This window comes from Salvelinus sp. IW2-2015, linkage group LG30 (genome assembly GCF_002910315.2).
Source record: "Salvelinus sp. IW2-2015 linkage group LG30, ASM291031v2, whole genome shotgun sequence".
NCBI lineage: Eukaryota > Metazoa > Chordata > Actinopteri > Salmoniformes > Salmonidae > Salvelinus > Salvelinus sp. IW2-2015.
Window position 1 is genome coordinate 3642332 of NC_036869.1, and position 66930 is coordinate 3709261.

At 42.1% G+C, this 66930-nt stretch overlaps 1 protein-coding gene across 1 annotated transcript; it reads right to left on the bottom strand.

The window, feature by feature from the left end:
* Positions 1-17167: 17167 nt before the first annotated feature.
* On the bottom strand, positions 17168-43064 carry sla1a (Src like adaptor 1a). Its single transcript, XM_070436091.1, is given in 9 exon segments — positions 17168-20120; positions 20304-20436; positions 32071-32202; positions 36712-36748; positions 36750-36816; positions 37029-37115; positions 39775-39871; positions 40168-40258; positions 42897-43064. Coding segments are annotated over 8 exon segments (846 nt in total). The 5' UTR covers positions 40241-40258; positions 42897-43064; the 3' UTR covers positions 17168-19900.
* Between the last annotated feature and the right edge of the window lie 23866 nt (positions 43065-66930).

The following is a 66930-nucleotide window of genomic DNA, read 5'->3' on the forward strand; positions in this document are numbered from 1 at the left end:
AAGCTGTCATTAAGGCAAAGGGTGGCTACTTTAAAGAATCTCAAATATAAATATATTTTGATTTGTTTAACACTTTTTTGGTTACTACATGATTCCATATGTGTTATTTCATAGTTCTGATGTCTTCCCTATTATTCTACAATGTAGATAATATTAAAAATAAAGAAAAACCCTTGAATGAGTAGGTGTGTCCAAACTTTTAACTGGTACTATATATATTTACACACACACCAATCACTCCAATGTGTAATCGACTGATGATAATGATGATGATGATGATGAGTTGACTCGGACCTCAAGTGGCTGCAGCTGCAGACTTGCAGCAGCCGGCAAGGCTTCTTCCTCTAGCTCCACGTCAGCTACTGTTGCAACATAGTTGTCTCCTTGTTTGCCTCGCTCCCTAGATGGAGTGACATTCTCTGGCTCCCTATAAGCCAGTCAGTACTCTAGTGTACATACCTCATACACCCAGCTAAACATTTGCCTGATAAGGGATCAGCAGAGCTTTATCATCAAGGGAACAGAGCACAGTTTCTGTGGTTCTCAAGTTTTAATGTCACGTACACAAGTACAGTGAAATGCCTTTCTCGCAAGCTCTAAGCCCAACAATGTAGTAATCAATATGATGATCATAAACAGCTGGTCGCAGAGTCTTACCACGGTCTGGTTAATTCAATAAAGCTGCTCAGTGGAAAACAATCCTTTCCTAATCTTAGTCAGTAATCATCTGAAATATGGTTTAGATCAGAAGTCTCTGAGGAGATATTTACAAGTATGGAAGACGTGTCGCCCGGTCATCAGGCACTGATCTGATCAATTTATTATTGTTATTTTATTTATTTTCTATTCTTTACCAGGCAAGGCAATTGAGAACTGCTGGAACATAAAGTCAATTGTTGGACTTCTAAGTGTTTGATATGGCTGGTCTGTCCCTGCATGTTGTACAATACATAAATAACAATCATTATCTTGAAAGGTCAACATTCCGAAGTTCTAGACCTCCACACATTCTTTGAAACCTGAGAAAATAGATTTTGCGTCCTTCCAGAGGAACAACTCCGTTTTTATTGGCTTTTCTTGTTGGAAAAGAAAAGAGAGACGCCTGCATATTGACGTTGTCAAAAGGATAATATAGTTACTATGCTAAAGTGTACATTACATGTTAAGAGCCACTTTATTCACTTGAAAATTTCAGTTAAAGCTTTCATGTTGGCACCTGCACATCTCTGTGGATTTAGGATCTTATTCCATTACGTGGAGTTACGGGAGGACAGCATTTGATCCCATAAGATTGTTATTCCTAGATGGAAAATCCACTATTGAGAGAATCCAGGGTATTTTTTTCCTCTTTCAACAATATGTATTCTATTAAATGCTCAAATTGATGTGGTGCAAGTATTATAGAATGATGCGTTAATACCGATCTAGGCCGGTCAAGCACCACTCTCTCTTTCATGGGCCTTATTTCTGGATCCTCTCCAAAGGAACACCTGAAACAAGTTGCTACCAACCATGTTTGCCTGGGGCACCAAGAACGACCATGGGGAATTGTCATATTGTATTTGGGCTGATTGAAAGGAACACATTAAACATGAGAATGAGACTATGGATGCTGAAGTATCTAGAGGGCTTCATTCTCTCTGCCAGCTAGAGGTTCCACTTTACATTCCACAAGTCAAGATGTTATACTAAGTAAATAGATAGACCACTCATATCTCAGGAGCGGATTCAACCTCAGTTCTCACAACCATAAGCACTTATGTGAATGGTTGGGCACGTCTGTTCAGTCACGTCTGTTCAGTCCAGTTCCCATGAAAACATACTGTATAAAATGAGAACGACTACATTTGGGTGACTTCTGCTCACACAAAGAAGATTGTCTCATATGATTGAGGTTGGTGGTTGGTGATAGAGATGTGTCGGTGTCAGTGTTATATTGGCTCAGTGCGTGCTCAGACCATGTGGAAACGTTATGGAGCCATTAGGGTTCTGATCTCTGGGTTGATTAAGCTCCAAACAAACCAGATCATGACATCACAGGAGGAAAGCACTACTGAAGTGTGAACAAACAAGCCACACTTGGCTCTTGTTCTGTTGTCAGTGACACAAAAACACACTATATATACAAAAGTATGTGGACAACTAGAAGCAATGTCAACACAAGAACTGTTCGTCGGGAGCTTCTTGAAATGGGTTTCCATGACCCGAGCAGCCGCACACAAGCCTAAGATCACCATGCGCACTGCCAAGCGTCGGCTGGAGTGATGTAAATCTCGCCGCCATTGGACTCTGGAGCAGTGGAAACGCATTTTCTGGGGTGATGAATTCCGCTTCACCATCTGGCAGTCCGACGTACGAATCTGGGTTTTGCGGATGTCAGGAGAACGCTACCTGCCCCAATGCATAGTGGCAACTGTAAAGTTTGGTGGAGGAGGAATAATGGTCTGGGGCTGTTTTTCATGGTTTTGGCTAGGCCCCTTAGTTCCACTGAAGGGAAATCTTAAAGCTACAGCATACAATGACATTCTAGACCATTCTGTGCTTCCAACTTTGTGGCAACAGTTTGGGGAAGGCCCTTCCTTTTTCAGCATGGTTTGTTGAGATCGGTGTGGAAGAACTTGACTGGCCTGCACAGAGCCCTGACCTCCAGAGCCCTGACCTCAACCCCATCGAACAACTTTGGGATGAATTGGAATGCCAACTGCGAGCCAGGCCTAATCGCCCAACATCAGTGCCCGATCTCACTAATGCTCTTATGGTTGAATGGAATCAAGTCCCCGCAGCAATGTTYYAACATCTAGTGGAAAGCCTTACCAGAAGAGTAGAGGCTGTCATAGCAGCAAAGGGGGGACCAACTCCATTTTAATGACATGATTTTGGACTGAGATGTGCAATGAGCAGGTGTCCACATACTTTTGGTCATGTCGTGTATGTTCCACTCTCAAAAGTGATTGCATGCATTTTCCTGGAAATGACAGTGTGACTCGTTCACACATCAGACAGCAGCATGAGACAGCTGCCACATGTCTCTGATGACCAGAGCCATGTATCTAAATCTATGGCTCTGTTGATGACCTTAAAACAGATAATCACACATCTATTGTGACAGAAAAAGCCAAAATCCTAGTGCTTCTGTGTGTGATGCTACAAAAGCTCTAGTCATGTTGGTACTGATTCTAGATTCTAGAGCAGGGCTCTCCAACTCTGTAGGTTTTCACTCCCACCCCAATTGTAACTAACCTGATTAAGTTTATCAACCAGCTATTATTAGAATCAGGAGCGCTAGATTAGGGTTGGAGCGAAAACCTACAGGACGGTATCTCTCTAGGAACAGGGTTGGAGTTAAAACCTAGAAGACAGTAGCTCTCCAGGAACAGGGTTGGAGAGCCCGGGTCTAAAGACTTTCAAGTTTGGTGGAAACCTGGTTACCAGTTTTTATAGAATGGGACCCCCAGTCTGATAGTTCAAGACAAACCATAAATTGTGGACTTTTCCTCTGTCCTGGTCTGTATCACCTCTATCCTCCTCTGTCCTGGTCTGTCTCCCCTCTATCCTCCTCTGGTCTGTATCTCCTCTATCCTCCTCTGGTCTGTATTCTCTCTATCCTCTTCTGGCCTGTATCCTCTCTATCCTCCTCTGGTCTGTATCTCCTCTATCCTCCTCTGTCCTGGTCTGTATCCCCTCAATCCTCCTCTGGTCTCTATCTCCTCTATCCTCCTCTGTCCTGGTCTGTATCCCCTCTATCCTCCTCTGGTCTATATCCTTTCTATCCTCCTCTGGTCTGTATCATCTCTATCCTCCTCTGTCCTGGTCTGTGTCACCTATATCCTCCTCTGTCCTGGTCTGTATCTCCTATATCCTCCTCGGTCCTGGTATGTATCCTCTCTATCCTCCTCTAGTCTGTATCGTCTGTATCTCCTCTATCCTCCTCTGGTCTGTATTCTCTCTATCCTCTTCTGGTCTGTATCCTCTATCCTCATCTTGTCTGTATCTCCTCTATCTTCCTCTGTACCAGTCTGTATCCCCTCTATCCTCCTCTGTCCTGGTCTGTACCCCCTCTATCCTCCTCTGTCCTTGTCTGTATCCCCTATATCCTCCTCTATCCTGGTCTGTATCCTCTATATCCTCCTCTGTCCTGGCCTGTATCCTCTCTATCCTCCTCTGGTCTGATCTGTATCCCCTCTATCCTCCTCTGTTCTGGTCTGTATCCCCTATATCCTCCTCGTTCCTGGTCTGTATCCTCTCTATCCTCCTCTAATCTGTATCTCCTCTATCCTCCTCGGTCCTGGTATGTGTCCCCTATATCCTCCTCTGTCCTATTCTGTATCCTCTCTATCTTCCTCTGGTCTGTATCTCCTCCATCCTCCTCTGGCCTGTATCTCCTTTCTCTGACACCGCCTGGTATAGAGGTCCTGGATGGCAGAAAGCTTGGCCCCAGTGATGTGCTGGGCCATTCGCACTACCCTCTGTAGTGCCTTGCGGTCGGAGGCCGAGCAGTTGCCATACCAGGCAGTGATGCAACCAGTCAGGATGCTCTCGATGGTGCAGCTGTAGAACCTTTTGAGGATCTGAGGACTCATGCCAATTTTTTTCAATCTCCTGAGGGAGAATAGGTTTTGTTGTGCCCTTTTATGACTGTCTTGGTGTGCTTGGACCATGTTAGTTTGTTGGTGATGTGGACACCAAGGAACTTGATGCACTCAACCTGCTCCACTGCAGCCCCGTCGATGAGAATGGGGGTGTGCTTGGTCCTCTTTTTCCTGTAGTCCACAATCATCTCCTCTGTCTTGATAACGTTGAGGGAACGGTTGTTGTCCTGGCACCACACGGCCAGGTCTCTGACCTCCTTCCTATAGGCTGTCTTGTCGTTGTCGGTGATCAGACCTACCACTGTTGTGTCATCGGCAAACTTAATGACGGTGTTGGAGTCGTGCAGTCATGAGTGAACAGGGAGTACAGGAGGGGACTGAGCACGCACCCCTGAAGGGCCCCTGTGTTGAGAATCAGTGTGGCAGATGTGTTTTTACCTACCCTTACCACCTGGGGGCGGCCCGTTAGGAAGTCCAGGATCCAGTTGCAGAGGTAGGTGTTTAGTCCCAGGGTCCTTAGCATAGTGATGAGCAGTGTTGAACGCTGAGCTGTAGTCAATGAATAGCATTCTCACATTGGTGTTCCTTTTGTCCAAGTAGGAAAGGGCAGTGTGGAGTGCAATAGAGATTGCATCATCTGTGGATCTGTTGGGGCGGTATGCAAATTGGAGTGTGTCTAGGGTTTCTGGGATAATGGTGTTGATGTGAGCCATTACCAGCCTTTCAAAGCGCTACGGGTACCACGGGTCAGTAGGCAGATTACCTTAGTGCTCTTGGGCACAGGCACTATGGTGGTCTGCTTAAAATATGTTGGTGTTTGTTACGCACACCTCTTGGAGGAGGGAACGCAACACCCTGCTACACTCAACTCCCCGTGGAGTGAAAGAGGTATGGGATTGTAGGTGGAGTGAAAGAGGTATGGGATTGTAGGTGCGGGTAAGGATGACAGAGGCAGAGAAGTTTACCGTTAACAGGGAATTTATTTCCTTCATACGGTCATTTGGGGAAAAGGAGCTGGACGGAACCAAAGCAAAGAAAGTTAAAGTTAAAGTTAAAGAGCCCCCTCTCCTACCTTACCTGTTCTATCCTGGTATAACGTATAACCAGCCAGCTGTATGTTGATAGTGTCGTCGTTCAGCCACGACTCCGTGAAGCATAAGATATTACAGTTTTGAATGTCCCGTTTGTAGTTTAATCTTCCGCGTAGGTCATCTATTTTATTGACCAAAGATTGCATGTTTGCTAGCAGAATGGAAGGAAGTGGGGGTTTATTCGATCACCTACGAATTCTCAGAAGGCAGCCCGCCCTCCGGCCCCTTTTTCTCTGCCTCCTCTTCATTCAAATCACAGGGATCTTGGCCTGTTCCTGAGAAAGCAGTAAATCGTTCGCTTCGGGCTCGTCAGACTCGTTAAAGGAAAAAAGTATTCTGCCAGTCCGTGGTGAGTAATCGCAGTCCTGATGTCCAGAAGTTATTATTGGTCATAAGAGACGGTAGCGGCAGCATTATGTACAAAATAAGTTTAAAAAATAAGTTACAAACAACGCAAATAAACAAACAAAAAAACAATTGGTTGGGAGCACTTAAAACGTCTGCCTTCTTCTCCGGCGCCATTTTATTCCTCTTCCATCCTCACACCTGGTTTTCATCAAGAAGAAAGATCTGTTAGTCAGTCAATGTGCTTATCTGTCCCTGGCGGGTCACACACTCACACACAGACACCACACACCAACCCCAGCGCCTAAGATTTGGATGTGGATGCATGAATTCTCAGATTCGATAACAGGTGGCATCCTATGACGATATCTTCACTGATTTTCACCCAACCTGGTCTGAGGTAGACTCACTGCTTTGACCCTCCATCCGTTCTTTGCCTTATCTGAAAAGCTTCAAGTCAATTCTATCTTTCTGCCATATTTTGTGAAGATAAATGGGATGTGGGCTATGAAAAATAACAGTATGTACCAGGTACCATAAGGCACAAACTACCTGCTGGGATCATCATGTACACTCTTAGAAAAAGTTGCTATCTAGAACCGTAAAAGGTTATCCGGCTGTCCCCATAGGAGAATCCTTTGAAAAAAACGTTTTGGTTGTAGGTAGAACCCTTTTGGTAAAGCTACCTGGAACCTAAAAAGGTTACTTTATTGGGACAGCCAAAGAACTCTTTTGCAACCATTTTTTCTAAGAGTGTATCTACAAACACAAACTTAACATCTGATCCTTGAGTATGCTTTAGAGCCAGTGCCTTGGTTATGGACTGCAAACTATAAAACATTATACTTAGTACAGAATGTTCAGTATGTGTGCATTCATATACCGTAGGTACAAGCTAAACAATGAATTAGCTGGCCACATGTTCTGCTCATGTTCATTTATCTCTTTCTTCATTTGCAAACCATCTGGAGCACAGCTGTTTAGGTACTCTTTATGGAAAGAGAGAGTGTCTCCAGGAGACTCCATCTTCTTGATAACCTGTAGTCTGCGTGCTGTCTGGGATGTTACAGGTCATAACTCTAGTGCTGTTTGAATGACGGTACCACGTACTATCCGACCCAGACAGGTCATTCTGGTTCGTTGGAACCTAAAACATCCTCCCTTAATCAGCCCATCTCAGATATTCTTAGAAAACTGCATATATCTTGACTTTCCCTGTGGAAACGTATTCCATGTTTAAATGGTCTCTTTTTTGACATTGTCTCTCTTTTGTCTTTTAGTTGAAGTAGTTTCTTCCATATAAATGCACTTAGCTAGCTACAAATAGTCGAATAGGCCTTCCATATTTTGAAATGTTGTGACCAAACATATGGTGAGTGATGTCATGGTCATACAATATAAAGGACATTTAAATTGTTTTATTTCTCTCAGTAAGGAACAATTAAAACAATTAAAGGAATGACTCATTGTTTGTCCCCTTTGAGTTTATTTTTAAGTGGCATTTGTAGTTCTTGGTAGTTATCTTGGTTAATTTTCTCACATAAGTGGAACATTAAAGCGGAACCTGCAAGCAATTTCAGTGCCGGGAGAATGCTGCAAYATTTAGACCACACCGAGCAGAGCAGACAGGATCATTTGCATATAATTTCCTTCTCTCTCTGCGTGTGAACTGAGACGTTTACAGGAAACCTTGCTGACATTCTCCCCAGTGACGAGCGTTGGCGTATTCCTTTCGGTACAATTCTGTATTCTTACAGTTTTTTTGGATTGCTTACACACTAAAATTAAAAGTAGTACACTATTAGCAAAACCTTACACTCAAGAAGCAAAACATCAGCCCATATTTGCACAACTATAAGCACATTGTCAACCTCACACTTGTTGCAAAACTCTACACACAGTGATTTGCAAARCACTAAACACACTTAACATACATTACACACAAAAATCTATCATGAAGTCACGTCCTTGCAATACCAAAGCACTGACTGTCAAATTACCACACTGTCCAACCAATTGGTTCAACACAGTCATCAGGTGTGCAAGGACGTGTGCAACACAGTCATCAGGAGGAAGAGGAAGAGAAAGAGGAAGACAAGAAGGTGCTCAAAGAGGACCGAATCTGACAAATGAGATCCGCGCAACACTGGTTGACCACGTTGTCAACCACGGCCTGACGCTGAGGGAGGCTGGACTGTGAGTACAGCCAAATCTAAGCCGATATACAGTGGCAAGTGTGATGAGAACATTTCGACTGGAAAATAGGTATTGTAAAAATATCATCATATCAAAAACACCTGCACGGTTTCAGTAACTGCTTACAGTACTGTATTCTATGCACTATCAGCACTTCTGTTACCTTTTCCTGTGAAATTACTGTACTATTGTATACTGTTTTTTTTTCTACATAGGATTAAGGGGCAGGGACGACAAGGGGGAAGGCCTCCTATGTTCACAGAACAGCAAGAGAGGGAGATAGTAAACATGGTTTTGGCCAACAATGCTATAACACTCAAGCAGCTCCAAGCTAACATTGTCAATAACCACGCCATTTTCAACGATATCCATCAGGTCTCAACATCAACACTGGCACGCATCCTAAAAAAAAAACATATTCAAATGAAGCMAATTTATCGAGTGMCTTTYGAGCGCAATTCYGAAAGGGTGAAACGACTGCGGCATGATTATRCAGAGGTATGTATTCACTTTAGCAGTGATCTTGCAYACTGTCTCATAATCTTTTACTGTACTGTAATATGTATACTAGATCTACACTGAACTACACAATTTTGCCTGACACTGTTTTTCAGAGAGTTTTACGAATGGATGGAGAGGAGATCCAGCATGAGTTCATTTACGTAGATGAGGCTGGGTTCAACCTGATGAGAACACGAAGGAGGGGAAGAAACATCATTGGCCACAGGGCTATAGTCAATGTCCCAGGGCAACGTGGGGGTAATATAACACTCTATGCAGCCATTACACAGAATGGGGTCCTCCACCGCCATGCCCATATGGGCCCTTACAACACAGCACTCATACTTACATTCTTGGACCAATTGCACAACATAACAGCAGCAAATCAAATCGATCATATGCAATACATTGTTGTCTGGGACAATGTGTCTTTTCACCGCTCTGCTCTGGTTCAGAACTGGTTTCAGCAACATCCACATTTCACCGTCCTATATCTTCCACCATACTCTCCATTCCTCAACCCCATAGAAGAGTTTTTCTCAGCATGGAGGTGGAATGTATATGATCTCCGTCTCCAGGCTGAGGTACCCCTCATCCAAGCCATGGAGGAGGCCTGTGACCAGATGGAGGTAGCAGCAATGCAAGGATGGATTCGTCATTCAAGACGTTTCTTTCCAAGGTGTCTTGCTAATGACAACATTGCCTGCGTGGTTTGATGAAATTCTCTGGCCAGATCCAACTAGGCGAAGAGACAATGTCTAGTTATTTTTTATTTTATTTTTTTGAACTTACAATACGTAAAGTGACGTTTGGTTACAGTATTATGAATCTCCATGTCAAYATTTTGGGCGTGTTGAGAAATAAATGAGTTTCTTCAGTCTGCAACATTGTTCTTGTGTAGTGTTTGGTGAATTGACATTATATTTGTACTTTGTTGATAGTAGCCTATTCTAATCATAGGGAAGTAGAAGTGCTAAAAGTGTTTTAGGTTTATCACAGCAGAGTGTAACTCGTGCAAACAGAGTATAGTAATGTGAAACGTGTGTGTTTCATATGGTAACAAAGTGTGGTTTTTAAAAAGAAGTGTATAGTTTTTACAAGAGTGTTTAATTTTGCAAAGGATCTGTAGTGTTTTGCTAATTGGGTGTGTGGTTGTGCTAATTGTGTGTAGTGTTTTGAAAACACGGCCCTGTTTTGAAAATCGTGCTTAAGCAATCAAAAAAAACTGTAATAGTGCTTCTACATCTGCATTGCTAGTTTTTGGGGTTTTTAGGCTGGGTTTCTGTATAAGCACTTTGTGACATCTGCTGATGTAAAAAGGGCTTTATAAATACATTTTATTGATTTGATTAATACTGTATTATTTTCTTTCGGAGAGTGTGATATCACTGTTTTGTAGATGGCTGGTGTGTAAATGCATTCACTGTCTTGTCAACTGTGTGTGTGTGTGTGTGTGTGTGTGTGTGTGTGTGTGTGTGTGTGTGTGTGTGTGTGTGTGTGTGTGTGTGTGTGTGTGTGTGTGTGTGTGTGTATTCAGCACTACAGAACAGGCCTGTTTTTGAGACATCCCAGTGTCCTATATGCGACACTACAAAGGGCCGTAGAAACCCAATAAGAGACAGCAGGCTGACTTCCACTGACCACACTGAGCTGATGGCTATTAGTTCTCTGTGTAGAGCTAAAGGCATTCTCACTGTACTTAAGTAACAGTCACATGAATAGAAACTGAACTTTTACATATGTAGCCCACGCTTCAGGGGGATCCTTACATGTTTAATGAAATGAGAAAAGCCACCCAGGGGTTTCGTTTAGAACTCCCCAAACTCTGTTGAGGTTCTGGAATTACAACGGCTCTTCTGGAGTCTGGAATTTTTTGTTAGTTTTCCTCTGACTCTCTTGACAGAGTTGGACATGGTTGTATGTGTTGGCTAAGGCTTTTTGTTTGATTTGAAAATACAGCTTGTCATGTATTGCTGAAAGACTTTAAAATGTTGTACATTTCAGGAAAGTCCTCCGTCAACAGGTGGATCGAATTAAGATCCTACATCTGTATTGGGCAATGGTTGAACAATGAACTATATTTGAACTGACTAGCAGCTGCAAGTTCCAAATACATACTGCTGGTGAATGTTGTAGATTATTCTAAGGTTGCTATGTACAGTATATCTTAGGTCAGCTAACAGTCAATAGCCTTCCACACTGAGAGTTTATTCTCTTTGTTTGTCAATATTATTCATTTCAATGTCAAGAGTAGAGTCTTCCAATTAGCCCTACTTACTGGACATTTCAACTTCTAGTTTTGATTTACATTTGGTTGAGTTATCAACAAATGTAAATTCAAAGTGAAATCATGTCATTGCATGAAAACAATACGAAATTCCCTTACGTGTACCTATGTGAGAATGCTGTTCATCGACTACAGCTCAGCATTTAACACCATAGTACCCTCCAAACTCGTCATTAAGCTCGTGATTCGTCATTAAGCTACATGATTCTATATGTGTTATTTCATAGTTTTGATGTCTTCACTAATATTCTACAATGTAGAAAATAGTAAAAATAAAGAAAAACTCTGGAATGAGTAGGTGTGTCCAACCTTTTGACTGGTACTGTATATATATATATATATATATATATATATATATATATATATATATATATATATTTCATTGTTTTGTACATGCAGGGCTTCAGCTGAGATTGTTCTTTACAGAGTCAAGTATATTTGTCCAGGCCTCAATTGTTCCTTGACTAGCACCATTAATTCTCTCTGTCGATACATCTAATGGTTTAACTTCTAATAGTAAATGTATCTACTGGTTAAATGGGAGAGGGTTAATAGCAGCACTGCCTGCCAGCAGTAATCTTCTCTGATTGATTGAGAGATTCAAGGGGCTGTTATTGTTATGTAACATAATAGATGAAAAGCTTTGAATATTTAAATGAATTTTGTAACTTTGCCCCAGAAGCATTTAACTGCAGTGCACTCCCACATAATATGAAGGAATGTGTCTAACTGATTTAGGGGACACAGTGAACCGTTTGGAGTTGGGGCCAATTTAATCGTAAAACGTTTCCTTTGTGTTAAATACAATCTGTGAACAAATTGAAAATGTATAAATTGATGGTTTGGGATGCCAAGGTCATATTTTTCCATATTCTGTTCCAGTTAAAGCAAGGTTCAGATTCAATTATATCTGTGGACCACTCTTTTTTAATGGCTAGCTCAAAATATGAGTTTTCCGAAAGAGGTTTATATATTATGGTGATCAGTCTTTCAGGAGCCCAGATAGTTTATTTATAAATCACATCATTGGATGTTTCAGTAATTGGGTGTCCCAAGGGACTTCATAGGCCAGCATAGCTGACCTAAATTGTAAATATAGAAAAAAGGAGTTGCCTGGTAATGTGTTTGCATCTTTAAATCTTGGAATGTTCTCAAACCATTACTGTCCATGATATCGGTAAGGGTACGGATTCCACATCTGGATCATTGGGGTGATGCAAAAGGCCGCCCTCCAGATCGCAAGTCATTATTGTGAAATATTGGAGTATGGGCATGCCATTTTGATTCCCAGTTACATTGTTTTTCAATTTTGCGGCAAATAGAAATTGTGTGAGCAATAATAGGACCAAAGCATAGTTTACGTTGTTTAAGGGACATATCAGTGAAGASCACCTCTTCCAGGGCAATAGCAGCCACCACCTTTCTGTATATACTCAGCCAGGGTATGTCTAAACCAATTTGATGCCTACCCTTCTCATGTGAAAAGGAAAAGTGAAGAAATAGGGCTACGTYCCAAATGGCACCCTATCTTTTAACCGTGGCCCATACATTAGGGCTTCGGTCAAAGTAGTGCATGTAGGGCACAGGGTGCCAGTTGGGTCTAAGTATAGGACCTGATGTAATTAAGAAAAGAGGAAACACAGAGCCCCTCTTCATGATTGAGGAAAGCAAACATTTATCCAGGTTTTGTCAAGGCACGTCAGGGTTGAGCATCCAGAGCCTGATGTTGTCAGACATTTGGACAGCTGGCTYTGCTCTGGCTCTGCTCTGGCTCTGCTCTGGCCCTGCTCTGGCCCTGCTCTGGCTCTGCTCTGGCCCTGCTCTGGCCCTGCTCTGGCTCTGCTCTGGCTCTGCTCTGGCCCTGCTCTGGCCCTGCTCTGGCTCTGCTCTGGCTCTGGGGCTTCTGAGCTGAGGATGTGGCTAGATTAGAAAGGCCTGATTATATAACGCTAATTGCTGCTAGCTCAACACAGCTCTCACTGCCTCTCTGGACGAGAGAGGGTCTAAAGAGATGAGAAAGAGGGGGCGGGGGGGGGATATTTTGTTTTCCTTCTTATTCAGGGAAATCCGTCATGTATTGTTCCACCATGTTTTCCTTGGTGCCTTAGATCCAGTGTAACATCAAACAGACCTCAGGAATGGAATGGTGGAATCAGAACTGTAAGACAGGAGAGAGTGTAGTTTGTTATGTCTCCACAGCCTTTCTAGTCACATCTGAAACAGGGTCGACCTTGAGGTTTTTCCGGGATAGAAGAGAACGTGTTCCCCTGTGAGGGTGTCCAGTTCTTCAGTTTGTTAATGTTGAACTGATTCTCTTCCGCTCTCTTCCCCGTTGTGTGCATTTGTTTTGGTTGACACATTCTCAAGGCTGTGTGATCGTTGGCAGAGTAGTGAGGTATTCCTTTACAAATCTGCATTTGTTAAACACTTAAACACTTCCATGATATCTGGGAAATGCAGTCATTTCTTGTTAGATATTTGCTTGTGAAATCCATGGGAAAGGGAAAGGGCTTGGCCTATTTGCACATTACAAGGACATTTGTTTCTAAATAACTCATAGTATAAGTATAAGTCTATTTACTCTGGGTGCTACCACACCTATAAACTCATATTGGAAGTTTATAAGAAATCAAGCCTATATTTCAAGGTTCAGAGATCAGCTTGAGTCTGCATCACCAGGCAGGCGATGCTTTAGCAATGACGCTAGCTAATGCATTGTGTTATGCCCCGCTCATAATGCAAAGTACAGCCGCCAATGGACACACACACACACACACACACACACACACACACACACACACACACACACACACACACACACACACACACACACACACACACACACACACACACACACACACACACACAAACACACACACACACACACAAACACACACATACACACACACACACAAAATAAGCTGAATTTGTTTGCCTTGCAGATGTTTAATGGGGATATTAAAAGCAGAGAAAACAAATATTTGATCCTGCTATGAATTCAATAAAGAAAATGTGCTTAGTTTGTCTCAAGGAGTCAGAGTTCCTACAGGTTGCTAAAACATCTCATGAAATGTAATTAATCATATGGGCCATGTTGCTGACTTTGTAAAACCAACGTGCTCCAGATACAACATTTGCAGCCTGCCAAGCTTTTGGTCTTTTCTGGCTTTCACTGGTGATTGTCTTGAGGAAAGTGGAAGAACAGACAGTCTTAAGGTTGCTGGTAAACTTCTTAATAATGTCTAAAATATCTATTTTGGGTTAAGCCGGAAAATTTCACTGTACAAACTTTATTGAGTCATTTTTAGAAATCTGATCAGCATGGATAAGGTTTCTCCTTAGAGAATTACATGACTACACAGTTTGCATTGTCAGACATGGTTATCATTGCTGTCTTCTGTATGATCAGAGTTACCCACAGAGATAGAGCCATACAGGAAGTACTTAAAGGGATATTGCGAGATTTTGAGATTTCCGTTTTTTTTCTACTTACCCAGAGTCAGATACCATTTTGATGTCTCTGCGTGCAGTTTGGAGATGATTGAAGTTAGCATATTATAAGTTTATCGTAATTGCTGGTAGTCTCCCAGTACAATAGCCAGCTCCCCCTTCAAAAGCAGGGAAATAGAGCTTATAACTACTCGAAAGCTGGGTGGTTGGTCATTTATAGTTTTACAAAGCTATACATAGTAATCCATCCTTATACATTTGTTAATTTGACTGATAATCATAAGAATCAAGATTCAATCCCCTTCCTCGTTCTGTCCAGTTGTCGAGATCGCACCGTTTTATCTGTCCCATTATGGCGTCTGTGAGTGCACGGGCAGTGCCATTGAGACAGATACAATGTTGTGATCTCTATACATCTCTATGTAAGATAATTGCATCAGAGAATTGATTAGATAACATCTTCAGATATCAGACAGCACCCACTGGGCACAACTGGTTGAATCAACATTGTTTCAATGTAATTTGTCAACATATTGTGACATGGAATCTATTTGGAAAATACATTGGATTTAAAAGAAAGTTATCAACGTAAACTGTTGTTTTGAGCTTGAAATTTCAACCAGAGGATCATGTCATCATGGTAACCAAATTTCAACATAGACAAACCAACATCCAGATTATTTATATCCACTATCAGATAAAAAAAATAGTCTGTGCAGGACCTCCAGCTAGAGAATTGATCTATGTACAGCTACCCTTTGGTCTCCCAATCCAAKGTTTAACCAAACCCAGCCCTGCTTAACTATGATATTTTTCAATGACTATTGCCAATGTGCTATCGTGAGAATGATTCACCTTTGCTATTGAAGTCATTCCAGAGGGTAGGCTTCACAGGGCAAATTAAATGTGGCCGTTCTCAATCAGCAACTATGATATTTAGGTCTATATAACATTTGCAAAGTCATCAACAGCAATTGTTAGAATTCAACCCAGAATTCAACTAAATAATAGACAATACAATAGACCTAGGATTTGAAGCTATGGTTGATTTCAAATGTAATGATATTAAGTGATATTGAATTGTATTTGGTTGTCAACGCAACCAAACATCAACATTTGAAGGAGATGTATCTTCTGCTTGGATAGTTCCATCTGTGCCACTGATTTAGTCTGGCTTTAATTCCAGTTTGTCTACAAATTTAAAATGTGTATGTTGGATTCACGTTTCCATCTCCACCAAAAATCTAAGTTAAAGAATTGGGCAAATTCAAGTCAAACTTTATTTAAAGTGCATCAACGTCTCCAACTCAACCAAAAAGAAAAGTTAAATAATCAGATTAAGTCAGTGGCTCAAATTGAACTATCCAAGCAGTAGATACATCTCCTTTAAATGTTGATGTTTGGCTGAGTAACACATCCATGGCCACCTTTGGAGGATACTGTAACTATCCATTTCCTCTTACGTAACCATAAAAAGCGTGCATCTTCACGATAGCATGCAGAGGTCATCGCAGGTCTGTGGAGATCATCACAATTTCTGTAAAAAATCTGCGCAGAATCTCTAACGGCATTGATCACTTGCAACATGCACTTTTAATGTAATCTCAACTATTACTGTAGATGAAGTACAGTGATATCACAGTAATCTGTTGTATAAATAAACAAAATATCTGACAATGTATTTTCATTTGAATTTTGCTGTGATTTTAAATGGTTGAATGCGCTTTGATAGACATTTGAGTGAAACTAAACCAAAAATCAGATGTTGTTTTTGTCAGGTTTTGGCCAAGACTGTTCGGGTTTTGGTCACTAGATGTCCCCATTGCACCTTTTTTGTACCTTTTGTTTTTCTTGCTCTAATTATTGTTTGCACCTGTAGGTCATTCCCTTGTTAGTATTTAAACCCTGTGTGTTCCTCAGTTCCTTGCTCAGTGTTTGTAAGTTAGCACCCAGCCCCAGCCCAAGCCTTGTTATATTCAGATATTTCTCTTGTTGGATTTTCCAGAGGTTCTCTGGTTTAGTTCTTGTGTATTATTTGAGTAGTCTTTTGAGGTTTGTTTTTTCCCTGCTGTTTTTTACCTCTTTGTGGAGTTTCTTTTGTATTTTGGAGGATTTCCATTTTGTGCCTTTTGGCTTTATTTTTGGACATTGTGGATTTAGTTTCTTTGCCTGAAGATTTTGTTCTTTAATTAAACCACCATCTCTAGTACTGCTGTGTCTGCCTCATCTTCTGGGTTCTGACGATTATTAGTGACTGTTTCTCGCACCGGGTCCTGACAGTTTTTCCATTGGAATTTGGTTGTGCTTTTAGATGGTTGAAGTCACAGTGATAACACATTGGAAATTCAACTAACCTTTGGTTGTCTTTTTAAGTGGGTGAATATAGGTTGTAATCTCATTGATCAACGTCTCAACCAAATTATTATCCAATTATCCACATTGAAATTATGTAGTGTACCCAGTGGGCAGCTTTCACAGTCACAATGAACCTATCAGCATCGCATATGGCCGCCATGAGGCATTGGCGAGACAACAACAGCACACGACACAATACACTGAGACTCATGAGGTAAACCAGAGTATTTTCAATGTGCTGTTTTCCCCAATGTTTGCTAGGATTCAGGAATGCTATGTTGATTCCTATTCAATTTGGTGCATACTTGAAGCCCTGGGTTACATTCAAGAGGACAAATTGTTCTCAGCAGTCATCTTCTAACATGATGTTTTATCAACTTATTATGGCTTCTCTGGACATAACTCCCCATATCCCTTCCAGAATGAACCTTATGTTATGGCTAGTCTCTCGTGACAGACGAGCTGGCCAGGCCAGCGCACACACAATATTTGGTTCTGGGTGCCGAGATTATATGATAATTAACTTTTATTTATATGAGCAATTTGTACACTCAACTGAAATCAGTTTGCAAGGGTTAGGCTAAAGGTTCTGAAACTGTAACAATTGACATTGACATGCTGACAGACACACACATCCATAAATGACCCATTTACACACAGTAAACATCCATAACATAGCATTCAAGTCTTACATCAATCAACTGTCATGACGCAAACATGTTTTGTACTCTGGCAGGACACTCGGTCAGGGCTCTGGATTCCAGACGGACTTCAAATTCACTGTTGATTTACCCCACGGGAAATTCCTTCTCAGATCAATCCCAAAGGCTCAGATAAGGACAAATGTATGCTTTGGAGGAAAAAATAGTATCTCGTAACAGATGATGAGAACCAATGTGTGCTTTGGAGGAAAAATAGTATCTCGTAACAGATGATGAGAACCAATGTGTGCTTTGGAGGAAAAATAGTATCTCGTAACAGATGATGAGAACCAATGTGTGCTTTGGAGGAAAAATAGTATCTCGTAACAGATGTTAATATCCTAAATAGAGTAGCTGGCCACTAAGTCTCTTAGTTCTTCTTTTAAACATATTTGTTGTGTGCTTTGTGTTATTTAGATAGGACAGTGAAGAGGAGACAGGAAAGATAGCAGTAGTTCAGAAGGGCAGTGGTTCAGATTCAAACTCATGCCAGCACTTCTCAAATCTCTCCTCTGGGACCCCCAGAGGTTTCACAATTTAGTTGTAGCCCTGAAGTAACTCACGTGATTCACCTAGTCAAGGGCATGTTGATAAGTTGAAAAGTTTAATCAGGTGTGCTAGCTCCAGAATAGATCAAATACATGGAAAGTCTGGGGGTCCCTGAGGAGAAGTTTGAGAATGTAGCGTTATGACTATAACTACTGTTCCCTGAAGGAGGGAAACAAGGTACAACATACAATGGGGAGTATCACTCTCTCGACATTGGTTGACGTATATACAATTGCACCTGACAAGGCCAATGAAATCCGCACCTCACTGGAAGACCCGCCTAGTGACTTTCCCCTGTCTCAGCTGTAAGCACCCTGTGGGCTACACTGGGAAAAGTGACATCCAAGTGAAAAAACCTTACAAAGTGTGTGGTGATGCCCAACTCGCCGCAGCACAAATATCTCCTATAGTCAACCCTTTAAACAATGGCCAAAATGCTGCCAGCCCCCTGGTGGAGTGGGTGCGTACTCCACTAGGTAACCCTTGTCCCTTGCTGTTTTATGGCAGGAGATAGCCTCCACAATCCAGTGGGAGAGACACTGCTCAAAGAGTGCCCTGCAGCTGAGCTGGATTAGCAAAACAGACAATAAACTGGTCACACAACCGGATATCTCAGGTTGTTCAATGTATGTGCGTAGAGCTTGCACCAGACACAGGGCATGTAACCTCTGTTGCTCTTCAGAAGCAAATGGAGGAGGCAAAAAGGGAAACACCTCAAACGCTAAGGACTTGTAGGGCATGGCCATTACTTTTGAGGCAAAGGCCGCATTTGGACACAAAGTCACCTTARAGTCGACCGGGGCGAACTGAGTACAGGAAGGGTGTACACCTTTCAGGAACTGCAACACCAGTGGGTGAGCCCCTGGTGAGGCTCAGTCAATTCCCACATGCTGAGATAGCGGCCATATATACTTTTAAAGTGGAGAATGCTTTTAAAGCTCCTGTAGAAACATAAGTATTTCCCAGAGCACTGAAAATGAACCAGCCCTTTATCTTGGCACCAGAGCTCAAACACTTGCCACTTATACTCATACAGCCCTCTCATAGAGGGAGCACTTGCTGACTGAATGGTAGCAATAACATTCAGAGGTAAACCTATAGCCATCAGATCAGTCCTCTCAGGGGCCAGTTCCATAGTAACCAAATCTCCGGCCTCGCGTGCCAAACCTGCCCGTGCATCTGGAATAACAGATCCCTGCGCTGCCAGGAGTTGCCATGGGTCCCTGCCTAAAAGGCGCACAATAACAATCTCCATGAACCAAGGCTGCCTGAGCCACAGGGAGCCACAAGTATCAATGATAAACCTTCCCGATGTGGGCTGAATCAGAACCACTGGCGGAAACGTGTAAAGGAGGATCTAAGGCCACTGGTGTGCCAGAGCGCCCGTTCCCAACAGGTCACTCGGATCCCTCATCGTTTTCTCGTGATGCTTAAAGATCTACGTCGGACCTGCCGAACATTTCCCATAGTATGTTGACTGACTGAAAGAAAATGTAACGTTATGACTATAACTACTGTTCCCTGAAGAAGGGAAATGAGGTACAACACCTGTTTGGCCCAGCACCGCCTGTTCCTGGGCTCGGTGAAGAGTGGTATTAAATTGAAGGAATGAATCTGATCCTCACGTTTATCACCTGTGGAAGGCGGGACTTCCAGTGAGGTGTGGATTTCATTGGCCCTGTCAGGCGTGATTGTACATCCTTCAACCGAAGAAGCGAAAGTGCAACTCCTCTGTAATATGTTGTACCGAAGTTGACTGACTGAAAGGGAACCACTAGCCTAGGCTATATATGTGTGCTGGGGTTCGCAGAACTAAGTGTTGCACCATCCAGGCCACTACATATCATAGTCCTCATCCAAGTCCATATGGCTAAGGCTGTGGTTGGGGATCACACAGACAGATTTGCTCTTCTTCTTACGGTTCTTCTTCTGCTGTGCTGGGTCATAATCCCCGACCAGAGAGAGGTAAGAGGCCATGCTGTTTCTGACACCGTAGCTCACCATGTCATTCCTGTTCTCCTGGCCCTGCGCAGCCCCTGCGCTGATCAGATCGTTCCTGTTGATTGGTTCATATATATAGAGAGAGAGGTGATTAGAACATATTTGAGCCAATCACGCAGAGTCCCATCTTCCCAGTTTTCCCACAAGCCATGTTTTCCATTGGCCAAAAAGCAGGACTACAATTTGATTGCAGAGATATGAGAGCTGCAACGAATGATACTAAACTATGGGTCGGTACCTGTCTATTTTCTTCCAGTCAAAGTTGTTGTGTCGCATCACTACAGGGGGTGGCTGAGAGGTGATGTCTATGGGGCTGATAGTCCCAGACAGACACGGGCCAGTGAGAACACAACACAGACCATCTGCAGAGTCTAGGGGATCAGAGATGGACTGGGTTAGACACAGACACATGCACATACACTGTATGTTATCAAAAACAAACACATACTGTATTCTCACAAGCACTCATGACATGAAGCGGTCAATTATGTACAACAGCAAACCAATCAGTTTTTTAGTTTTGCCTAACCCTACCACCACTCCCCTAATTGGAGTAAACTAATGGACAACAACACTTGGGCTTCTACTTCCAGCTTATACATACTATATACATTTTAYGGACACAGTATATTGTACATTAGTTATCTTTTGCTTGTTTTTAGTCCCACCGTTCAGCTACCCTCAACCCCTCCCATCTATCTGTGAAGACCATTTCTATTTGCCATATATTTTCAACTGTGCTTTGAGGTTTCACAAAAGTTCTGAACCTATTTAGATTTTATGGACATAAACTCAGCAAAAAAATAAACGTCCTCTCCCTGTCAACTGCGTTTATTTTCAGCAAACTTAACAGGTGTAAATATTTGTATGAACATAACAAGATTCAACAACTGAGACATAAACTGAATAAGTTCCACAGACATGTGACTAACAGAAATTGAATMATGTGTCTCTGAACAAAGGGTGGGTCAAAATCAAAAGCAACAGTCAGTATCTGGTGTGGCCACCAGCTGCATTAAGTACTGTCGTGCCATCTCCTCCTCATGGATTACACCAGATTTGCCAGTTCTCGCTGTGAGATGTTACCCCACTCTTCCACCAAGGCACCTGCAAGTTCCGGACATTTCTGGGGGAATGGCCCTAGCTCTCCCCCTCCGATCCAACAGGTCCCAGACGTGCTCAGGGTTGAGATCCGGGCTTTTAGCTGGCCATGGCAGAAGACTGACATTCCTGTTTGCAGTTAATCACGCACAGAATGAGCAGTATGGCTGGTGGCATTGTCACGCTGGAGGGTCATGTCAGGATGAGCCTGCAGGAAGGGTACCACATGATGGAGGAGGATGTCTTCCCTGTAACGCACAGCATTGAGATTGCCTGCAATGACCCAAGCTCAGTCCGATGATGCTGTGACACACCACCCCAGACCATTATGGACCCTCCACCTCCAAATCGATCCCGCTCCAGAGTACAGGCCTCGGTGTAATGGTCATTCCTTCGACGATAAACGTGAATCCGACCGTCACCCCTGGTGAGACAAAACCGCGACTCGTCAGTGAAGAGCACTTTTTGCCAGTCCTGTCTGGTCTAGCGACGGTGGGTTTGTGCCCATAGGCGACATTGTTGCCGGTGATGTCTGGTGAGGACCTGCCTTAAAACAGGTTTACAAGCCCTCAGTCCGGCCTCGCTCAGCCTATTGGAACAGTCTGAGCACTGATGGAGGGTTGTGTGTTCCTGGTAATAACTCAAGCAGTTGTTGTTGCCATCCTGTACCTGTCCCGCAGATGTGATGTTCGGATGCACCAATCCTGAGCAGGTGTTGTTACACGTGGGTGCCACTGCGAGGATGATCAGCTGTCCATCCTGTCTCCCTGTAGCGCTGTCTTAGGCGTCTCACAGTACGGACATTGCAATTTATTGCCCTGGCCACATCTGCAGTCCTCATGCCTCCTTGCAACATGCCTAACACACGTTCATGCAGATGAGCAGGGACCCTGGGCATCTTTCTTTTGGTGTTTTTCAGAGTCAGTAGAAAGGCCTCTTTAGTGTCCTAAGTTTTCATAACTGTGACCTTAATTGCCTACCGTCTGTAAGCTGTTAGTGTCTTAACGACCGTTCCACAGGTGCATATTCATTAATTGTTTATGTTTCATTGAACAAGCATGTGAAACAGTGTTTAAACCCTTTCCAATGAAGATCTGTAAAGTTATTTGGATTTTTACGAATTTTATTTGAAAGACAGGGTCCTGATAAAGGGATGTTTCTTTTTTTGCTGAGTTTAGTATACATTAGTTTTTTTGTTATTTTTAGTCCCAACCTTCAGCTCCCCTCCACCCCTCCCATCTATTTCCGATCTGATCAGTTTGTAAAGTGGCACAGCAACACAAATACAACAATCCATGGCTTCCCCAGAGTAAAAGACAAGGAGCAACTTGGAGACGCAAATGATAGTAATGAATAGCTAAAGGAGATCCTGGAAAAGATAGCTAAAATGCTCTCAATGCACACCAAAACAACAAGAAACTGCTACAAAATCTACAAAAGTAGATTTGTTTGAAAAGGGCTGGAGAGAATGGGTGTATGGATGCATAGGGTTGTCGTGACTCTCGCTCCTGGGTGAGGTTCAAAGATAGCCAGCCCCCCCTCCCCACCAGAGAGAACTTTTTTATTTTTCTCTCTTGCCTTTGCAGTATTGAGAATGGAATGTCTGAGTGTTACAACAGACACTTGGCCAAAACTTTAACATCAAAAGACTGGACATTGAAACAATATTTCAAACAGTATTTCACTAACATAAAGAATGTGGGAAATGGTTGGTGGGGATCCAAACAATAATCATGTCATATCCGTTGTTGTTTTGTGACGTCATTAGGGATGGTATAACAAGATAACTGTAACTCTGCAAGTGTACATGTCCTAGTTATCGGATTTACATCTAAATGTTGTAAAACTTATATGATTAAATATGAAAAAAAATTGTGAGAAGATTAAATGTGATTTTAGCCTTCTAAATGAGATAATTGTTTTTCACATAAACTTTTGCCAAGTCAGTAACAACGTCCATGTGAGCACAGACATTGTGGCAATGTGATGGAACTGCCCTCTAAGATGAGTGCTTAAAAGGACTCGCTGAAGAATTAACATATCAGACCAGAGAACGCGGGGACAATCCACGCGTTGAAATGGTTGCAATTTAAATGCAGACCAGCGTGACTGACTGCGTGAGCTGAACATTACAAAATGGTTAAAAACTCTCAACGAGTGAAGACGAAAAACCTACACATTCAGTCTGAACCTGTATATGTAAAATAGTCTAGGAAACTCGACCGAAGCCGAGAAAAGAAGAACATTTCCCTATCACCACCGTGGGATATACCTTTGACGTATCTACTCTAACGAACAGGAGGAAGAACAGACCCCTCTCAACACCGTGCGTTATGTCTGATGTATCCACTCTAGCGAACGCTCCGAGACAAAGAAAACTACAAAGGACATTGTGACCTCTAGTGGACAACCAGAGACTTACACAACCAGTCTTACATCCCTCAACTTCCTATAGAACATTGAGTTCAGAGAGAGATGACAGACAAAGACATCTAAGCGTAAATATGTGTTGTTTTTCTAAATCCGAATGGGCAGTTGTTAGGGTGCTAAATATCCATATTTATGGTGAGCATATTATTCAACTGTATGTACGATAGTTGAATTCCTTTGTCTCTCCATTTCCCTCTCTTTCTGAACCCTCCATCTTGTGTAACATATCGATTTAGTCCACTAGGGACTTTTCATTGCATTATGTTAGTAATCAACGTATACTGTGTGTGTATGTGTTTATGTATATCAGTGTGATTATTTAGTTCGTAAATTAAATAATTAAGCCCATTTGTGTATTGCTGATTCATACGTTAGGTTAGGTTTTGTGTAGATAGCCAAGMATTTTGTGACGTTCAGAATGAGACTGATGAGGTAATGACTAACAATTGACTGTGATTGAAGTAAGAGATATTTATATCTTTAGAGTTTAAATCGGGAGATAGTAACTCGTTAACTTCTTATGGCTGGGGGGCAGTATTGAGTAGCTTGGATGAATAAGGTGCCCAGAGTAAACTGCCTGCTACTCAGGCCCAGAAGMTAAGATATGCATATTATTAGTATTTTGGATAGAAAACACTCKGAAGTTTCTAAAACTCTTTGAATGATGTCTGTGAGTATAACAGAACTCATATGGCATACAAAAACCTGAGAAAAAATCCAACCAGGAAGTGGGAAATCTAAGTTTTGTAGGTTTTCAAGTCTTTGCCTATCCAAGATACAGTGTAAATTTGGTCCGATTGCACTTCATAAGGCTTCCATTAGATGTCAACAGTCTTTAGAACCTTGTTTCAGGCTTCTACTGTGAAGGGGGAGCGAATAAGAGCTGTTTGACTAAGGGGTCTGGCAGAATGCCATGAGCTAAGTCACGCGTGCGGCCGTGAGAGCGAGCCGCGTTCCCTTTCATTTCTAAAGATAAAGGAATTGTTCGGTTGGAATATTATTGAATATTTATGATAAAAACATCCTAAAGACTGATTCTATACATCGTTTGACATGTTTCTACGAACTGTAACGGAACTGTTTTGACTTTTCATCTGGACTAAGTGCCTGCGCCTAGTAAATTTTGATTTGTGAACTAAACGCGCGACCAAAAAGGAGGTATTTGGACATAAATTATGGACTTTATCGAACAAAACAAACATTTATTGTGGAACTGGGATTCCTGGGAGTGCATTTCGATGAAGATCATCAAAGGTAAGTGAATATTTATAATGCTATTTCTGACTTCTGTTGACTCCACAACATGGCGGTATCTGTATGGCTTGTTTTGGTGGCTGAGCGCTGTACTCAGATTATTCCATGGTGTGCTTTCGCTGTAAAGTTCTTTTGAAATCTGACACAGTGGTTGCATTAAGGAGAAGTATATCTTTAATTCCATGCATAACACTTGTATTTTCATCAACATTTATGTATTTTTGTAAATTGATGTGGCTCTGCAAAATCACTGGATGTTTTGGAAGCAAAACATTACTGAACATAAATTGCCAATGTAAACTGAGATTTTTGGATATAAATATGAACTTTATCGAACAAAACATACATGTATTGTGTAACATGAAGTCCTATGAGTGCCATCTGATGAAGATCATCAAAGGTTAGTGATTCTATTTCTGCTTTTTGTGACTCCTCTCTTTGGCTGGAAAAATGGCTGTGTTTTTCTGTGACTAGGCACTGACCTAACATAATCGCATGGTATGCTTTCGTCGTAAAGCCTTTTTGAAATCGGACACTGTGGTGGGATTTACAACAAGTGTATCTTTAAAATGGTGTATAATACTGTACTTGTATGTTTGAGGAATTTTAATTATGATATTTCTGTTGTTTGAATTTGGCACCCTGCACTTTCACTGGCTGTTGTTAAATCGATCCCGTTAACGGGATTTCAGCTGTAAGAAGTTAAAGAACTTTTCCCGTGGTGCCCCAAGATTGATAATGAGTTAATTATTACATGGCTAATTTAATCACGTAATAATTTAAAGTAGTTAATTAATTTGATAAAATAACTGTCTTCACATTAATGGTAGTCACGTCTTTACAGGGTATATGTTTGGTATTTTATTAGGATCCCCATTAGTTGTTGCAAAAGCAGCAGCTACTCTTCCTGGGGTCCACACAAAACATGAAATAGGACATAATACAAAACATTAATAGACAAAAACAGCTCAAACTATCTAGGTTGCATGTGAATGAAGGAGAATAGATGTATGGATGGGTATAAATGTGTCTGAGAAAAGATGAGAGGTTGGGACAAACGTTGTTTGGGTGGACAAGGATGGGAGGGTTGGACAAGCTTGGCAAGGATGGGAAGGTTGGACAAACCTGGCTTGGGTGGGCCAGGATGGGAGGGTTGGACAAGCTTGGCTTGGGTGAGCAAGGATGGGAGGGTTGGACAAGCTTGGCTTGGCTGGGGGGTGTAAAGGGGGGAGAAAATTTGTTGAGGGTCTGTGGGAAAGGGACAAGCTTGGCTTGGGAAAGAGGGAAGGAAGGATTTATACTGCAATGTAATTGGATTTCTTTTTGTGACTTGCAAACCTGCTGTAAAATGAATAAGAGTTCTGGCCAAATTAGGAGAGGATGACAAGTCATTATTATTCCTTATTTGCCATTGTAGTTAAGATCCAACGGTGGTTATTGGCGAGAGTGGAGATGGGCTCTATCCGAGGGGTCGGGACGAGAAGTTGGGAGGGCAGTAGACACTTCCCTGGAGTATGTGTGGTGCCTCCACTCATTTCACTTTGGTCTCTCGGTGGACCCACTCTCCCCAAGTAGAGCCCCACCAGCCCCACTCTCAGTGGAGCCCCACTCTCGGTGGCACCACATTGGGGGGGGGGGGGGGGGGGCTATATGGAATTGTTTTAAGAAGGTCATACCAAGAATCATTTAGCTATTAGATTTAGAATTTTAAGACCCCTTGACAAATAGAATTTGGCATTACTGCTATTAGTCCCCCCCAAAAAACCTTAAGGAATTTTGTTCTGAAGTGTCTGTCTTGTATCTGAGAGATGAAAGAAAGATCAGGAAACATACATGTACATATATGTACAGTACCAGTCAAAGGTTTGGACACACCTACTCATTCAAGGGTTTTTCTTTATTTTTAACTATTTTCTACATAGTAGAATAATAGTGAAGACTACAAAACTATGAAATAACACATATGGAATCATGTAGTAACCAAAAAAGTGTTAAACAAATAAAAATTGTCACATCTTCTCTTGCTCCTCCCCTCCGGCGTACCTTCATAATTTCCTCCCCTTTATATGTCACTGTCTTATGTTCACTCACCGGTTGGTATTGTTCTTGTTTAACGGCGTGTTGCCTCCTGTTTTTGTTGTTTTATTCAACTTTTCACCTGCTTCCCGACTCAGCTCTGTTATTACAGAATACCAACTCAAACTATGGAAGCAGCAGGAAAATCGGATATCTATTAGACGGTCGGCGAGCAAGGGTACCTTCTACGTCAACACCATGACCAGCTGGCTCAACTGGGGATGGCCATGGAAGAGGTTCTCCGCAGTTTGCAGCATCTCGAGGGACATTGCAGACCAGCAGCGGAGGATACTCTAGAGCCAGTCTACCCAGCGAGCCAGTGAAACGGCTCATTCAGCAACCCGCTCAGGTCAGCGAAGCTCGTCTTTCCCTCCCAGAGAAATACGACGGTACACCATCCAAATGCCGTGGCTTCCTCCTTCAGTGCTCCCTCTATTTGTCACACCAGTTGGGAGCCCCCACCACCAGGAGGTCTAAGGTTGCCATGATTATTTCTCTGCTGACCAGGCAGGCATTGGAATGGGCTACGACCTGTGCGAGAAGGTCCAGACGGAACTGGCCTGTCGGGACAACAACCTTATCCTGTACGCTCTCATTGCGATGGCCATCCGCCTGGATAACCTTCAATGGGAGCGTTTGCATTCTCATCGCTTCTCTCCCTCCTTCTGCGARTACTTGGGATCAGAGCCTGAACCCATGGAGGTAGGGGTCACACGCCATTCCACGGCAGAACGAGACAGATGGATACAGCTGGGGCTATGCCTGTGCTGTGGGCAAGGAGGGCACAAGCTCCAGCGGTGTCCGGTACATCAGAATCCGAGATCCACTAGAGCAGAGGGACGGTCACGTGATGTTTCATCCCCTGGATCAGGAGTGAGTATTCCAGATGCAACTCTTCCTGCTAGACTCTTTTTGGTTTCTATCCCTCTGGCTGACTGTCCCTCATGTACTGTGTCTACAGCTTTATTGGATTCCGGCGCCGCGTGGAACTTTATGGATCAGACCCTTGCCTCCTCCCTCAACATTACCATCTACCCGCTCTTCTCTCCTTTTCCAGTTCAAGATCTTGACTGTCGGCCATTATGATCTGGGACCATCACACACATTACTCAACCACTCACCCTCACCGTGGAGTCACCAGGAGAACATCCCCTTTTTCATCACCAATGCACCAGTTCACAAAATCATCCTCGGCCTCCCTTGGCTTCAACGCCATGACCCTACCATCTCATGGTCGAGGATGAGAATCAGACTGGTCACCTGAATGCCGGAAGACCTGCTTCCCTGTCCCATGTGGTTCATCGTCGGTTGAGAGTCCTGTGTTTGCCCTTCAGCCCAACATCCCGGAGGAATACCAGGACCTAWGGGAGGTATTCTCCGCGCTACTTGTCTCCCTCCTCATCGCCCTGGGACTGTGCCATCGACCTGTTTTCCGGTGCTACACCTCCGCGCAGACGCATCTACCCTCCGTCTGTGGCTGAGACCCAGGCCTTGGAGGATTACATTCAAGAGGCGCTCCAACAGGGTTTCATCCTCACATCCACGTCTCCTGCATCGGCTGGTTCCTTTTTCGTGGCCAAGAAGGATGGCGGATTACGCCCATGTATCGATTACCGAGGTCTCAATGACATCCCCAAGAAGTATCGGTACCCTCTCCCGTTGGTGCCGTCAGCCATCGAGCAGCTCCGCGGGGCCCAGTTCTTCACCAAACTGGACTTGCGGAGTGCCTACAATCTCATCCGCATCCTGGAGGGGGAGGAGTGTAAGACGCCGTTCAGCATGATGTCTGGTCACTACGAGTACTTGGTTATGCCCTTTGGCTTAGCCAATGCTCCGTCATTGTTCCAGGCATTCGTCAACGAGGTGTTCAGGGACATGCTCGGACGTCAGGTGATTGTCTACATCAATGACATCCTGATCTTCTCACAAACCTTGAAGATCACATCACCCACGTTATAACAGTCCTGGAACGCCTCTTGGTCAATCAACAGTTTGTCAAGGCGGAGAAGTGCCAATTCCATCAGAAGGCTGTATCCTTCTTGGGTTACCAAATCAGCCCGCAGGGAGTGAGGATGGAGGACAAGAAGGTAGATGCGGTAAGGTCATGGCCAGTCCCAACCACCGTCAAGGGTTACAACGGTTTTTGGGGTTTGCCAAATTCTTCCCCCGTTTCATCAGGAACTTCAGTGCCATCGCCGCCCCTCTCACCTCCCTCATCAACGTTGGGCCTCGTAGGTTGCTGTGTTCTCCAGCAGCCGAAGAGGCCTTTCGTCTCCTCAAGGGGCGTTTCACCTCCGCTCCCTTGCTAAAACACCCAGATCCCATGCTACCTTTTGTGGTTGAGGTAGACTCATCTGAGGTGGGCATGGGGGCAGTTTTGTCACAAAGACAGGGTAACCCATTGAAATTGTATCCTTGTGCTTTTTCCTCCAAGAAACTGTCCTCAGCAGAGGAATTGCGACATCGGCAATYGAGAGCTCCTGGCAGTGAAGTTGGCATTAAAGGAGTGGAGACATTAACTGGAGGGCGCCAAGGAACCATTTGTCATCCTCACCGACCATCAGAACCTAGCGTACATACGGACAGCGAGGAGACCAGTGGTTTGGGATGTCGGTGTGGACATCCGCCAGGCTCTGGAGAGGGAGCCTGCACCCCGGAATTGTCCTCCCGAGTGCATCTACATTCCCACGGGGATAAGGGATCGGCTGCTGACCTGGGCACACACAGCTGTCGTCACTTGACTTCCAGGTATTTCTCGCACCCATCCACTACATCGCTGAGAAGTACTTGTGGCCCACCTTGGTGCAGGATGTCACTCGGTATGTCAACTCCTGTTCCGTATGTGCTCAAACCAAGTCCCCCCGGAATGCTCCAGCAAGGAAGCTCCTCCGACCGTCATTTCTGGGTATCGGCCTCACTCCAACGGGTAGGTGGAGATAATGAACCAGTAGCTGGGGAGGTTCCTGAGGAGTCACTGTCAGGACCGGCAGGGTGAGTGGGCACGATTCCTTCCCTGGGCAGAGTACGCCCAGAACTCTCTACTTCACTCCTCCACTGAGTTGACCCACYTCCAGTGTGTTTTAGGTTTCCAGCTGGCCCTGGACCCCGGGCAAGATCGCAGCTCCTGCGGTAGATGAGTGGTTCCGGTAGATGAGTGTTGAGGAGGTGTGGAGCGACGCGCACGTGAGACTCCAGCGCGCCGTCCATCGTCAGACGGAACAGTCAGACCGCCACTGCGGTGAGACCCCTGTGTTCCATTCTGGGGACCGCATCTGGCTCTGTACCAGGAACCTCCCACTCCGCAAGCCCTGCAAGAAAGTCCCCGGTTTGTGGGGCCATTCAAGGTTCTCCGGAGGGTCAACGAGGTAACGTACAGGTTACAACTACCCAGTCACTATCATATCTCACCCTCTTTTCATGTCTCCCTTCTCAGGCCAGTGGTTCCTGGTCCCCTAGCTGATACTGTCCCCCATGACACACCTCCATCCCCCCCTGGACATCGAGGGGGGTCCGGCGTACGCTGTCAGCTCCCTACTGGACTCCCGAMGTCATAGGGGTCGGCTCCAGTATCTGGTGGACTGGGAGGGGTATGGCCCAGAGGAGCGGTGTTGGGTTCCATTGGAGGACACTCTGGACCCCAGCATCCGTGATTTCCACCTTTGCCACCCGGACCGACCCACTCCTCGGGATCGTTCCTCTGGTCGGCGTCGTCCTACGGCTGGAGCAATGAATCAGGGGGGGGGGGGGTACTGTCACATCTGCTTCTCCCCGGCGTACAACGTCACTGGAATACTAACCACCGGTCCTGGGATTCATCATTACGCACACCTGTTAATCATTATATTTCACACCTGGACTTCATTACCTTCATCATTTCCTCCCCTTTATGTAACTCTCTTATGTTTACTCACCAGTTGGTATTGTTCTTGTTTAACGGCATGTTGCCTCATGAAATTATCTCGTTTTTGTTGTTTTATTCAACTTTTCACTTGCACCTGCTTCCYGTCTCACAGCTCCATTATTACAAAAATATATTTGAGATTCTTCCCCCTTTGCCCTGATGACAGATTTGCACATTCTTGGCACCRTCTCCAATATTGAAAACTCAAATACATGTAACTGAAAAGTTTGTCTTTTGGACATCCAATCAATGTTGAGGGAATCCTATTTGACTCAGAAAAGGAAACTTATATGATAGGTAATGTATACAAAACCATGGAGAAAGCCTATCTAACTGACAATCTCTTAGAAAAAAATATAAACTATTGCAATCAAGACTTAAAAATAACTGATAGACACAAGATGGAGGGAGTGTTGGACCATAACTAAAGAAATTACAGGTAACAAATGTATGCTTAATCCAGTATAAACTAATGTATAGAATTTATTATACAAAATTWAAAAAATTCTACAGCACAATGGCAGAGTCATGTCTTAAGTGTAAAACAATGCAATCAATGCTTTCTTGGAATGCTATGAAGTCTGGAAGTTGTGGGAGGAGTTAGAAAGTTGGCTGTCAGAAGTATTCCAATGTAAACTTACTTTTAAACCATCTATCTGCATATTTCAAGACATGACATATGAGGGTGTGGTGAGAGAACCAATGGGGTGGACCATACTTTAATCGTCAATGATTTAGAAAAAAATCTCTACTCAAAAACTGGAAATCAAATGATCCTTCATCACTACGGCAGTGGATGAATCAAATGTATTGTTATTTATTATTATTATTATTTAAATATTGAATATTGAGTGTGGGCTACAGAAGAAAATAGAACAATGCAATTTGAGGCCATATGGCATAGAGTGCAACAAGCACTGGAATGTTCCAGTGGATGAAGGATGAGGGGGAGTGGGATTGTGAGAAATGTGTGTGTGTTTGTTTGTTGGCTTTTGTATGGTTATTGTTTGAGAAAATAAATAAAAGTAAAACAGTGTGACAGTCAATATGAAAGACCTAGTCTCAGCACAAATATGTTAAAATGGTCATCAACAACAGCATTACTTCCTGTTTTGTTCTTAGTGTGTGTACTCTCAGAGCTAGGCCAACGCACAGTGGAAAGATGGCAAGCATCTGATAAGAAAAAGCTATTTAAAAATTATTGAGGTTATTTTCAGTGTGTGTGTGTCTGTCTTGGACTCACCAGAGTAGTGGTTTACCATCTCTTCTAAGCACTGGAAAGTCAGACGAGGAGAGATATAGTACCAGCTGTTCTCCAGGCGAAAGATTTTATAGTGCTGGATGGATCTGTGCTTCACAGACATGGAGTAGACACCTGCAAATATAATATAACATAAAAGGCATTAGGTATAGGCCTAGATAGATCTTAATAGATACCAATCTCCTATCATCCTACTGACATTCAGTTTAATAACCCCCTTGAGTTGATGTCTGCACCCGGAAAATTATATTAGCATAAAACATAAAAAAACCTGTCTGTTCAATCCTCCACCAATGGCGGCCTTCTACATCTGAAGTGGAAGGTGGCTGAGCTACAGTGATGTTTGTTAGAACATGAGACATCCAGAAAATCGGTCTTCTCACTAAAACGTTTGTAGTGTCCGAATGGTTTGCCTACAAACTAATAATAATTGGAACTCTATGATGGGAATAAAGATGAGACTCTCACGATGGTGTACTCTGTTTTGCTCTATGACCCTCACAAGACTTACTTGTCTGAAGGTAGCTTTGTACCAGTTTACAAAATGAATGTAAGAACAGTGCCTTCATAAATTATTCACACCACTTKACATTTTGTTGTGTTACAGTGTGAATTTAGCCTAAATTAGTTCAGTATTAAACATTTGCTAACCAAGTCACATAATAAGTTGCATGGACTGGAATAGTGAATAGTGTTTAACATGATTTTTGAAAGACCACCTCATCACTGTACCCCACACATACAATTATCTGTAAGGTCCCTCAGTTGAGCAGTGCATTGTATACACAGAGGCAAGGAGGTTTACCAAATCCCCACAAAGGGCACCTATTGGTAGATGGGTAAAAAAAACATTGAATGACATTGAATATCCCTTTTGAGCATGGTGAAGTTATTAATTACACTTTGGATGGTGTATCAATACGCCCAGTCACTACAAAGATATAGGCGTCCTTCCTAACTCAGTTGCCGGAGAGGAAGGAAACCGCTCAGGGATTTCACAATGAGGCCAAAGGTGACTTTAAAACAGTTACAGAGTTTAATGGCTGTGATAGGAGAAAGCAAACTGAGGATGGATAAACAACATTGTAGTTACTCCACAATACTAACCTAAATGACAGTGACAATGACAATCTATGTAATCCATTTGGAATTCAGGCTGTAACACAACATAATGTGAAATAAGTCATGGGGTCTGAATACTTCCAGAATGCACTGTATATGGAAGTAGTTCAGCGCCCCCAAAAAAATTTGTGCGACCCGACCGAATTCGCATAGTGAGTTATAGAGCTGTCATTCTTATTGATCTGTTCTACATGCGCTATTTCTATGCTTCCCTTATAAAGTTTTGTTTTTGAGTTTTTTTACTTTCGGTTTTGTACACCAGATTCAAACAGCTGACAATGCTATATTTTTGATTATTTAAAATATATTTCACAGTGATTTGCATGGTTCAATGATTTTTTACATAAACTGAAATTAAGTGAACTATTATAATTTTAGCAACCAGGAAATGATTTATGCATGTTGCACCTTTAAATATGGGTAATAAAATTAAAAAATAAAATTATATATATATATCTATACACACAACCGTTCAAAAGTTTGTGGTCACTTAGAAATGTCCTTGTTTTTGAAAGAAAAGCTAATTTTTTGTCCATTAAAATAACATCAAATTGATCAGAAATACAGTATAGACATTGTTAATGTTGTAAATGACTATTGTAGCTGGAAATGGCTGATTTTTAATGGTATATCTACATAGGCGTACAGAGGCCCATTATCAGCAACAGCTTTCTTTAAACTACCAACAATAACACTGGTTACATTGCTGGAACTCTTTAATATTGTAAATGACTATTGTAGCTGGAAAGGGCTGATTTGTAATGGAATATCTACATAGGCGTAGAGAGGCCCATTATCAGCAACAATCACTCCTGTGTTCCAATGGCACTTTGTGTTAGCTAATCCAAGTTTATAATTTTAAAAGGCTAATTGATCATTAGAAAATCCTTTTGCAATTATGTTTGCACAGCTGAAAACTGTTGTACTAATTAAAGAAGCAATAAAACTGGCCTTCTTTAGACTAGTTGAGTATCTGGAGCATCAGCATTTGGGGGTTCGATTACAGGCTCAAAATGGCCAGAAACAAAGCACTTTCTTCTGAAACTTGTCAGTCTATTCTTGTTCTGAGAAATGAAGGCTATTCCATGCGAGAAATTGCCAAGAAACCGAAGATCTCGCACAACGCTGTGTACTACTCCCTTCACAGAACAGCGCAAACTGGCAAACTCTAACCAGAATAGAAAGAAGAGTGGGAGGCCCCACTGACAACTGAGCAAGATGACAAGTACATTAGAGTGTCTAGTTGGAGAAACAGATGCCTCACAAGTCCTAAAATGGCATGTTGGCCTACTAGGCAGAGTTCCTCTGTCCAGGGTCTGTCTTCTTTTGCCCAACTTAATATTTTATTTTTATTGGCCAGTCTGAGATATGCTTTTTCTTTGCAACTCTGCCCAGAAGGAGTGATGGTTGCTGATAATGGGCCTTTGTACGCCTATGTAGATATTCCATAAAGAAATCAGCCATTTCCAGCTACAATAGTCATTTACAACATTAACAAGGTCTACACTGTATTTCTGATCAATTTGATGTTATTTTAATGGACCAAAAAATTGCTTGTCTTTCAAAAACAAGGACATTTCTAAGTGACCCCAAACTTTTGAACAGTAGCGTATATATAGATATATACAGTTGAAGTCGGAAGTTTACATACACTTAGGTTGGAGTCATTAAAACTCRTTTTTCAACGACTCAACAAATTTCTTGTTAAGAAACGACAGTTTTGGCAAGTCGGTTAGGATATCTACTTTGTGCATGACACAAGCAATGTTTCCAACGATTGTTTACAGACAGATTTTTTCACATATAATTCCAGTGTGTCAGAAGTTTACATATACTACGTACGTTGACTGTGCCTTTACGCAGCTTGGAAAATTCCAGAAAATTATGTCATGGCTTTAGAAGCTTCTGATTGGCTAATTGACATCATTAGAGTCAATTGGAGGTGTACCTGTGGATGTATTTCAAGGCCTACCTTCAAACTCAGTGCCTCTTTGCTTGACATCATGGGAAAATCAAAAGAAATCAGCCAAGACCTCATAAAAAATTGTAGACCTCCACAAGTCTGGTTCATCCTTGGGAGCAATTTCAAAATGCCTGAAGGTACCAYGTTCATCTGTACAAACAATAGTACGCAAGTTTAAACACCATGGGACCACGCAGCCGTCATACTGCGAACCGCACTGTTGGTTAGAGCCTGTAAGTAAGCATTTCACTGTTGTATTTGTCGCACGTGACAAACTTTGATTTGATTTGAAGGAGACACATCTCCTGGAGATGAACGTACTTTGGTGCGAAAAGTGCAAATCAATCCCAGAACAAAATCAAAGGACCTTGTGAAGATGCTGGAGGAAACAGGTACAAAAGTATATATATCCACAGTAAAACGAGTCCGATATCAACATAATCTGAAAGGCCGCTCAGCAAGGAAAAAGCCACTGCTCCAAAACCGCCATAAAAAAGCCAGACTATGGTTTGCAACTGCACATGAGGACAAAGATTGTACTTTTTGGAGAAATATCCTCTGGTCTAATGAAACAAATATAGAACTGTTTGGCCATAACGACCATCGTTGTGTTTGGAGGAAAAAGGGGGAGGCTTGCAAGCCGAATAACACCATCCCAACCGTGAAGCACGGCGGTGGCAGCATCATGTTCTTGGGGTGCTTAGCTGCAGGAGGGACTGGTGCACTTCACAAAATAGATGGCAAAGTTGTGGCAAAATGGCTTAAGGACAACAAAGGTCAAGGTATTGCAGTGGCCATCACAAAGCCCTGACTTCAATCCTATAGAGAATTTGTGGACAGAACTGAAAAAGCRTGTGCAAGCAAGGAGGCCTACAAACCTGACTCAGTAACACCAGCTCTGTCAGGAGCAATGGGCCAAAATTCACCCAACTTATTGTGGGAAGCTTGTGGAAGGCTACCCAAAATGTTTGACAGAAGTTAAACAACTTAAAGGCAATGCTACCAAATACTAATTGAGTGTATGTAATCTTCTGAGCCACTGRGAATGTGATGAAAGAAATAAAAGCTGAAAGAAATAATTCTCTCTACTATTATTCTGACATTTCACATTCTTAAAATAAAGTGGTGATCCTAACTAACCGAAGACAGGGAATTTTTACTATGATTAAATATCAGGAATTGTGAAAAACTGAGTTTAAACGTATTTGGCTAATGTGTATGTAAACTTACGACTTCAACTGTATATATATATATATATATATATATACAGTATATATATTTCAGATATAGGACAGAGATTTTAAAACAATCTTCCTTTTGAAAAAACATTTTTCTATCTGTTTTCCCGTGTATGAATCTGTTATTTAATGCGTTTCTATGGGCTAATAGCAGTAAGACCAAATTCAATGTTTCATCCAATAATTTGTATATATACACTGTATATTTGTTTTATACTTAAAGAGGCATCAAAAAAATCCCCACCCGGTTTAGACTCTTAAGGAATAACTTGGTAGGGCATTAAATGTTCATGCACTCACCTCTCTGCTGGGTGCTCTCTCTGATCATGAAGGAACCCCACTCTGTTTTCAGGGAGACTAAGTAGTTCCTCTGCCTTCTGCCTCACTACTCCCTCAAACAGCCATCTTTTAAAACAACACACACACACACACACAGCACACACACACACACACACACACACACACACACACACACACACACACACACACACACACACACACACACACACACACACACACACACACAAGGGAACGGTATACATTATATCACTGTACAAAATCAAGTCAACACAGCCTTTAATTATGACAACACAGAACATAGTTTTAACATTGCTTACCCATGGTAGACTTTGGCAGTATGGTTGTTGGGGATGTAGTTCTCACTTCCTGATTGGACAGACCGGACTCTCCACCAGTTGCCTTCCCTGAAGAACACAGATTAAAGGAGGACCTCAATAGGTAACAGAAACTAAATCTGAAATTGTAGTTCCCCCTATTTGTATAAGTGTTAAGTGTTATGCATCAGATTTCCCCCAATGTGTTCATTCTTTGTTGTGTGCAAAATGTTATTGATTGTGTAGTGTTGTTTTGTATTATTGCATGCTTTGTAGTTATACTTGTATGCAGAGCCTTCCATTTTGTTTTGGAAAGGACTGTGTCTGTCCTCTTTTGTTGTCACGGTATCTATATCTGTAACTCTGCATCTATCCATTTCTGCCCTAGGAAGCTTTTAGTACAGAGTAGGGTTGCAAAACTACCGGTAATTTACCAAAGTTACTGTAATCTATGGTAATTTATACTCAAATAACTTTACAAAAAATATATGCATACTGTATTCCTTTTTTATATATGTGTCCATGAGTTTCTAGTGGATAGATAGACCATATGGTTGAAATATCATAATTAATGATGAAAGCATCTAATCAACAATGACATTTTTWAAATAAACTCTGCAGCTTTTTTCACAATTGCCCTCAGTTTGGTGCCAAAACTTTTACAAGAAAGACATATTGACATCAACAAATAAATAAAGGATATTTCATGCTGAAACCTTCATATTAAACACCAATGATATTCACTAAGTTGTAGGGTTTATATTTCGGGTAATGTTTTCCAGGTTTGTCATTCTATTTTGTGTTTCAAAATCATCTTATTTGATCATTTTATACATGTTACATGTGATAAGAGCACACAGAGGGCCAGAGAGAATTACAGACACCTGGGATCATCTAAATGACCCAAAAAGTCTACTAGAGGTCATGTGATGAAATTCTCCAAAGACCTTGAACGTTTCGGCAATTCTGGTATAACTTTGAAAGTTATAATATATATACATATATATATATATATATATATATATATACAGTGGGTGAGGAGGAACAATTATTTGATACACTGCCGATTTTGCAGGTTTTCCTATTACAAAGCATGTAGAGAGTCTGTAATTTTATCATAGGTACACTTCAAATGTGAGAGACGGAATCTAAAACAAAAATCCAGAAAATCACATTGTATGATTTTTAAGTAATTAATTTGCATTTTATTGCATGACATAAGTATTTGATCACCTACCAACCAGTAAGAATTCCGGCTCTCACAGACCTGTTCGTTTTTCTTTAAGAAGCTCTCCTGTTCTCCACTCATTAACTGTATTAACTGCACCTGTTTGAACTCGTTACCTGTATAAAAGACACCTGTCCACACACTCAATCAAAACAGACTCCAAACTCTCCACAATGGCCAAGACCAGGAGAGCTGTGTAAGGACTCATCAGGGATAAATTGTAGACCTGCACAAGGCTGGGATGGGCTACAGGACAATAGGCAAGCAGCTTGGTGAGAAAGGCAACAACTGTTGGCTCAATTATTAGAAAATGGGAAGAAGTACAAGATGACGGTCAATCACCCTCGGTCTGGGGCTCATGCAAGATCTCACCTCGTGGGGCATCAAGATGATCATGAAGAAGGTGAGGGATCAGCCCAGAACTACACGGCAGGACCTGGTCAATGACCTGAAGAGAGCTGGGACCACAGTCTCAAAGAAAACCATTAGTAACACACTACGCCGTCATGGATTAAAATCCTGCAGCGCACGCAAGGTCCCCCTGCTCAAGCCAGCGCATGTCCAGGCCCGTCTGAAGTTTTGCCAATGACCATCTGGATGATCCAGAGGAGGAATGGGAGAAGGTCATGTGTTCTGATGAGAACAAAATAGAGCTTTTTTGGTCTAAACTCCACTCGCCGGTGTTGGAGGAAGAAGAAGGAGATGAGTACAACCCCAAGAACACCATCCCAACCGTGAAGCATGGAGGTGGAAACATCTTTCTTTGGGGATGCTTTTCTGCAAAGGGGACAGGACGACTGCACCGTATTGAGGGGAATCTATGGGGACATGTATCGCGAGATCTTGGCCAACAACCTCCTTCCCTCAGTAAGAGCATTGAAGATGGGTCGTGGCTGGGTCTCCAGCATGACAACGACCTGAAACACACAGCCAGGGCAACTAAGGAGTGGCTCCGTAAGAAGCATCTCAAGGTCCTGGAGTGGCCTAGCCAGTCTCCAGACCTGAATCCAATGGAAAATCTTTGGAGGGAGCTGAAAGTCCGTTATGCCCAGCGACAGCCCCGAAACCTGAAGGATCTGGAGAAGGTCTGTATGGAGGAGTGGGCCAAAATCCCTGCTGCAGGTGTGTGCAAAACCTGGTCAAGAACTACAGGAAACGTATGATCTCTGTAATTGCAAACAAAGGTTTCTGTACCAAATATTAAGTTCTGCTTTTCTGATGTATCAAATACTTATGTCATGTAATAAAATGCAAATTAATTACTTAAAAATCATACAATGTGATTTTCTGGATTTTTGTTTTAGATTCCGTCTCTCACAGTTGAAGTGTACCTATGATAAAAATTACAGACCTCTACATGCTTTGTAAGTAGGAAAACCTGCAAAATCGGCAGTGTGTCAAATACTTGTTCTCCCCACTGTATATTATTCCCTCTAATATACCCTCCCTTTGCAACCCTAGTGCAGAGACTGTGGGTTTATAATTGTTCTAACAGACAGACAAAGTACTGACTCTACTTACTGAGACAAGACCCTCAGCTTCTCTCCCATCCTAAAGATCGGCTCACTGATGTCTGGAGAAGGATAGTCATGGAGAACGACAAGCGTCTCGTCTTCTCCTGCTGAGGAATTGCCAATATTACACAATTAGATAGACGTTAACACAGAGACACAATTTGCCAGAAATATAGGAAATAATTGTCTCATTGTAACTTCTAATTCAAATGAATTATATGAAACACTTGGACAAATGGGTAAACAGTATGTCATCTAAAAAGTCCTGAGTCATCTTTCAAAGCTGTGTGAACTTATTATATATTGTAAAGCCTGAACACATTACAATATCAAAAACTGCAGTATCACAAAGAAACGGCAAATAACTGCTCAATATCTAAAAAAAATATTGAAGCCTTACCCTTTAATACACTGTCATGGTAGTTTGAATTTGTTTTGTCCCCAGCTCCCCGTCCCCACATCACATTCCCCATAGCGGCACTCTAATGGGTCTGAGGACAGACGGACATACGGTATAGCTGGTCATCAAGCTAGTCATCAACACAAACTTCCGATAGCAGACAGAGAGTAATCTGGCTGGCCAGTGAAGGCCCCATCCAGCACCTGTGTCCCTGTGTCCCTGTCATGCATGTGTGCATGTTGTAACTTCCCTATTAACAGCCAGAGTGCTATCTCGACCAGGACACGCAGTCGACTGCAAAACCTGAGGTGTGGCTCTGAGCTCTTTCCATCCTACCCCCTTTCTAAATAATAAAAATACTGTATAACTCATGTTGCAAAATGTGTTAACTAATTGGAAGGTCCATTTGTGTGTAMAGCAGTTGGCTATATTGTGTAGCCTATATGTTTTTTACCTCACCCATAACGCATAGTGAAAACTCCTGATTTTCCAAATGTTATGTCGAATCCTGATTAAATTCAGCATTTTCAGGTTTCTATCTAGTATTCACTATATTCACATTATAGAGTAGTACACTGGAGTAGATGCTATATTAAAACTGTAGTGTCCAATTGTCACTCTGATGAACTAATAAGAGAACACAGGAAAGAGTGACACAGTGGAAACAATCAGAAGATAATATCTTGGTTAATTTGCATGATATGTCAGCAAATATTTATCATGCTGTGTGTCAATGCTATTTATAGTCAGAGTAAAAATGTTTATTTGACCAAATGTGACCAGCAAATCAAATCAAATCAAACGTTATATGTCACATGCGCCGAATACATGTGTAGACCTTACTGTGAAATGCTTACTTAACCAACAGCGCAGTTCAAGAAAGAGATAAGAAAATATTTACTAAATAAACTAAAGTAAAAAATAATAAAAAGTAACACAATAGAATAACAATAACGAGGATATATACACGGGATACCTGTACCGAGTCAATGTGCAGGGTTACAGGTTAGTCGAAGTAATTTGTGCATGTAGGTTGGGGTGAAGTGACTATGCATAGATAATATACAGCTTAGCAACAGTGTAAAAAACAATGGAGGGTGGGGGGGGGGGGGGGGGGTCAATGTAAATAGTCAGGTGGCCATTTTATTAATTGTTCAGCATTCTTATGGCTTGGGGGTAGAAGCTGTTAAGGAGCCTTTTGGTCCTAGACTTGGCATCCGGTACCGCATTCTGTGCGGTCGCAGAGAAAACAGTCTATGACTTGGGTGACTGGGGTCTTTGACAATTTTTGGGCTTTCCTCTGACACCGCCTGTTATATAGGTCTGGATTGCAGGAAGCTTGGCCCCAGTTGATATACTGGGCCGTACACACTACCCTCTGTAGCTCTTTACGGTCAGATGCCGAGCAGTTGCCTACCACTGTTGTGTCGTCAGCAAACTTAATGATGGTGATGGAGTCGTGTTGCACGCAGTTGTGGGTGAACAGGGAGTACAGGAGGGGACTGAGCACACACCCCTGAGGGGCCCCTGTGTTGAGGATCAGCGTGGCAGATGTGTTGTTGCCTACCCTTACCACCTGGGGGCGGCCCATCAGAAAGCCTAGGATCCAGTTGCAGAGGGAGGTGTTTCTTCCCAGGGTCCTTAGCTTAGTGATGAGCTTTGTGAGCACTATGGTGTTAAACACTGAGCTGTAGTCAATGAACAGCATTCTCACATTGGTTTTCCTTTTGTCCAGGTGGGAAAGGGCAATGTGGAGTGTGATTGAGATTGCGTCATCTGTGAATCTGTTGGGGCGGTATGCGAATTGGAGTGGGTCTAGGGTATCCGTGTGGATGCTCTTGATGTCATGACCAGCCTTTCAAAGCACTTCATGGGTACCGATGTGAGTGCCACAGGGTGGTAATCGTTTGGGCAGGTTACCTTTGCTTCCTTGGACACAGGGACTATGGTAGTCTGCTTGAAACATGTAGATATTACAGACTCAGTCAGGGAGAGGTTGAAAATGTCAGTGAAGACACTTACCAATTGGTCAGCGCATGCTTTGAGTACACGTCCTGGTAGTTTGTCTGGGCCCGTGGCTTTGTGAATGTTGACCTGTTTAAAGGTCTTGCTCACATCGGCTACCGAGAGCGTTATCACACAGTCGTCCAGAACAGCTGGTGCTCTCATGCATGCTTCAGTGTTGCTTGCCTCGAATCGAGCATGAAAGGCATTTAGCTCGTCTGGTAGGCTTGCATCACTGGGCAGCTCGCATCTGAGTTTCCCTTYGTAGTCCGTAACAGTTTTCAAGCCCTGCCACATCCGACGAGTGTCAGAGCCGGTGTAGTAGGATTCAATCTTAATCCTGTATTGGCACTTTGCTTGTTTGATGGTTCGTCTGATGGCATAGCGGGGTTTCTTATAAGCGTCCGGATTAGTGTCCCGCTCCTTGAAAGTGGGTGCTGAGGTGTATTTATGTCTGTAATAAAGCCCTTTTTATGTCTGTAATAAAACTCATTCTGATTGACTGAGCCTATGCCCTCCCAGGCCCACCCATGTCTGCTCTCCTGCCCAGTCGTGAAATCCATAGATTAGGGCCTAATGAATTTATTTCAATTGACTGATTTCATTCTAAGAACTGTAACTCAGTAAAATCTTTGAAATTGTTGCATTTTGCATTTATATATAGGCTTAGTACACTTTTACCAGACACATACTGCAATAAATGTATGACAGCCTCGAAAACTCACCTAGCTGCTGAGTCGTGTGGAGTCGTCAGACTTGGAGGGCCAGTAGCAGGGGATTCTAGTTGAGCATGGTCTTTGGCTCTGTGTGTTGAAGATCAGCCAGAGGAAGCATGCCAGCTACACTGTTACACTATTACTAATGACCGTCAGAGTTTCACAGTTCACACCCTCAACTGATGCATGCATAGTGAGGCGAGAGCACTTCCTCTGGCCAAACATATGCACACACACACACACACACACACACACACACACACACACACACCACACACACACACACAACACACACACACACACACACACACACACACACACACACACACACACACACACACACACACACACACACACACACACACACACACACACACACACACACACACACACACACACACACCACAAAAATTCTATGAAAGAAATGAGGAAGGAGAAGAGACCCAAAACAAGAGACCAATGAGAATGCTAAAAGTACATACCGGTTTTAGCTTTTAGAAATTACAGAAAGAGCAAGGTTATTTCCATGCAAATATGTATGCTGTACGCATCACATACATAGAATACATTTGAACTACATAGATAGTAATTTCCTTACTATAATCGGTCAGTTACAGTTTTTTTATGTGGTGTTTTTTTCAAAACAATTGTATCACAGCCAGTCATTTTGTTTGTAGTCATTTTTTACCACATTGTTCCAAAATATATGTTTACTGTACAATATAATGAATACATTGGTTTAATCACCAAAACACAACACAATTATATCTTCTCAATTTAGTTATTTTAACTACCAGTTAATCCAATAGCAGAAAATGTAAGATACAGTACATGTTTCAACATTGCCCTTTGAATGTAATATGGTATGGTACTGTAAATACACTGTTWTCACATTAGGCAATACACTTGCACTACCCATAAAAATGTACTTTTGACTGAGTGGGCTCTCACAACTCCAACACCATCATTAAGTTTGCTGACGACACGGCGGTGGTAGGGCTGATCACCGACCACGATGAAACAGCTTATAGGGAGGAGGTCAGAGACCTGTCAGTGTGGTGCCAAAACCACAACCTCTTCCTCAACGTCAGTAAGTCAATGGAGCTGATCGTGGACTACAGGAAACAGAGGGCCGAGCACGCCCCATTCACATTGATGGGGTTGTGGTGGAGTGGGTTGAGATCTTCACGTTCCTCGGTATCGACATCACTAAGGACCTATCATGGTCCATTCACACCAACACAGGTGTGAAGAGGACACGACAACACCTCTTCCCCCTCAGGAGGCTGAAAAGATTTGGCATGGGCCCTCAGATCCTCTAAAAGTTCTATGGCTGCACCATCAAGAGTATCTTGACTGGCTGCATAACCGATTGGTATGGCAACTGCTTGGCAGCCGACCGCAAGGCGCTACAAAGGGTAGTGTGTACGGCCCAGTACATCACTGTGGCCGAGCTCCCTGCCATCCAGGACCTCTATACCAGGCGGTGTCAGAGGAAGGCCCAAAGAATTGTCAAAGACTCCGGCCACCCAAGCCACAGACTGTTCTCTCTGTTACCGCAMGGCATGCGGTACCAATGCATCAAGTCTGGAACCAACAGGACCATTAATTAAAACCTCTTAGCGCACAGATCCCTTTAGCGGGATCATTTTTGTCAACATCCGCTGAATTGCAGAGCGCCAAATTCAAATTAAATTACWAAAAATATTTAATTTCATGAAATCACAAGTGCAATATACCAAAACAAGGCTTAGCTTGTTGTTAATCCACCTGTCGTGTCAGATTTTGAAAATAWGCTTTACAGCGAAAGCAAACCAAGCGTTTGTGTGAGGACATCGATCAGTAGACAAAACATTACAAACAGCTAGCAGCAAAGTAGCTTGGTCACGAAAGTCAGAAAAGCAATCAAATTAATCGCTTACCTTTTATGATCTTCGGATGTTTGCACTCACGAGACTCCCAGTTACACAAGAAATGTTTGTTTTGTTCGATAAAGATTATTTTTATATCCAAAAACCTCCATTTGGTTGGCGCGTTTTGTTGAGTAATCCACAGGCTCGTGCAGGTCATGACGGGCAGACAAAAATTCCAAATAGTATCCGTAAAGTTTGTAGAAACATGTCAAATGTTTTTAATAATCAATCCTCAGGTTGTTTTTAACATAAATAATCGATAATATTTCAACCGGACAGTAAACTATTCAATACAAGAGAGAAAGAAAATGTCGAGCTACCACTGTCGCGCACATTAACTAATCGAAGGACATCTGGCAGTCCACTGACGCGATGTGATAAATCTCGCTCATTTTTCAGAATAAAAGCTTGAAACTATGTCTAAAGACTGTTCACACCCTGTGGAAGGTGGAATCTGGTTGATATCCCTTTAAATGGAGGAAAGGCAGGCAATGGAACAGGGATTTTTCAAAATAAGAGGCACTTCCTGGTTGGATTTCCTCAGGTTTTCSCCTGCAAAATCAGTTCTGTTATACTCACAGACAATATTTTGACAGCTTTTGGAAACTTTAGAGTGTTTTCTATCCTAATCTGCCAATTATATGCATATTCTAGTATCTGGACCTGAGAAATAGGCCGTTTACTTTGGGAACGTTATTTTTCCAAACATAAAAATACTGCACCCTAGCTTCAAGAGGTTTTAACAGCTTCTACCCCCAAGCCAACAGACTTCTACAAGATTGATAAATAGCTAATAAAATGGCTACCCGGTCTTCCTGCATCGGCCCTTTTTTGCASTAACTCTCTTGCACTGACTATGCACACACACTGAACTCTACCCACACACCAGTGGCGGTCGGTGACGTTTAAGATCTTTTCAGCCTCCTGAGGGGGAAGAGGWGTTGTCGTGTCCTCACACATGCATACTGACGCCACACACCCACACTCGCATTTACCATATACGCTGCTGCTACTGTCTATTATCTATCCTGTTGCCAAATCACTTGACCCCTACCTTTATGTACAGTACATAGCTATCTCAATTACCTTGTACCCCTGCACGTCGACTCAGTTCTGGTACTCCCTATATATAGCCATGTTATTTTTATTCATTATTCACTGTTTTTATTTTTTATTTTTATTTATTTAACTCTGCATTATTGAAAATGAACCCGTAAGTAAGCATTTCACTGTTAGTCTACACCTGTTGTCTATGACTTATGTGACAAGTACAATTTGATTAGATTTATTTTGGCCCTGTCTTGACTTCCTTTTTAGCTATTTTATGTTAGACCCTGCTTTCGTTTGTTCTCTCTCTCTCTCTCCTTATCACGACTCAGGATATGACCCAGATGCAGAAACGGGAGACGGATAGTACAGTTCTCAGATGATTTATTAGAAACACTAATATTAGAATCAGGTCAGAGTCAGGCAGGTACAGGACGGCAGGCGGGCTCAGGGTCAGGGCAGGCAGAATGGTCAGAACCGGGAAAAACCAGGAAACAGGAAGGCGGGAAAGAACGCTGTTAAGACCTGCCAAGACAAGACGAACTGGCAACAGACAAACAGAGAACACAGGCATAAATACACAGGGGATGATGGGGAAGATGAGCAACACCTGGAGGGGGGTGGAGACAAGCAAAAAGACTGGTGAAAGAGATCAGGGTGTGACACTCCTGCTGTCTCTCTCTCTCTCAGACACATATACTGTAGGCCCTATGGAGATGAGCTATTCTTGCGTTAGCAATGTGGTTAAATGGCTAGCTGCATCATCGGCCTCTGCCATCATTACCAGCAAGACATGTCAAATAGAGAGGGTTTATGTAGCATTATTTTTGTATTGCTGTTTGTATCCAAGCCTTCAGCTAAGATGACGTTGTCGTGACGTTGCTATCGTTAATTTGATGACATGCTATTTATTGAATAATTATCAATTATAATTATTATTACGTGATTAAATTAATCATGTAACAATTAACTCAGTAAGCTGGGGCACCACGGGAAAAGTTTGTTTAATGAGTTACCGTTTCCCGAATTAACTCAAAGAATATCAGAATATATCGATTTCAAAGCAGTCACTAATTCATTATTTTCCTCACCAGTCTCATTCTGAACGTCGCATAATTCGTAAATCTGCACAAACCCGGGTCTCAMTAATCATTTTGTACCRCACAAATTGAGTTGATTATTTATTTACTAACAAGCCAAATGATAACATAAGATACACGTACACAAACAATCTAGGTTATTGGTTAGAACTTAATACAATGACAACAGGTCCCTAGCGGACCAACGTTAATAATGCACAACACTCAGGCAAAACATCATTACATTTCTTCCCCAAATGAGCGGTGTCGTGGCACTAACTGGTAGCTGTATGGGGAACTGTTTTGTGGCTTTATCACTTCCTAAGTATCAAAGTGAATTAAATAAAAATGAATTAAAAGACAAACAAAGATATACAAAATATAGCTACCACACCTTAATCATCTAATTTTAACTACAGTTGGAGTCGAATGTTTACATACACCTTAGCCAAATACATTTAAACTCAGTTTTCACAATTCCTGACATTTAATCCTAGTAAAAATTCCCTGTCTTAGGTCAGTTAGGATCACAACCTTATTTTAAGAATGTGAAATGTCAGAATAATAGTAGAGAGAATGATTTATTTCAGCTTTTATTTCTTTCATCACATTCCCAGTGGGTCAGAAGTTTACATACACYCAATTAATATTTGGTAGCATTGCCTTTAAATTGTTGAACTTGGGTCAAACGTTTCGGGTAGCCTTCCACAAGCTTCCCACAATAAGTTTGGGGGTATCTGGCCCATTCCTCTGACAGAGCTGATGTAACTGAGTCAGGTGTAGGCCTCCTTGCTCGCACATGCTTTTTCAGTTCTGCCCACACATTTTCTATAGGATTTAGGTCAAGGCTTTGTGATGGCCACTAATACCTTGACTTTGTTGCCTTAAGCAATTTTGCCACAACTTTGGAAGTATCCTAGGGGTCATTGTCCATTTGGAAGACCCATTGCGACCAAGCTTGAACTTCCTGACTGATGTCTTGAGATGTTGCTTCAATATATCCACATAATTTTCCTGCCTCATGATGCCATCTATTTTGTGAAGTGCACCAGTCCCTCCTGCAGCAAAGCACCCCCACAACATGATGCTGCCACCCCCGTGCTTCACGGTTGGGATGGTGTTCTTCGGCTTGCAAGCCTCCCCCTTTTTCCTCCAAACGTAACGATGGTCATATGGCCAAAAAGTTATATTTTTCTTTCATCAGACCAGAGGAAAATTCTCCAAAAAGTACGATCTTTGATACCCTTGTGCAGTTGCAAACCGTAGTCTGGCTTTTTTATGGCGGTTTTGGAGCAGTGGCTTCTTCCTTGCTGAGAGGCCTTTCAGGTTATGTCGATATAGGACTCGTTTTACTGTGGATATAGATACTTTTGTACCTGTTTCCTCCAGCATCTTCACAAGGTCCTTTGCTGTTGTTCTAGGATTGATTTGCACTTTTCGCACCAAAGTACGTTCATCTCTAGGAGACAGAACGTGTCTCCTTCCTGAGCGGTATGATGGCTGCGTGGTCCCATGATGTTTATACTTGCGTACTATTGTTTGTACAGATGAACGTGGTACCTTCAGGCGTTTGGAAATTGCTCCCAAGGATGAACCAGACTTGTGGGAGGTCTACAATTTCTTTTCTGAGATCTTGGCTGATTTCTTTTGATTTTCCCATGATGTCAAGCAAAGAGGCACTGAGTTTGAAGGTAGGCCTTGAAATAAATCCACAGGTACACCTCCAATTGACTCAAATGACGTCAATTAGCCTAACAGAAGCTTCTAAAGCCATGACATCCTTTTCTGGAATTTTCCAAGCTGTTTAAAGGCACAGTCAACTTAGTGTAGGTAAACTTCTGACCAGCGGGAATTGTGATACAGTGAATTATAAGTGAAATAATCTGTCTGTAAACAATTTTTGGAAAAATGTATTGTGTCATGCACAAAGTAGATGTCCTAACTGACTTGCCAAAACTATAGTTTGTTAACAAGACATTTGTGGAGTGGTTGAAAATTAGTTTTAATGACTCCAACCTTAGTATATGTAAACTTCCGACTTCAACTGTATATTCTAAGGTCAAATGTCATTCTGTCATGGCCTGGTGTGGTCTAGTGATTAGGGTTTCTGCCTTCAGTGCTCACACATAGGCCTACCATATTGGTGTGGGTTTGATTCTGGTCTGTGCCCTTATGATAAAATTACTCAATCTCTGATGGACTAGATTTACACGTTTCAAATATGGAATGTCTCGGGACATTTAATCCTCGATCTTGATAAAAAATGACACTTGGATAACATAAATGGGAAACAAATAAAATAATAACAATATGCCACACAAACATTAATTTCCATTTATACAAAGTGTCAGGTAAATTACCACGTGGTAAATAATGTAATACTTTTTTTCTGCTCGTCAAATAGAGATATCGCCCGTAGTCTGTTCATAAAGGACTAAGTTGTTCCGATTACAATACCAACCAGAGGACAAACATATCTTGAAAGACTTTGGTTACAAGCAGGACTAAGGTAACACCGACATAATCTTTTAGGCGGCGGTAATGAGGAGATCAATAATGGTTGCAATTTAGCACGTGTTGATGGTTTAACGAGACATCAGATAATCTAGTGATTGCAATAGGCCCCTTTTTATTTCATTATATTCCAATAGGCTACATTCTGTCGGCTACACATTAGCCTAAACACATAATGAAATGTGTGCAAAACGATAATAGGCTACTGTTTGTTGCTCTGGCTGAGTTGATGAGCTGACTTGGGCCATCAGTTGATTGACAAATGTAGGCCTACTATAGAACAATACACTTTCCTCCAGTGTGGATGCTCATACACGTTTTAGGCTATGTATAATTTGTCGATAWAGTTCTGATCTTTGGTGTGGATTGAAAGCATGTATTGTGTGGCTTTAATATTTCATTTCGTAAAGCTGACTAGATGTTTATGCATATGAGCCTATCCAAAGATGATTTCGTTGAGCTGAGACACTTTTCTTTGATGTTTAAATTATCAGACTATTCGTTTTACTACTTGAAAACATGGAAGTAAATTACATTTCCTTGTGGGCCTAATGTAGGCTCAAGTACTACTAGACGCAAACTCATGAGGCTCGGAGACTGAAGTACAATGCTTAGACCACTGCGCTACGGCAGTTCACAATGCTTGAGCAAGAACTAAGAATACTATGAATACTGATGATACATAGATACATGTCGTTTTAAATTATTTTATTTGAAGCATTCCCTAAACCATAGTCCTAGTCCTAACCTTAACCACTCAGAATTAATGCCTAAACTGTTAACCTTTGAGTGTTTTTTTTACCTTGTAACCACGCAGAACTAACCCTGTTACTATGTAGAATTAATGCATCAAAATTAGACGTTCATCCATGTGTCAAATGGCCGGATTCAAACTCGACCCTTGGTTATGTGTGCTGGGGTCAGTGGCTGTAAACGCTGGACCCCACAGGCATTGAGGAAACCTCCTTAACATTGAATAAAACAGTTGATCTAAAACAACTGATTTTCCCTAACGAAAAATGCATCTACCCTCTACAAATATGTACATTTATTATAATCCACATAAGAATTCACAGGGGACTCTCTGTAGCCTACATAAGGTACAATGTAGGTACAGTGAGCATTGTTTATACAGCTGACCCCTGGCGGCAATTCCAAATATTTCTTCAGATATTCAAATACTCCTGCTGCAGGATTATTTTCTTCCTRCGTTGAAAGGGGTAMAATGAAGATCCGACATATGTATCTATGAGCCTGAGAGGTGCAGCCAGTCAGGCAGTCCAGCTGGTGAAAGTGGTCTTAATGGGTGTCTGTCTGTAATTAGAACTAGTGATTACAGCATATGGCAGGACACCTGCGTAAGCGGGCACACACAAACACAAACACACATGCAGCGGCTCCTAATGGCACAGTGGATATAATGCCAGCCTTTATATCCAGGAGAGTACTGTAACTACGGGTTGCCAGTCCCAAACCATTATAAGCGGCGTTGCCAGCCTGAGCCAGCTCATTCTCCTAAATGGCACAGATGCGATCTCTTATTGCCACGGCAACACCCATTACCTGGTCATTATAGGGCTGTTTCTACGGTAAATTTTTATGCTGTTTGTTTTTACTGAGCCCCTGTGAAAGTAGATCCGCCTCCCTGGTTTAGTGCATGTAAAAATACAGCCCCCAGGCAGCTATATCTGATACAGACTCAGTGTAATGGTGTACAGCCCTGTAATCATGATGTTTTTACACAGTCAATTGTGTGTAATAGCACTGTAAATTAGATATCAAGTGGAAAGATTGTAGATTTATATTTTAGTATCCATAAAAAGTGCATATTCATTTTGCATACAATATAGACCACATAGTGTCTTGATACAAATGTGATTAGTTATGCACTAACAGATTGGGGAAAACTTGGGATTTAGCAAAATTGCGAAAGGTTTGAAATCTCATTTGCATTTCTCTAAGAAATTACTAACAATCAGTGTAGCTCTTAAGGCTTACAGAGGACAGGAAAGTGTCTTAGTTTCCACTGGCTACCTTCAAGAACTATTCAACTGCAAACATTCCAGGAAGATCATTGCTTTATTGCTTTTCTGAGAAATGGACCACCGCAGCAATGACTTTTCTTCCCTATTCAACTTTGAATTTAGAATGCAAGTATTCTGGTAGCCATGGATACATGTCTGTACTTGCCAGGTTCAGGGATAGATGGATACTTATCTGAACTGCCGTATTAGCTAAAATACTACACTCTGGTTCACTGCAAGTGCAATTCAATGCAGACTGTGTACTTGGTCCATACAATTTTTGACATGCCAATGAGTGACACAGAGTTGGCATGATAGCACAAGCAGACTGTCAACTGTATTTCTCATTTTCTCTGAACTTTACTTTCCACAAATGTGTGGACCTAAACCGAGCGTGACCTGACAGCAAAGCGGAGGTATATCTGAGGATTTAATGCCCCTGTCTGAGAGGGACCAAAGAGGCGAGACCAATCAGTTTTAGGTCAGTGTCATGGCTCCAACAGGCAGGAGAAAGCAGGGCATTGTGGGGGAGATTAATGTAGAGGTTCTCTCCTCCTCTGTGGATTATCCCTTCTTCTGACATTTGACCCTCTGTACTGCCATCATGCATATTAAAACATTAGAGTTTAACATCCAACAGAGACATAGGGGAATGGATGGAAAATATATTTATTAGGCTAAATGTACAGTCAAATACTGGCAAATGGTTGGCAGTCTAAGCTTTTGTGTGGAAAATATTACATCCACATCTCTCTCTACTCCAAGAGCAAGAAAAAAACTGCTATTCCACTGACGCAATCTCCATTGAATACGTGGAGCGATTCTCTSACATTCCTCAAATTCCAGACCAATGTCTTAAACTTTGAATTTCACCCTGTCATCTAGGTCCATTGAGGTCAGAGTCAGTGGCTCACTGTCCATCTCCCTTTTCACCYCAGAACTATCAGCCTAGATCCCTGTGTCCCAATTCTCTCTTCTTTCTTCCCAATTAAGTGCAAACTTATTCTCTTCCCTTCATGATTTAACAGGAACTGACTGGTTTAAGAAATCTGCTGGAAACTCTTTTCCTTTTTCTTCACAAATCCATTGCTTTAAAATGCTTGGAGAGACGTGCACCAGCGCACGCTCTTGGTATGGGGAAAAGAAAGGCCAGATCATTTGGACGCAGAAGCTTTGGCTGTGACCAGGACAATTTGTATTTGGCAAACTAAGCTATAAGTCAGCCTGTCAGCAGCCAGATGTGTTTTTGCGCTGGAATCTAAATAGATCTGACCCCAGGTCAGTTRAAGCTCCTTTAGCTCTGACTAAGGGTTGTGTCATTATCCACAGTCTTGGACCGCTTGCTCATCTCCGCTGACCTCCCCTGTACTTCATAGTCTGTAGTAGTTGATCCCAGATGCAGAGAGAGAGTGGGAGCGAGAGGGAGAGAGGTAGTGTGAGTGAGACAGGAGCCCCGTTTATAACTGGTTCTAACATGCGTCCTTTGTCCTGATCTTGTCCACATTCTGATTGTGTCAAAAAATGTAGACGGGTGTAGACGATTAAAAGACGCATTGTGATCTGATTGTGATCAGGTCTTCCTGACCACCTCCTAAGGTAGTCAGGCACGCATTGTGTCTGTATATCTTACAAGTGYTGATGGATCTAGACTGTGAAAACATTTAAATCATCATTATGTCCGCCTCTAAAATCATTGACAGTTAACACCATTGACTAATGGCATCAAAATGTGTCTTAAAATAAATATATACATATTATTTTGAAAGAATGTCAAATAATTTACATACAGGAAGGGACCAGGAAATCTGGTCACAATGCGGACACAGTAGACGGATACGAGACACAGTTAATACCATGTGAACACATATTTCGGAAAATGTGGACACAACAGAATGTGGACAAGATCTTGACAAAGGATGCATGTTAGCGCCAGGTATAAACGAGGCTAGAGAGGGAAGAGAGCGAGATGGAGAGAGAGGGGAGGGAGGGAGAGAGAGAGATGGTCGGCCTTAGTGGACTGCCTGCATGCTATTTCGTCAGATAAACGGGGTGGTTTATTTGAAATGTGGTTTTGGCTCCTACAAGTTCACGAGGGAATGAGCTCAACTCTGAAATTCTGTTTAGGAGCTCACTTTGAGAAAATCCCAGTCAGCCACGATGGCTTAGAGATTCCCTCCTCTGATTTTAGTATTAAAAGACTACAAAAAACGGCCAATAATTTCAGATCCAGTACCATCGTTGGGCCACGGGTGTGAAAGATTCAGCAGACTGCTGGCATTACACATTTGGCTAAAAGACTACTGYAGCTCTGCTGGAGTCACTTTTATTGTTAACTTTGACACCTTCTGGAAACAGAAGATACTTTACAGGAATGACAGAGTCCATCCAAATCATCTTGGCTCCTGGACTCTGTCCACGCATTTCAAGGCTGCGTTGAAACAATGACTGGTAAATGATCCAAGACCAGCTCAGTTAATCCCTACTATTGTGACAATGACTCGTCATAATGCTGCATCAAATGTACATGATCTTAGGGGCATTGGCAAACACAATGGAAGTAATTTCATTTATGTACCCCTAATTGCACCGAATGCATCTGTTTATCCTACAGCTATTGTAAGCAGTAATCATGAGCCTATAAACCAGAGTTACACTGTTAACACTGAGGCGGTGTGCCCTAGTAGGAAGACCACTTTATGCAGCTCACCCTGCACTATCAGCTCCAATGTAAATAACATGAGTAAGTCTACCTCTGATAAGCTTCCCAGTAAAACATTAAAAACAATCAAGCAACCCAGAAAAGTGCTAAAAATAGCCCATATTAACATATGTAGCCTAAGAAACAAGGTCCATGAAGTCAATAACTTGCTTGTAACAGATGACATTCATATTCTGACTATCTCTGAAACTCACTTAGATAATACCTTTGATGATACAGTGGTAGCAATACATGGTTATAACATCTACCGAAAARACAGAAATGCCAACGGAGGCGGTGTTGCGGTCTATATTCAGAACCACATTCCTGTAAAGCTTAGAGACGATCTCATGTTAAATACTGTTGAAGTAATATGGCTACAGGTTCATCTGCCTCACCTAAAGCCCATTCTTGTGAGATGCTGCTATAGACCACCAAGTGCTAACCTCAAATCAAATCAAATCAAATTTTATTGGTCACATACACATGGTTAGCAGATGTTAATGCGAGTGTAGCGAAATTCTTGTGCTTCTAGTTCCGACCGTGCAGTAATATTTAACAAGTAATCTAACAATTTCACAACTACCTTATACACACAAGTGTAAAGGAATGATTAAGAATATGTACATATAAATATATGGATGAGCGATGGCCGAACGGCATAGGCAAGAGGCAGTAGATGGTATAGAGTACAGTATATACATATGAGATGAGTAATGTAGGGTATGTAAACATTACATAAAGTGGCACTGTTTAAGTGACTAGTGATACATTTATTACATCCAATTATTAATTATTAAAGTGGCTAGAGATTGAGTCTGTATTTTGGCAGCAGCCACTCAATGTTAGTGATGGCTGTTTAACAGTCTGATGGCCTTGAGATGGAAGCTGTTTTTCAGTCTCTCGGTCCCCGCTTTGATACACCTGTACTGACCCCGCCTTCTGGATGATAGCGGGGTGAACAGGCAGTGGCTCGGGTGGTTGTTGTCCTTGATGATCTTTTTGGCCTTCCTGTGACATCGGGTGATGTAGGTGTCCTGGAGGGCAGGTAGTTTGCCCCCGGTGATGCGTTGTGCAGACCTCACTACCCTCTGGAGAGCCTTACGGTTGTGGGTGGAGCAGTTGCCGTACCAGGCGGTGATACAGCCCGACAGGATGCTCTCGATTGTGCATCTGTAAAAGTTTGTGAGTGTTTTTGGTGACAAGCCAAATTTCTTCAGCCTCCTGAGGTTGAAGAGGCGCTGTTGCCTCGTTGTTGGTAATCAAGCCTACGACTGTAGTGTCATCTGCAAACTTGATGATGGAATTGGAAGCATGCATGGCCACGCAGTCATGGGTGAACAGGGAGTACAGTAGAGGGCTGAGAACGCACCCTTGTGGGGCCCCAGTGTTGAGGATCAGCGGGGTGGAGATGTTGTTACCTACCCTCACCACCTGGGGGCGGCCCGTCAGAAAGTCCAGAACCCAGTTGCACAGGGCGGGGTCGAGACCCAGGGTCTCAAGCTTGAAGACGAGTTTGGAGGGTACTATGGTGTTAAATGATGAGCTGTATTCGATGAACAGCATTCTTACATAGGTATTCCTCTTGCCCAGATGGGTTAGGGCAGTGTGCAGTGTGATTGCGATTGCGTCGCCTGTGGACCTATTGGGGCGGTAAGCAAATTGGAGTGGGTCTAGGGTGTAAGGTTGGGTGGAGGTTATGTGATCCTTGACTAGTCTCTCAAAGCACTTCATGATGACAGAAGTGAGTGCTACGGGGCGATAGTCGTTTTGCTCAGTTACCTTAGCTTTCTTGGGAACAGGGACAATGGTGGCCCTCTTGAAGCATGTGGGAATGATTGAATATGTCCGTAAACACACCATCCGGGTGGTCTGCGCATGCTCTGAGGTCGTGGCCGGGGATCCCGTCTGGGCCGGCAGCCTTGCGAGGGTTAACACGTTTAAATGTTTTACTCACTTTGGCTGCGGTGAAGGAGAGCCCGCAGGTTTTGGTAGCGGGCCGTGTCAGTGGCACTGTATTGTCCTCAAAGCGAGCAAAGAAGTTGTTTAGTTTGTCTGGGAGCAAGACATCGGTGTCCGTGACGGGGCTGGTTTTCTTTTTGTAGTCCGTGATTGACTGTAGACCTTGCCACATACGTCTCGTGTCTGAGCCATTGAATTGCGACTCTACTTTGCCTCTATACTGACACTTAGCTTGTTTGATTGCCTTGCGGTGGGAATAGCTACACTGTTTGTATTCGGTCATGTTTCTGGTCGCCTTGCCATAATTTAAAGCAGTGGTTCGCGCTTTCAGTTTTGCGCGAATGCTGCCATCAATCCACTGTTTATGGTTGGGGAAGGTTTTAAAAGTCACCGTGGGTACCACATCACCGATGTACTTGCTATTAAACTCACTCACCGAATCAGCATATACATCAATGTTGTTGTCCGGTGCTATCCGGAACATATCCCAGTCCACGTGATCGAAGCAATCTTGAAACGTAGAATCAGATTGGTCGGACCAGCGTTGAACAGACCTGAGCATGGGCGTTTCCTGTTTTAGTTTCTGTCTATAGGCTGGGAGCAACAAAATGGAGTCATGTTCAGATTTGCCAAAAAGAGGGCGAGGGAGGGCTTTGTATGCATCGCGGAAATCCGAGTAGCAATGATCCAGAGTTTTGCCAGCCTGGGTCGCGCATTCGATATGCTGATAAAATTTAGTGAGCCTTGTTTTCAGATTAGCCTTGTTAAAATCCCCAGCTACAATAAATGCAGCCTCAGGATATGTGGTTTCCAGTTTACATATAGTCCAATGAAGTTCTTTCAGGGCGGTTGAGGTGTCTGCTTGGGGGGGAGGGGGATGTACACGGCTGTGATTATAATCAAAKAGAATTCTCTTCAGTATCTGGATAAGTATCTGGATAATATGTGTCAAATGCTTGATAATGTACGTGATATCAACAGARARGTATATTTTCTGGGTGATTTAAATATTGACTGGCTATCATCAAGCTGCCCACTCAGGAAAAAACTTCAAACTGTAACCATTGCCTGCAACCTGGATCAGGTTGTCAGTCAACCTACAAGGGTAGTTACAAACAGCACAGGAATTAAATCATCAACATGTATTGACCACATCTTTACTAATGCTGCAGATATTTGCTTTAAAGCAGTATCCAAATCCATAGGATGTAGTGATCACAATATAATAGCCATATCTAGGAAAACCAAAGTTCCAAAGGCTGGGCCTATTATAGTGTATAAGAGGTCATACAAGAAGTTTTGTAGTGATTCATATGTTGATGATGTAAAGAATATTTGCTGGTCTGTGGTGTGTAATGAGGAGCAACCAGACGCTGCACTTGACGCATTTATGAAACTACTTATTCCAGTTACTAATAAGCACGCACTCATTACGAAAATGACTGTAAAAACTGTTAAATCCCCTCGGATTGATGAGGAATTAAAAACTTGTATGGCTGAGAGGGATGAGGCAAAAGGTATGGCAAATAAGTCTGGCAGCCCAACTGATTGGCAAACGTACTGCAAATTAAGAAATCATGTGACTAAACTAAATAAAAACAAAAAGAAGCTACACTATGAAACAAAGATAAATTATATAAAGAATGATAGTAAAAAGCTTTGGGACACCTTAAATGAAATTTTGGGGAAAAAATGCCAGCTCCTTCATTCATTGAATCAGAAGGCTCATTCATCACAAAGCCCACTGATATTGTAAACTACTTTAATAACTTTTTCATTGGCAAGATAAGCAAACTTAGGGATGACATGCCAGCAACAAACTCTGACACTACACATCCAAGTATATCAGACCAAATTATGAAATACAAGAATTGTACTTTTGAATTCCGTAAAGTCAGTGTGGAAGAGGTGAAAAAATTATTTTTGTCTATCAACAGTGACAAGCCACTTGGGTCTGACAATCTGGATGGAAAATTACTGAGGATAATAGCAGACGATATTGCCTCTCCTATTTGCCACATCTTCAATTTAAGCCTACTAGAGAGCGTGTGCCCTCAGACCTGGAGGGAAGTAAAAATCATTCCGCTACCCAAGAATAGTAAAAAACCCTTTACTGGCTCAAATTGACAAAATAATTTCAGCATGCTTATAGGGAAGGACACTCAACAAGCACAGCATTTACACAAATGACTGATTATTGGCTGAGAGAAATTGATGATAAAATGATTGTGGGGGCTGTCTTGTTAGRCTTCAGTGCAGATTTTGACATTATCAATCATAGTCTGCTGCTGGAAAAACATATGTGTATTGGCTTTACACCCCCTGCTATAATGTGGATAAATAGTTACTTGTCTAACAGAACACAGAGGGTGTTCTTTAATGGAAGCCTYTCAAATATAATCCAGTTAGAATCAGGAATTCCCCAAGGTAGCTGTTTAGGCCCCTTGCTTTTTTCAATTTTTACTAACGACATGCCACTAACTTTGAGTAAAGCCAGAGTGTCTACGTATTGCGGATAACTCAACACTATACACGTCAGCTACTACAGCGGCTGAAATGACTCAACAAAGAGCTGCAGTTAGTTTCAGAGTGGGTGGCAAGGAATAAGTTAGCCCTAAATATTTCTAAAACTAAAAGCATTGTATTTTGAACAAAACACTCACCAAACCCTAAACCTCAACCAAATCTTGTGATAAATCATGTGGAAATTGAGCAAGTTGAGATGACTAAACTGCTTGGAGTAACCCTAAATTGTAAACTGTCATGGTCAAAACATATTGATGCAGTAGTAGCTAAGATGGGGAGAAGTCTGTCTATAATAAAGCGATGCTCTGCCTTCTTAACAGCACTATCAACAAGGCAGGTCCTACAGGCCCTAGTTTTGTTGCACCTTGACTACTGTTCAGTTGTGTGGTCAGGAGGAGACTTAGGAAAATTGTAAATGACTCAGAGCAGTGCAGGACAGCTGGCCCTTGGATGTAGAAAGAGAGCTAATATTAATAATATGCATGTCAATCTCTCCTGGCTGAAAGTGGAGGAGAGATTGACTTCATTACTACCTTTATTTATGAGAGGTGTTGACATGTTGAATGCTGTCTGTCTAAGCTACTGGCACACAGCTCGGACACCCATGCATACCCCACAAGACATGCCACAAGAGGTCTCTTCACAGTCCCCAAGTCCAGAACAGACTATGGGAGGCACACAGTACTACATAAAGTCATGACTACATGGAACTCTATTCCACATCAAGTAACTGACACAAGCAGTAAAATTTGATTTCAAAAACAGATTAAAAAAACACCTTATGGAACAGCGGGGAATGTGAAGCAACACAAACATTGGCCACAGACACACACACACACCACACACACACACACACACACACACACACACACACACACACACACACACACACACACACACACACACACACACACACACACACACACACACACACCACACACACACACACACACAACACACACACACACACACACCACACACACACACACACACACACACAAACTGCCTTCTTTTTTCTGGACCCCAGGAAGAGTAGCTCCTGCTTTGGCAGCAGCTAATGGGGATCCATAATAAATACAAACACAAATACTTCAACTGCTGGCATTTGTTAAAACAGAGCCAGGAGATAGGAAAAGATCTGACCGCATCACACACACATCTCGATTTAATCTACTCTGCCTTCATCCCATATGGAAGGTATGCATATGGCACAAAAAATTCGAAAGAACAACCCATAAAAAAACACTGTGGCTGTTGCATTGTTAAAATTAACAACCCAACTTTCCACAGAACATTAATACTCGGAAATGTATCATTTCCTAAATACGACAGTTTTCCAGATAACATCCTTCCTTCACAATGCGGGAAGAAAAGTAGCCAGTGGAAAATAACGTCGTTGTGTTGGTGTAAAAAGGCCGAATCTCCACCATCAGCACCATAACTTAATGCCCCATGCACCGAGGAATGAAGGAAGGCGATTGAATTGAACTGTTGCCTGACAGCCATTTAAATACCTGCAGGCTCTCTGAGTGATTGTGATAAATAGCTGCTGAAAGCGTTGACAATTCCTCAACCTCTGTATAATCAGACTTATGTGCCCATCAGTTACTGCTGCCTAACATTGACTAATTAGTTTTTAAATGGGAACTCCTTAAACACACGCACACACGCACGCACGCACGCACGCACGCACGCACGCAACGGGCACGACGCACACACACACACACACACACACACACACACACACACACACACACACACTGTAGAGAGGCTGCTGTGAATTTGACTAACTTACAGGCTGCTCAGTGGCAAGTACAATTCTGTATTTCATATTACAGTACATCTACTGTAATATAAATATGGTATCAAAGCAAGTACTGTGTAATGTACTTTATTATACTGTACAAAAGTCAGTGCTACCGTAATCAGAATGAATTTAATTCATTGAGGGGAGTGGTTTCTATTTTCCTGTAATTACAAGTGACTGGTGCAAGCAAGTTGGCTGCTATGTAAAGTGTTTACACGTTACAACATATTAATGAACATTTTGTGTTTTATATCTTTTGCACATCTAAAGGCCTTAACACAGGCTTCCAAACTGTCGGTGACTTCAGGGCAAAACAGACCAAAAGCACCTGGCAAAATGCTCAATTTGCTGCCACTCTAATCTGTCCTCTACACATGTTAAATTAATGGAGCACTATAACCACATGGGAGTTACATTGGTACAGCATTCTTACTCACGGGTGCAACACATATAGCCTCTAACACAGCACACCTCAAAATATGTTAATGAGCCAGAAACAACAATGCCATGCACCCACAAGTGGTCAAAAGGTTTTCGGCGCTCCAAAGATACGGTATGGTACTGTATTCGGTAGGGTGAAATTACAATACCATTTGAAATACAGCAATTATTCCCACAAAACTTTCCTGGTTCGGTTCCAGGCTGTATCACAACCAGCCGTGATAGGGAGTCCCATAGGGCGGCGCACAATTGGCCCASCGTCGTCCCGGGTTGGGGTTTGGCAGGTGTAGGCCGTCATTGTAAATAAGAATTTGTTCTTAACTGACTTGCCTAGTTAAATAAAAATACAAATAAAAAATATGTTGCGTTTACAGTATGTTTACAACCAAGGTAAAGCTGAACCAACTACATCTCACAGGGATGCTTGTGGTTGTTCCCCTCTACACACAGAGTGCCTGAAAGGCTGCTTTTGTTCAGTTGTAGAGACGATGGGGATGAATGTCCTTCGTCGGCCTGTAGGAGGAGAGCTCTGCTTTTGTAGACCTGTCAGCATCCTAAATCCCTGCCTTTGTGTAGGTGTCACCTCTCCCCTGCCAAAAACACCCCACTGGGCACAGACGTCAGTTCAACGTCTAGTTTTCATTTACACTTGGTTGAGTTGTCAACTAAGGTGAATTCAACATGAAATCAACAAAAACATTTGATTGAGGTTAAAAGTTGGATGAAAATTCCCTTCAATTTTCCACGTTGATTCAACGTCATTACATAGCTTTTTTTTATGACGTGGAAACAATGTTGGTTCAACCAGTTTTTTCCCAGTGGGAAAGAGAGGAACAAATCAAAGTAGGCCTCATAATGACAGTGTGTCAGGTTTGACAGCAGAGTTCATTACTTGTGCCCTTTAAATTCTTAGAAAAATAAAAACCTGTCCAGGCATCAGAGGGTTAGGAGTAGGCAAGGCTTCTCTCCCACATGCCAAACACTTTGGCTCAGCGCCAGGCCTATCTCCCACGTGGCAAACACTTTGGCTCAGCGCCAGCATTTGTGATACATGTCTGAGCCTGGCATTCAACCCCACAGAGAAAGGACAAGGCTGGTTTGAGCCTGGCATTCAACCCCACAGAGAAAGGACAAGGCTGGTTTGAGCCTGGCATTCAACCCCATAGAGAAAGGACAAGGCTGGTTTGAGTGTGGCATTCAACCCCACAGAGAAAGGACAAGACTGGTTGGAGTTTATATTGCAGGGAGGAACTGGACAGGACTCAAACACAAGTTGGTGCCCAGTTTTTGAACCAAAAGGCAGTCAGTCAAATCCAAAAATTAAATTCAAACAAAGTGTTATAAAGACAAGGAGCATTATTTATCCACCTGTCGGTGCCAGGGTAATTTGCCATATCTGACAAAGAGTCTAAATCTGACACTGAGCTTTGGCTAATAAATGATCTCAGTTTTGCAAAGGACAGAGATGGCAGCCATACCTTTTATGTCCACAGTGATGTTTTAAATCACAGCTCGCCTCGCGCCAAATCCAGATCCTCTCAAATCAAGTGTCAAAACACGTCAAGCATCCCATGATCCAGCCAGGGTCCTTTGGAAGCCTCCCAAATGGCACCCTATTCTCTATGTAGTGCACTACTTTTGATCAGGGCGCATAGGGCGCTGGTCAAAGCTAGTGTACTATATAGGGAATGGGGTGCTTTTTTTTGCCTATTGGGTTTTAGATATTTATTGATTTATATCTTCCAGCATGTGTTGTGACAGGAGAGACTCATAGCACATATCGGGATATAAGCCCTAAGGAGGCAGCTGGGTCTCAGAACAAGAATGTCTCATTAATCATATTGGATTATCTACTGAGGGAGTGATCTACTGAATGGAAATAATCTACTGTGGAAAATTGATATGTTAAATGGAAATGATAAATTACTGATTTAGAGAGAAAATTATGATAACTCTTCAAAGTGTTTGGAATGAAAAAGTAAGGAATAATTTGCTAGTTTTGAAGCATGACAACTGCTCTTATTATCCTATTATCCTATCAAGTGCTGTATCTGCTGGATCTTTATGGTGTGTGTGTAYTTAGTATTCGTATTTATTGGGGATCCCCATTAGCTGTTGCCAAGGTAGAAGCTACTTTTCCTGGGGTCCAAACACATTAATGCACTTACATTACAAATAAAACAAAATATAAAACAGTATCATAAAACATTATTACACCACTACATATCTACAATACAAAATGTATAATACCACCATACAACAATATTACAATGTACTTGTGTGTAGAGTGGGTGTGCTAGCATGTGTGCGTATGCGTGTGTCTGTACCTGTGTGTGTGTCACTTCACAGTCTCCACTGTTCCATAAGGTGTAATTGAATCTGTTTTTTAAATCTGCTTGCATTAGTTACCTGATGTGGAATAGAGTTCCATGTAGTCATGGCTCTGTGTAGTACTGTGTGCCTTCCATAGTCTGTTCTGGACTTGGGGACTGTTCAGAGACCTCTGGTGACATGTCTTGTGGGGTATGCATGGGGGTCTGTACTAGTAGTTTAAACAAACAGCTCGGTGCATTCAGCTTGTCAACACTTCTTACAAAAACAAGTAGCRATGAAGTCAATCTCTCCTCCACTGTGAGCCATGAGAGATTTACATGCATATGATTAATGTTAGCTCTCCGTGTACATTTAAGGGCCAGCCGTACTGCCCTGTTCTGAGCAAATTGTAATTTTCCTAAGGCTCCTCTTTGTGGCACCTGACCACACAACTGAACAGTAGTCCAAGTGTGACAAAACTAGGGCCTGTGTGTATGTGAGTGTGCCTATTTTTCTCTCTSTGTGTGTGTGTGTGTGTGTGTGTCTATCTATCCACATGTTCAGATAGAGGTTCTGAGTTAGTTGCTTTGGTCCCAGTCCCAGGGCACAGAGCCAATATTCTGAGAGTTTTAAATAAAATAACTGTTGTTTTTGGCAAGGCTGTGGCTCGCAAATATTTGCGTAACATGTCATGACTTTCCATTCAACAAAAAATTAAGGCATTAATAGAAAAATATACATGTTTTTATGTAAATGGGCATTAACAGGATTTTGCAATCTATAAATACCAAATACTAATGGCCAATGATTAACACAGTGTTAATGTTCCCATTACTTAGTACTGTAGCAACACATCCCTCAAACAAATCCTCATAATTCACATGTATTGCAATAAAAACACAGATTTTCCCTATACCCATCATGAGATTGCTACTGCCTAGCCTATGAATTAAAGTTTACAACGTAGGTGCACAAGTCGAGAGAAAATGGTGACAGACAGTGACACATTCAATACCGTCTTGCACACTCTTTAAAAAAACGTTTTATATGGGGTGGATCAGCTTAATATTGTGGAAAGATTGTTGCTTCCATCAATGTAATTGTCTGCATCATTTCCAATCCCCCATATATTCTTTGGGGTAAATACATATATCCATATACATACACATMTGCATACATATACATACCTATATAGACATACTTACTTTTCTCTTGAATATACCTCTATTATTCCCCGCAAACCCTACCACCCTTCCCCCAATTGGAGTAAACTAATAAACAATAACACTTAGGCTTCTACCTTCAGTTTATACATCTTATACACATTTTAGACACATTTTACAATAGTTTTACAATATTTTGTTTGTTTTTAGTCCTTCCTCTATTTCTGATGTCCATCCAGTTCGATTTCTATTTGTATTTCTGAACCTATACACATTTTACAGACCCCGTATGTTATACATTGGTTATCTTGTTATTAGTCCCATCCTTCAGCTCCATTCAACCCCTCCCATCTATCTCTCAACACCATCCATTTTGGATTTCTATTTGCCATATATTTTTCAACTGTGCTGTGATGCTTCACAAAAGTACTGAACCTTTCTATTCTCATAGCTTCTACAGATTGTAAATTAAAAATAAACATTTTTGCTAAAATAATTACTATATTACTGATTGATTGACTATAGCTTTTCAAATCACCCAGTATTGCTATCTGCAGCATCTGTTCTAGGCAAATGTTGCAATTCTTCAGCCATTCCTGGACCTGTGACCAAAAACGAGCTACATATGGACAATACCAAAATAAATGATCTAATGACTCTGCCTCCTCACAGCAAAATCTACAGAGCTGGGAAGATTGTATCCCCCATATATATAACATTCCGGCGTTGTTTTGCGTATCAATTCATAAACCATGTGCCATGGAATGGGTACAACGGAAATCTCTTCCCAACTATTTTGCAATTTACATGGCACAGCTGTCAGTTTTTTGGTCCTTAAATGAAATTGGTATATGTTTTTATTTATCACACTTTTCTTTAACCATTTATGTTTTTTAATACAGGGCCGACATACAAGTTCCTTACTTTTTTCCCCTTCTACTTGCCTCTTCCATTTTTGTGGTAATGCTGCAACTAGTTGGTTGTAATTTTGGGTAGAGCAGACATTCCCATGTGTCTGTGGTAGCTACTTCTGTGACATGACTCCACCAGTCCTATTTATGATATCATTCACTAAAATTATACCTTTTTTTTAAATTTCTTCGAAAAATGTATTTTTTTAATCAATTAGTATATTTAATATTGTTGTATTATTTGTTCTGTCTTTTCAGGTGGATTAAACTGAAATTGCAACTAACTTTCTAAGGCTTGTTAAAAAAATAGCAATAATTTGAAGATTATTTCCTTTTCAAACAACCAAAAGTGATTTTTCACACTCTTGCCTGCATCTAGCTGATCTAGGGTGTGATCATTAGTCCAAAAGTTGCAAACAAAAGGTAAGAAACATTTTTCAACAGAATTGGCACAATGAGTACACCCCTGAACACGTGTGAACACCACAGTTCACTTTCATAGCAGCCACATACAAACAGCATGATAATTTTGCATGTTGTAGAATTCCTTCTCGCTAATGTCACAGTCAACATAGCTACTAGAACTAACATGTTAGTAAACCCGCTACAATCATGCAGTCTAGTGTAAAGATATCAAGCAGTTTTGCAGGTACACCGGTGGGATCCGGTGGCAATAAATTAATAAAACCAAAAGCTTACCTTGACTTGGAAAAGCTCCTGTATTGGATAGCCCCAGCCAGCTAGCTAACATGACATCCCTCTCTGTTTGAGCCGGGTGTTTCAGTAGGCTAAACTAGCTAGCTGCTTTCACCAGCTAAGTAATTGAAGAATAAAAAAAATGTATCCCTCTTTTGGGATCTGATCCTTAATTTTTGAAGAGATGTATTTGTTTAAAACTGTTCAACTATTGTCTCTTTGAGTCAACTACTCACCAAATTGTATGCAGTGCAGTGCTAGTTTGCTGTAGCATATTGATTGATCTGATCCTTTCATTGGGGGGACAACATGTCAGTTCATGCTGCAAGAGCTCTGATAGGAAGGAGGACGTCCTCTGGAAGTTGAACTTTCAAAATACAGAAATCATCATTGTATGATGCTTTTTGCATCATATGATGCAAAACACAACCTCATATGATGCAAAACACAGCATCATACAGGGATTATTTCTGTCACACCCTGATCTGTTTCACCTGTATTTGTGCTTGTCTCCACCCCCTCTAGGTGTCGCCCATCTTCCCCACTTTCCCCAGTGTATTTATACCTGTGTTCTCTGCTTGTCTGTTGCAAGTTTGTTTTATTTGTCAAGCCTACCAGCGTATTCCCCTTGCTCCTGTCTTTTGCTAATTCCTGTTTTCTTGTTTTCCCGATTTGGACCATTCTGCCTGCCCTGACCCTGAGCCTGCCTGCTGTTCTGTACCTTGTCAMTCCACCCTAGATTATTGACCTCTGCCTGCCCTGACCCTGAGACTGCCTGCCGTTCTGCACCTTATGGACTCTGATCTGGATTACTGACCTCTGCCTGCCCTGACCCCGAGACTGCCTGCCGTTCTGCACCTTATGGACTCTGATCTGGAAAAAATCCAGAAAATCACAGTGTAGGATTTTAATGAATATTTGCAAATGATGGGAAAATAAGTATTGGTCA